The sequence below is a fragment of the Nothobranchius furzeri genome, chromosome 18 (genome assembly GCF_043380555.1).
Source record: "Nothobranchius furzeri strain GRZ-AD chromosome 18, NfurGRZ-RIMD1, whole genome shotgun sequence".
Lineage (NCBI taxonomy): Eukaryota > Metazoa > Chordata > Actinopteri > Cyprinodontiformes > Nothobranchiidae > Nothobranchius > Nothobranchius furzeri.
The window spans coordinates 1,043,671-1,113,561 of record NC_091758.1 but is presented as its reverse complement, the minus strand read 5'-3'; positions in this window follow the sequence as shown (position 1 = coordinate 1,113,561).

The following is a 69,891-nucleotide window of genomic DNA, read 5'->3' as shown; positions in this document are numbered from 1 at the left end:
TTGCCACATGTCAGAACTGGGTCTGACTGAGCGCCTCCAGGAGAGATTCCCCAGCAAGACGCGCCCCGAGGAGCGTCTTGCCTTATGACAGCACTCGGTCTGACTGAGCGCCTCCAGGAGAGAGGCCCAAGCAAGACGTGCACCGAGGAGCGTCTTGTCACATGTCAACACTGGGTTCTTCTGAGCGCCTCTAGGAGAGAAGCCCAAGCAAGATGCGCCCCGAGGAGCGTCTTGCCACATGTCAACAATGGGTCTGACTGAGGGCCTCCAGGAGAGAAGCCCAAGCAAGACGCGCCCCAAGGAGCATCTTGACACATGTCAACACTGGGTCTGACAGAGGGCTTCCAGGAGAGAGGCCCAAGCAAGACGCGCCCCGAGGAGTGTCTTGCCACATGTCACCACTGGGTCTGACTGAGCGCCTCCAGGAGAGAGGCCCAAACAAGACGCTCCCCGAGGAGCGTCAGGCCACATGTCACTACTCAGTCTGACTGAGCGCCTCCAGGAGAGAGGCCCAAGCAAGACGCGCCCCGAGGAACGTCTTGCCACGTGTCAACACTGGGTCTGATTGAGGGCCTTCTGGAGAGAGGCCCAAGCAAGATGCGCCCCGAGGAGCGTCTTGCCACATGTCAACAATGGGTCTGACTGAGGGCCTCCAGGAGAGAAGCCCAAGCAAGACGCGCCCCGAGGAGCGTCTTGCCACATGTCACCTCTGGTTCTGACTGAGCGCCTCCAGGAGAGAGGCCCAAGCAAGACGGGCCCAGAGGAGCGTCTTGTCACATGTCAACACTGGGTCTGTCTGAGCACCTCCAGGAGAGAAGCCCAAGCAAGACGCGCCCCGAGGAGCGTCTTGCCACATGTCAACAATGTGTCTGACTGAGGGCCTCCAGGAGAGAAGCCCAAGCAAGACGCGCCCCGAGGAGCGTCTTGCCACATGTCAACACTGGGTCTGACAGAGGGCCTCCAGGAGAGAGGCCCAAGCAAGACGCGCCCCGAAGAGTGTCTTGCCACATGTCACCACTGGGTCTGACTGAGCGCCTCCATGAGAGAGGCCCAAGCAAGACGCGCCCCGAGGAGCGTCAGGCCACATGTCACTACTCAGTATGACTGAGCGCCTCCAGGAGAGAGGCCCAAGCAAGACGCGCCCCGAGGAGCGTCATGCCACGTGTCAACACTGGGTCTGATTGAGGGCCTTCTGGAGAGAGAAACAAGCAAGACGCGCCCCGAGGAGCGTCTTGCCACGTGTCAACACTGGGTCTGATTGAGGGCCTTCTGCAGAGAGGCCCAAGCAAGACGTGCCCGAGGAGCGTCTTGCCACATGTCAACAATGGGTCTGACTGAGGGCCTCCAGGAGAGAAGCCCAAGCAAGACACGCCCCGAGGAGCGTCTTGCCACATGTCAACAATGGGTCTTACTGAGGGCCTCCAGGAGAGAGGCCAAAGCAAGACGCGCCCCGAGGAGCGTCTTGACACATGTCAACACTGGGTCTGACAGAGGGCCTCCAGGAGAGAGGCCCAAGCAAGACGCGCCCCGAGGAGCGTCTTGCCACATGTCACCACTGGGTCTGACTGAGCGCCTCCAGGAGAGAGGCCCAAGCAAGACGCGCCCCGAGGAGCGTCAGGCCACATGTCACTACTCAGTCTGACTGAGCGCCTCCAGGAGAGAGGCCCAAGCAAGACGCGCCCTGAGGAACTTCTTGCCACGTGTCAACACTGGGTCTGATTGAGGGCCTTCTGGAGAGAGGCCCAAGCAAGATGCGCCCCGAGGAGCGTCTTGCCACATGTCAACAATGGGTCTGACTGAGGGCCTCCAGGAGAGAAGCCCAAGCAAGACGCGCCCCGAGGAGCGTCTTGCCACATGTCAACAATGGGTCTTACTGAGGGCCTCCAGGAGAGAAGCCCAAGCAAGACGCACCCCGAGGAGCTTCTTGCCACATGTCAGCACTCGGTCTGACTGAGCGCCTCCAGGAGAGAGGCCAAAGCAAGACGCGCCCCGAGGAGCGTCTTGCCACGTGTCAACACTGGGTCTGATTGAGGGCCTTCTGGAGAGAGGCCCAAGCAAGACGCGGCCTGAGGAGCGTCTTGCCACATGTCAACAATGGGTCTAACTGAGGGCCTCCAGGTGAGAAGCCCAAGAAGGACAAGCCCCGAGGAGCGTCTTGCCACATGTCAACAATGGGTCTTACTGAGGGCCTCCAGGAGAGAGGCCAAAGCAAGACGCGCCCCGAGGAGCGTCTTGCCACAAGTCAACAATGGGTCTGACTGAGGGCCTCCAGGAGAGAAGCCCAATCAAGACGCGCCCCGAGGAGCGTCTTGCCACATGTCAACACTGGGTCTGACTGAGCGCCTCCAGGAGAGAGGTCCAAGCAAGACGCGCCCGGAGGAGCGTCTTGCCACATGTCAACACTGGGTCTGACAGAGGGCCTCCAGGAGAGAGGCCCAAGCAAGACGCGCCCCGAGGAGCGTCTTGCCACATGTCACCTCAGGTTCTGACTGAGTGCCTCCAGGAGAGAGACCCAAGCAAGACACGCCCCGAGGAGCGTCTTGCCACGTGTCAACACTGGGTCTGATTGAGGGCCTCCAGGAGAGAGGCCCCAGCAAGACGCGCCCCGAGGAGCGTCTTGCCACATGTCAGCACTGGGTCTGACTGAGCGCCTCCAGGAGAGAGGCCCCAGCAAGACGCGCCCCGAGGAGCGTCTTGCCTTATATCAGCACTCGGTCTGACTGAGCGCCTCCAGGAGAGAGGCCCAAGCAAGATGCGCCCGGAGGAGCGTCTTGCCACATGTCAACACTGGGTCTGACAGAGGGCCTCCAGGAGAGAGGCCCAAGCAAGACGCGCCCCGAGGAGCGTCTTGCCACATGTCACCTCTGTTTCTGACTGAGCGCCTCCAGGAGAGAGGCCCAAGCAAGACGCGCCCCGAGGAGCGTCTTGCCACATGTCAACAATGGGTCTGACTGAGGGCCTCCAGGAGAGAAGCCCAAGCAAGACGCGCCCCGAGGAGCGTCTTGACACATGTCAACACTGGGTCTGATTGAGGGCCTTCTGGAGAGAGGCCCAAGCAAGATGCGCCCCGAGGAGCGTCTTGCCACATGTCAACAATGGGTCTGACTGAGGGCCTCCAGGAGAGAAGCCCAAGCAAGACGCGCCCCGAGGAGCGTCTTGCCACATGTCAACAATGGGTCTTACTGAGGGCCTCCAGGAGAGAAGCCCAAGCAAGACGCACCCCGAGGAGCTTCTTGCCACATGTCAGCACTCGGTCTGACTGAGTGCCTCCAGGAGAGAGGCCAAAGCAAGACGCGCCCCGAGGAGCGTCTTGCCACATGTCAACAATGGGTCTGACTGAGGGCCTCCAGGAGAGAAGCCCAATCAAGACGCGCCCCGAGGAGCGTCTTGCCACATGTCAACACTGGGTCTGACTGAGCGCCTCCAGGAGAGAGGCCCTAGCAAGACGCGCCCGGAGGAGCGTCTTGCCACATGTCAACACTGGGTCTGACAGAGGGCCTCCAGGAGAGAAGCCCAAGCAAGACGCGCCCCAAGGAGCGTCTTGACACATGTCAACACTGGGTCTGACAGAGGGCCTCCAGTAGAGAGGCCCAAGCAAGACGCGCCCCGAGGAGTGTCTTGCCACATGTCACCACTGGGTCTGACTGAGCGCCTCCAGGAGAGAGGCCCAAACAAGACGCGCCCCGAGGAGCGTCAGGCCACATGTCACTACTCAGTCTGACTGAGCGCCTCCAGGAGAGAGGCCCAAGCAAGACGCGCCCCGAGGAACGTCTTGCCGCGTATCAACACTGGGTCTGATTGAGGGCCTTCTGGAGAGAGGCCCAAGCAAGATGCGCCCCGAGGAGCGTCTTGCCACATGTCAACAATGGGTCTGACTGAGGGCCTCCAGGAGAGAAGCCCAAGCAAGACACGCCCCGAGGAGCGTCTTGCCACATGTCACCTCTGGTTCTGACTGAGCGCCTCCAGGAGAGAGGCCCAAGCAAGACGGGCCCAGAGGAGCGTCTTGTCACATGTCAACACTGGGTCTGTCTGAGCACCTCCAGGAGAGAAGCCCAAGCAAGACGCGCCCCGAGGAGCGTCTTGCCACATGTCAACAATGGGTCTGACTGAGGGCCTCCAGGAGAGAAGCCCAAGCAAGACGCGCCCCGAGGAGCGTCTTGACACATGTCAACACTGGGTCTGACAGAGGGCCTCCAGGAGAGAGGCCCAAGCAAGACGCGCCCCGAAGAGTGTCTTGCCACATGTCACCACTGGGTCTGACTGAGCGCCTCCATGAGAGAGGCCCAAGCAAGACGCGCCCCGAGGAGCGTCAGGCCACATGTCACTACTCAGTATGACTGAGCGCCTCCAGGAGAGAGGCCCAAGCAAGAGGCGCCCCGAGGAGCGTCATGCCACGTGTCAACACTGGGTCTGATTGAGGGCCTTCTGGAGAGAGAAACAAGCAAGACGCGCCCCGAGGAGCGTCTTGCCACGTGTCAACACTGGGTCTGATTGAGGGCCTTCTGCAGAGAGGCCCAAGCAAGACGCCCCCGAGGAGCGTCTTGCCACATGTCAACAATGGGTCTGACTGAGGGCCTCCAGGAGAGAAGCCCAAGCAAGACACGCCCCGAGGAGCGTCTTGCCACATGTCAACAATGGGTCTTACTGAGGGCCTCCAGGAGAGAGGCCAAAGCAAGACGCGCCCCGAGGAGCGTCTTGACACATGTCAACACTGGGTCTGACAGAGGGCCTCCAGGAGAGAGGCCCAAGAAAGACGCGCCCCGAGGAGCGTCTTGCCACATGTCACCACTGGGTCTGACTGAGCGCCTCCAGGAGAGAGGCCCAAGCAAGACGTGCCCCGAGGAGCGTCAGGCCACATGTCACTACTCAGTCTGACTGAGCGCCTCCAGGAGAGAGGCCCAAGCAAGACGCGCCCCGAGGAACTTCTTGCCACGTGTCAACACTGGGTCTGATTGAGGGCCTTCTGGAGAGAGGCCCAAGCAAGATGCGCCCCGAGGAGCGTCTTGCCACATGTCAACAATGGGTCTGACTGAGGGCCTCCAGGAGAGAAGCCCAAGCAAGACGCGCCCCGAGGAGCGTCTTGCCACGTGTCAACACTGGGTCTGATTGAGGGCCTTCTGGAGAGAGGCCCAAGCAAGACGCGGCCTGAGGAGCGTCTTGCCACATGTCAACAATGGGTCTGACTGAGGGCCTCCAGGTGAGAAGCCCAAGAAGGACAAGCCCCGAGGAGCGTCTTGCCACATGTCAACAATGGGTCTTACTGAGGGCCTCCAGGAGAGAGGCCAAAGCAAGACGCGCCCCGAGGAGCGTCTTGCCACATGTCAACAATGGGTCTGACTGAGGGCCTCCAGGAGAGAAGCCCAATCAAGACGCGCCCCGAGGAGCGTCTTGCCACATGTCAACACTGGGTCTGACTGAGCGCCTCCAGGAGAGAGGCCCAAGCAAGACGCGCCCCGAGGAGCGTCTTGCCACATGTCACCTCAGGTTCTGACTGAGTGCCTCCAGGAGAGAGACCCAAGCAAGACACGCCCCGAGGAGCATCTTGCCACGTGTCAACACTGGGTCTGATTGAGGGCCTCCAGGAGAGAGGCCCCAGCAAGACGCGCCCCGAGGAGCGTCTTGCCACATGTCACCTCAGGTTCTGACTGAGTGCCTCCAGGAGAGAGACCCAAGCAAGACACGCCCCGAGGAGCGTCTTGCCACGTGTCAACACTGGGTCTGATTGAGGGCCTCCAGGAGAGAGGCCCCAGCAAGACGCGCCCCGAGGAGCGTCTTGCCACATGTCAGCACTGGGTCTGACTGAGCGCCTCCAGGAGAGAGGCCCCAGCAAGACGCGCCCCGAGGAGCGTCTTGCCTTATGTCAGCACTCGGTCTGACTGAGCGCCTCCAGGAGAGAGGCCCAAGCAAGATGCGCCCGGAGGAGCGTCTTGCCACATGTCAACACTGGGTCTGACAGAGGGCCTCCAGGAGAGAGGCCCAAGCAAGACGCGCCCCGAGGAGCGTCTTGCCACATGTCACCTCTGTTTCTGACTGAGCGCCTCCAGGAGAGAGGCCCAAGCAAGACGCGCCCCGAGGAGCGTCTTGCCACATGTCAACAATGGGTCTGACTGAGGGCCTCCAGGAGAGAAGTCCAAGCAAGACGCGCCCCGAGGAGCGTCTTGACACATGTCAACACTGGGTCTGACAGAGGGCCTCCAGGAGAGAGGCCCAAGCAAGACGCGCCCCGAGGAACTTCTTGCCACGTGTCAACACTGGGTCTGATTGAGGGCCTTCTGGAGAGAGGCCCAAGCAAGATGCGCCCCGAGGAGCGTCTTGCCACATGTCAACAATGGGTCTGACTGAGGGCCTCCAGGAGAGAAGCCCAAGCAAGACGCGCCCCGAGGAGCGTCTTGCCACATGTCAACAATGGGTCTTACTGAGGGCCTCCAGGAGAGAAGCCCAAGCAAGACGCACCCCGAGGAGCTTCTTCCCACATGTCAGCACTCGGTCTGACTGAGCGCCTCCAGGAGAGAGGCCAAAGCAAGACACGCCCCGAGGAGCGTCTTGCCACGTGTCAACACTGGGTCTGATTGAGGGCCTTCTGGAGAGAGGCCCAAGCAAGACGCGGCCTGAGGAGCGTCTTGCCACATGTCAACAATGGGTCTGACTGAGGGCCTCCAGGTGAGAAGCCCAAGAAGGACACGCCCCGAGGAGCGTCTTGCCACATGTCAACAATGGGTCTTACTGAGGGCCTCCAGGAGAGAGGCCAAAGCAAGACGCGCCCCGAGGAGCGTCTTGCCACATGTCAACAATGGGTCTGACTGAGGGCCTCCAGGAGAGAAGCCCAATCAAGACGCGCCCCGAGGAGCGTCTTGCCACATGTCAACACTGGGTCTGACTGAGCGCCTCCAGGAGAGAGGCCCAAGCAAGACTCGCCCGGAGGAGCGTCTTGCCACATGTCAACACTGGGTCTGACAGAGGGCCTCCAGGAGAGAGGCCCAAGCAAGACGCGCCCCGAGGAGCGTCTTGCCACATGTCACCTCAGGTTCTGACTGAGTGCCTCCAGGAGAGAGACCCAAGCAAGACACGCCCCGAGGAGCGTCTTGCCACGTGTCAACACTGGGTCTGACTGAGGGCCTCCAGGAGAGAGGCCCCAGCAAGACGCGCCCCGAGGAGCGTCTTGCCACATGTCAGCACTGGGTCTGACTGAGCGCCTCCAGGAGAGAGGCCCCAGCAAGACGCGCCCCGAGGAGCGTCTTGCCTTATGTCAGCACTCGGTCTGACTGAGCGCCTCCAGGAGAGAGGCCCAAGCGAGATGCGCCCGGAGGAGCGTCTTGCCACATGTCAGCACTGGGTCTGACTGAGCGCCTCCAGGAGAGAGGCCCCAGCAAGATGCGCCCGGAGGAGCGTCTTGCCACATGTCAACACTGGGTCTGACAGAGGGCCTCCAGGAGAGAGGCCCAAGCAAGACGCGCCCCGAGGAGCGTCTTGCCACATGTCACCTCTGTTTCTGACTGAGCGCCTCCAGGAGAGAGGCCCAAGCAAGACGCGCCCCGAGGAGCGTCTTGCCACATGTCAACAATGGGTCTGACTGAGGGCCTCCAGGAGAGAAGCCCAAGCAAGACGCGCCCCGAGGAGCGTCTTGACACATGTCAACACTGGGTCTGACAGAGGGCCTCCAGGAGAGAGGCCCAAGCAAGACGCGCCCCGAGGAACTTCTTGCCACGTGTCAACACTGGGTCTGATTGAGGGCCTTCTGGAGAGAGGCCCAAGCAAGATGCGCCCCGAGGAGCGTCTTGCCACATGTCAACAATGGGTCTGACTGAGGGCCTCCAGGAGAGAAGCCCAAGCAAGACGCGCCCCGAGGAGCGTCTTGCCACATGTCAACAATGGGTCTTACTGAGGGCCTCCAGGAGAGAAGCCCAAGCAAGACGCACCCCGAGGAGCTTCTTGCCACATGTCAGCACTCGGTCTGACTGAGCGCCTCCAGGAGAGAGGCCAAAGCAAGACGCGCCCCGAGGAGCGTCTTGCCACGTGTCAACACTGGGTCTGATTGAGGGCCTTCTGGAGAGAGGCCCAAGCAAGACGCGGCCTGAGGAGCGTCTTGCCACATGTCAACAATGGGTCTGACTGAGGGCCTCCAGGTGAGAAGCCCAAGAAGGACACGCCCCGAGGAGCGTCTTGCCACATGTCAACAATGGGTCTTACTGAGGGCCTCCAGGAGAGAGGCCAAAGCAAGACGCGCCCCGAGGAGCGTCTTGCCACATGTCAACAATGGGTCTGACTGAGGGCCTCCAGGAGAGAAGCCCAATCAAGACGCGCCCCGAGGAGCGTCTTGCCACATGTCAACACTGGGTCTGACTGAGCGCCTCCAGGAGAGAGGCCCAAGCAAGACGCGCCCGGAGGAGCGTCTTGCCACATGTCAACACTGGGTCTGACTGACTGGGTCTGACAGAGGGCCTCCAGGAGAGAGGCCCAAGCAAGACGCGCCCCGAGGAGCGTCTTGCCACATGTCACCTCAGGTTCTGACTGAGTTTCTCCAGGAGAGAGACCCAAGCAAGACACGCCCCGAGGAGCGTCTTGCCACGTGTCAACACTGGGTCTGACTGAGGGCCTCCAGGAGAGAGGACCCAGCAAGACGCGCCCCGAGGAGCGTCTTGCCACATGTCAGCACTGGGTCTGACTGAGCGCCTCCAGGAGAGAGGCCCCAGCAAGACGCGCCCCGAGGAGCGTCTTGCCTTATGTCAGCACTCGGTCTGACTGAGCGCCTCCAGGAGAGAGGCCCAAGCAAGATGCGCCCGGAGGAGCGTCTTGCCACATGTCAACACTGGGTCTGACAGAGGGCCTCCAGGAGAGAGGCCCAAGCAAGACGCGCCCCGAGGAGCGTCTTGCCACATGTCACCTCTGTTTCTGACTGAGCGCCTCCAGGAGAGAGGCCCAAGCAAGACGCGCCCCGAGGAGCGTCTTGCCACGTGTCAACACTGGGTCTGACTGAGGGCCTCCAGGAGAGAGGCCCCAGCAAGACGCGCCCCGAGGAGCGTCTTGCCACATGTCAGCACTGGGTCTGACTGAGCGCCTCCAGGAGAGAGGCCCCAGCAAGACGCGCCCCGAGGAGTGTCTTGCCACATGTCACCACTGGGTCTGACTGAGCGCCTCCAGGAGAAAGGCCCAAGCAAGACGCGCCCCGAGGAGCGTCAGGCCACACGTCACTACTCAGTCTGACTGAGCGCCTCCAGGAGAGAGGCCCAAGCAAGACGCGCCCCGAGGAGCGTCTTGCCACATGTCACCTCAGGTTCTGACTGAGTGCCTCCAGGAGAGAGGCCCAAGCAAGACGCGCCCGAAGGAGCGTCTTGCCACATGTCAACAATGGGTCTGACTGAGGGCCTCCAGGAGAGAAGCCCAAGCAAGACACGCCCCGAGGAGCGTCTTGCCACATGTCAACAATGGGTCTTACTGAGGGCCTCCAGGAGAGAGGCCAAAGCAAGACGCGCCCCGAGGAGCGTCTTGACACATGTCAACACTGGGTCTGACAGAGGGCCTCCAGGAGAGAGGCCCAAGCAAGACGCGCCCCGAGGAGTGTCTTGCCACATGTCACCACTGGGTCTGACTGAGCGCCTCCAGGAGAGAGGCCCAAGCAAGACGCGCCCCGAGGAGCGTCAGGCCACATGTCACTACTCAGTCTGACTGAGCGCCTCCAGGAGAGAGGCCCAAGCAAGACGCGCCCCGAGGAACGTCTTGCCACGTGTCAACACTGGGTCTGATTGAGGGCCTTCTGGAGAGAGGCCCAAGCAAGATGCGCCCCGAGGAGCGTCTTGCCACATGTCAACAATGGGTCTGACTGAGGGCCTCCAGGAGAGAAGCCCAAGCAAGACGCGCCCCGAGGAGCGTCTTGCCACATGTCAACAATGGGTCTTACTGAGGGCCTCCAGGAGAGAAGCCCAAGCAAGACGCACCCCGAGGAGCTTCTTGCCACATGTCAGCACTCGGTCTGACTGAGCGCCTCCAGGAGAGAGGCCAAAGCAAGACGCGCCCCGAGGAGCAACTTGCCACGTGTCAACACTGGGTCTGATTGAGGGCCTTCTGGAGAGAGGCCCAAGCAAGACGCGGCCTGAGGAACGTCTTGCCACATGTCAACAATGGGTCTGACTGAGGGCCTCCAGGAGAGAAGCCCAAGCAAGACACGCCCCGAGGAGCGTCTTGCCACATGTCAACAATGGGTCTTACTGAGGGGCTCCAGGAGAGAGGCCAAAGCAAGACGCGCCCCGAGGAGCGTGTTGACACATGTCAACACTGGGTCTGACAGAGGGCCTCCATGAGAGAGGCCCAAGCAAGACGTGCCCCGAGGAGTGTCTTGCCACATGTCAACAATGGGTCTGACAGAGGGCCTCCAGGAGAGAGGCCCAAGCAAGACGCGCCCCGAGGAGCGTCTTGCCACATGTCACCTCTGTTTCTGACTGAGCGCCTCCAGGAGAGAGGCCCAAGCAAGACGCGCCCCGAGGAGCGTCTTGCCACATGTCAACAATGGGTCTGACTGAGGGCCTCCAGGAGAGAAGCCCAAGCAAGACGCGCCCCGAGGAGCGTCTTGACACATGTCAACACTGGGTCTGACAGAGGGCCTCCAGGAGAGAGGCCCAAGCAAGACGCGCCCCGAGGAACTTCTTGCCACGTGTCAACACTGGGTCTGATTGAGGGCCTCCAGGAGAGAGGCCCCAGCAAGACGCGCCCCGAGGAGCGTCTTGCCACATGTCAGCACTGGGTCTGACTGAGGGCCTCCAGGAGAGAAGCCCAAGCAAGACGCGCCCCGAGGAGCGTCTTGCCACATGTCAACAATGGGTCTTACTGAGGGCCTCCAGGAGAGAAGCCCCAGCAAGACGCGCCCCGAGGAGCGTCTTGCCACATGTCACCTCAGGTTCTGACTGAGTGCCTCCAGGAGAGAGACCCAAGCAAGACACGCCCCGAGGAGCGTCTTGCCACGTGTCAACACTGGGTCTGATTGAGGGCCTCCAGGAGAGAGGCCCCAGCAAGACGCGCCCCGAGGAGCGTCTTGCCACATGTCAGCACTGGGTCTGACTGAGCGCCTCCGGGAGAGAGGCCCCAGCAAGACGCGCCCCGAGGAGCGTCTTGCCTTATGTCAGCACTCGGTCTGACTGAGCGCCTCCAGGAGAGAGGCCCAAGCAAGACGCGCCCCGAGGAGCGTCTTGCCACATGTCAACAATGGGTCTGAATGAGGGCCTCCAGGAGAGAAGCCCAAGCAAGACGCGCCCCGAGGAGCGTCTTGACACATGTCAACACTGGGTCTGACAGAGGGCCTCCAGGAGAGAGGCCCAAGCAAGACGCGCCCCGAGGAGTGTCTTGCCACATGTCACCACTGGGTCTGACTGAGCGCCTCCAGGAGAAAGGCCCAAGCAAGACGCGCCCCGTGGAGCGTCAGGCCACACGTCACTACTCAGTCTGACTGAGCGCCTCCAGGAGAGAGGCCCAAGCAAGACGCGCCCCGAGGAGCGTCTTGCCACATGTCACCTCAGGTTCTGACTGAGTTTCTCCAGGAGAGATGCCCAAGCAAGACGCGCCTCGAGGAGCGTCTTGCCACATGTCAACAATGGGTCTGACTGAGGGCCTCCAGGAGAGAAGCCCAAGCAAGACACGCCCCGAGGAGCGTCTTGCCACATGTCAACAATGGGTCTTACTGAGGGCCTCCAGGTGAGACGCCAAAGCAAGACGCGCCCCGAGGAGCGTCTTGACACATGTCAACACTGGGTCTGACAGAGGGCCTCCAGGAGAGAGGCCCAAGCAAGACGCGCCCCGAGGAGTGTCTTGCCACATGTCACCACTGGGTCTGACTGAGCGCCTCCAGGAGAGAGGCCCAAGCAAGACGCGCCCCGAGGAGCGTCAGGCCACATGTCACTACTCAGTCTGACTGAGCGCCTCCAGGAGAGAGGCCCAAGCAAGACGCGCCCCGAGGAACGTCTTGCCACGTGTCAGCACTGGGTCTGATTGAGGGCCTTCTGGAGAGAGGCCCAAGCAAGATGCGCCCCGAGGAGCGTCTTGCCACATGTCAACAATGGGTCTGACTGAGGGCCTCCAGGAGAGAAGCCCAAGCAAGACGCGCCCCGAGGAGCGTCTTGCCACATGTCAACAATGGGTCTTACTGAGGGCCTCCAGGAGAGAAGCCCAAGCAAGACGCACCCCGAGGAGCTTCTTGCCACATGTCAGCACTCGGTCTGACTGAGCTTCTCCAGGAGAGAGGCCAAAGCAAGACGCGCCCCGAGGAGCAACTTGCCACGTGTCAACACTGGGTCTGATTGAGGGCCTTCTGGAGAGAGGCCCAAGCAAGACGCGGCCTGAGGAGCATCTTGCCACATGTCAACAATGGGTCTGACTGAGGGCCTCCAGGAGAGAAGCCCAAGCAAGACACGCCCCGAGGAGCGTCTTGCCACATGTCAACAATGGGTCTTACTGAGGGGCTCCAGGAGAGAGGCCAAAGCAAGACGCGCCCCGAGGAGCGTGTTGACACATGTCAACACTGGGTCTGACAGAGGGCCTCCATGAGAGAGGCCCAAGCAAGACGTGCCCCGAGGAGCGTCTTGCCACATGTCAACACTGGGTCTGACTGAGCGCCTCCAGCAGAGAGGCCCAAGCAAGACGCGCCCCGAGGAGCGTCTTGCCACGTGTCAACACTGGGTCTGACTGAGCGCCTCCAGGAGAGGGGCCCAAGCAAGTCGCGCCCCGAGGAGCGTCTTGCCACATGTCACCACTGGGTCTGACTGAGCGCCTCCAGGAGAGAGGCCCAAGCAAGACGCGCCCCAGGAGCGTCTTGCCACGTGTCACCACTGGGTCTGACTGAGCGCCTCCAGGAGAGAGGCCCAAGCAAGACGAGCCCCGAGGAGCGTCTTGCCACATGTCAACACTGGGTCTGACTGAGTGCCTCCATGAGAGAAGCCCCAGCAAGACGCGCCCCGAGGAGCGTCTTGCCACATGTCAGCACTCGGTCTGACTGAGCGCCTCCAGGAGAGAGGCCCAAGCAAGACGCGCCCCGGGGAGCATCTTGCCACATGTCACTACTTGGTCTGACTGAGCGCCTCCAGGAGAGAGGCCCAAGCAAGATGCACCCCGAGGAGCGTCTTGCCACATGTCAACAAGGGGTCTGACTGAGGGCCTCCAGGAGAGAAGCCCAAGCAAGACGCGCCCCGAAGAGCGTCTTGCCACATGTCAACACTGGGTCTGACTGAGCGCCTCCAGGAGAGAGGCCCAAGCAAGACGCGCCCCGAGGAGCGTCTTGCCACATGTCAACACTGGGTCTGACTGAGCGCCTCCAGGCGAGAGGCCCAAGCAAGAAGCGCCCCGAGGAGCGCCTTGCCACATGTCAACACTGGGTCTGACTGAGCGCCTCCAGGAGAGAGGCCCAAGCAAGACGCGCCCCGAGGAGCATCTTGCCTCATGTCAGCACTCGGTCTGACTGAGCACCTCCAGGAGAGAGGCCCAAGCAAGACGCGCCCCGAGGAGCGTCTTGCAACATGTCAACAATGGGTCTGATTGAGGGCCTTCAGGAGAGATGCCCAAGCAAGACGCGCCCCGAGGAGCGTCTTGCCAAATGTCGACAATGGGTCTGACTGAGGGCCTCCAGGAGAGAAGCCCAATCAAGACGCGCCCCGAGGAGCGTCTTGCCACATGTCAACACTGGGTCTGACTGAGCGCCTCCAGGAGAGAGGCCCAAGCAAGACGCGCCCGGAGGAGCGTCTTGCCACATGTCAACACTGGGTCTGACAGAGGGCCTCCAGGAGAGAGGCCCAAGCAAGACGCGCCCCGAGGAGCGTCTTGCCACATGTCACCTCAGGTTCTGACTGAGTGCCTCCAGGAGAGAGACCCAAACAAGACACGCCCCGAGGAGCGTCTTGGCACGTGTCAACACTGGGTCTGATTGAGGGCCTCCAGGAGAGAGGCCCCAGCAAGACGCGCCCCGAGGAGCGTCTTGCCACATGTCAGCACTCGGTCTGACTGAGCGCCTCCAGGAGAGAGGCCCAAGCAAGATGCGCCCGGATGAGCGTCTTGCCACATGTCAACACTGGGTCTGACAGAGGGCCTCCAGGAGAGAGGCCCAAGCAAGACGCGCCCCGAGGAGCGTCTTGCCACATGTCACCTCTGGTTCTGACTGAGCGCCTCCAGGAGAGAGGCCCAAGCAAGACGCGCCCCAAGGAGCGTCTTGCCACATGTCAACAATGGGTCTGACTGAGGGCCTCCAGGAGAGAAGCCCAAGCAAGATGCGCCCCGAGCAGCATCTTGACACATGTCACCACTGGGTCTGACTGAGCGCCTCCAGGAGAAAGGCCCAAGCAAGACGCGCCCCGAGGAGCGTCAGGTCACATGTCACTACTCAGTCTGACTGAGCGCCTCCAGGAGAGAGGCCCAAGCAAGACGCGCCCCGAGGAGCGTCTTGCCACATGTCAACACTGGGTCTGATTGAGGGCCTTCTGGAGAGATGCCCAAGCAAGACGCGCCCCGAGGAGCGTCTTGCCACATGTTAACAATGGGTCTGACTGAGGGCCTCCAGGAGAGAAGCCCAAGCAAGATGCGCCCCGAGGAGCGTCTTGCCACATGTCGACAATGGGTCTTACTGAGGGCCTCCAGGAGAGAAGCCCAAGCAAGACGCGCCCCGAGGAGCTTCTTGCCACATGTCAGCACTCGGTCTGAATGAGCGCCTCCAGGAGAGAGGCCCAAGCAAGACGCGCCCCGAGGAGCGTCTTGCCACGTGTCACCACTGGGTCTGACTGAGCGCCTCCAGGAGAGAGGCCCAAGCAAGACGAGCCCCGAGGAGCGTCTTGCCACATGTCAACACTGGGTATGACTGAGTGCCTCCATGAGAGAAGCCCAAGCAAGAAGCGCCCCAAGGAGCACCTTGCCACATGTCACTACTCGGTCTGACTGAGCGCCTCCAGGAGAGAGGCCCAAGCAAGACGCACCCCGAGGAGCGTCTTGCCACATGTCAACAATGGGTCTGACTGAGGGCCTCCAGGAGAGAAGCCCAATCAAGACGCACCCCGAGGAGCGTCTTGCCACATGTCAACACTGGGTCTGACTGAGCGCCTCCAGGAGAGAGGCCCAAGCAAGACGCGCCCGGAGGAGCGTCTTGCCACATGTCAACACTGGGTCTGACAGAGGGCCTCCAGGAGAGAGGCACAAGCAAGACGCGCCCCGAGGAGCGTCTTGCCACATGTCACCTTAGGTTCTGACTGAGTGCCTCCAGGAGAGAGACCCAAGCAAGACACGCCCCGAGGAGCGTCTTGCCACGTGTCAACACTGGGTCTGATTGAGGGCCTCCAGGAGAGAGGCCCCAGCAAGACGCGCCCCGAGGAGCGTCTTGCCACATGTCAGCACTGGGTCTGACTGAGCGCCTCCAGGAGAGAGGCCCCAGCAAGACGCACCCCGAGGAGCGTCTTGCCTTATGTCAGCACTCGGTCTGACTGAGCGCCTCCAGGAGAGAGGCCCAAGCAAGATGCGCCCGGATGAGCGTCTTGCCACATGTCAACACTGGGTCTGACAGAGGGCCTCCAGGAGAGAGGCCCAAGCAAGACGCGCCCCGAGGAGCGTCTTGCCACATGTCACCTCTGGTTCTGACTGAGCGCCTCCAGGAGAGAGGCCCAAGCAAGACGCGCCCCGAGGAGCGTCTTGCCACATGTCAACAATGGGTCTGACAGAGGGCCTCCAGGAGAGAAGCCCAAGCAAAACGCGCCCCGAGGAGCGTCTTGACACATGTCAACACTCGGTCTGACTGAGCGCCTCCAGGAGAGAGGCCCAAGCAAGACACGCCCCGAGGAGCGTCTTGCCACGTGTCACCACTGGGTCTGACTGAGCGCCTCCAGGAGAGAGGCCCAAGCAAGACGAGCACCGAGGAGCGTCTTGCCACATGTCAACACTGGGTCTGACAGAGGGCCTCCAGGATAGAGGCCCAAGCAAGACGCGCCCCGAGGAGCGTCTTGCCACATGTCATCTCAGGTTCTGACTGAGTGCCTCCAGGAGAGAGACCCAAGCAAGACGCGCCCCGAGGAGCGTCTTGCCACGTGTCAACACTGGGTCTGATTGAGGGCCTCCAGGAGAGAGGCCCCAGCAAGACGCGCCCCGAGGAGCGTCTTGCCACATGTCAGCACTGGGTCTGACTGAGCGCCTCCAGGAGAGAGGCCAAAGCAAGACGCGCCCTGAGGAGCGTCTTGCCTTATGTCAGCACTCGGTCTGACTGAGCGCCTCCAGGAGAGAGGCCCAAGCAAGATGCGCCCGGATGAGCGTCTTGCCACATGTCAACACTGGGTCTGACAGAGGGCCTCCAGGAGAGAGGCCCAAGCAAGACGCGCCCCGAGGAGCGTCTTGCCACATGTCACCTCTGGTTCTGACTGAGCGCCTCCAGGAGAGAGGCCCAAGCAACACGCGCCCCGAGGAGCGTCTTGCCACATGTCAACAATGGGTCTGACTGAGTGCCTCCAGGAGAGAAGCCCAAGCAAGACGCGCCCCGAGGAGTGTCTTGACACATGTCAACACTTGGTCTGACAGAGGGCCTCCAGGAGAGAAGCCCAAGCAAGACGCGCCCCGAGGAGCGTCTTGCCACATGTCGACAATGGGTCTTACTGAGGGCCTCCAGGAGAGAGGCCCAAGCAAGACGCGCCCCGAGGAGCGTCTTGCCACATGTCAACAATGGGTCTGACAGAGGGCCTCCAGGAGAGAAGCCCAAGCAAAACGCGCCCCGAGGAGCGTCTTGACACATGTCAACACTCGGTCTGACTGAGCGCCTCCAGGAGAGAGGCCCAAGCAAGACACGCCCCGAGGAGCGTCTTGCCACGTGTCACCACTGGGTCTGACTGAGCGCCTCCAGGAGAGAGGCCCAAGCAAGACGAGCACCGAGGAGCGTCTTGCCACATGTCAACACTGGGTCTGACAGAGGGCCTCCAGGATAGAGGCCCAAGCAAGACGCGCCCCGAGGAGCGTCTTGCCACATGTCATCTCAGGTTCTGACTGAGTGCCTCCAGGAGAGAGACCCAAGCAAGACGCGCCCCGAGGAGCGTCTTGCCACGTGTCAACACTGGGTCTGATTGAGGGCCTCCAGGAGAGAGGCCCCAGCAAGACGCGCCCCGAGGAGCGTCTTGCCACATGTCAGCACTGGGTCTGACTGAGCGCCTCCAGGAGAGAGGCCAAAGCAAGACGCGCCCTGAGGAGCGTCTTGCCTTATGTCAGCACTCGGTCTGACTGAGCGCCTCCAGGAGAGAGGCCCAAGCAAGATGCGCCCGGATGAGCGTCTTGCCACATGTCAACACTGGGTCTGACAGAGGGCCTCCAGGAGAGAGGCCCAAGCAAGACGCGCCCCGAGGAGCGTCTTGCCACATGTCACCTCTGGTTCTGACTGAGCGCCTCCAGGAGAGAGGCCCAAGCAACACGCGCCCCGAGGAGCGTCTTGCCACATGTCAACAATGGGTCTGACTGAGTGCCTCCAGGAGAGAAGCCCAAGCAAGACGCGCCCCGAGGAGTGTCTTGACACATGTCAACACTTGGTCTGACAGAGGGCCTCCAGGAGAGAGGCCCAAGCAAGACGCGCCCCGAGGAGTGTCTTGCCACATGTCACCACTGGGTCTGACTGAGCGCCTCCAGGAGAGAGGCCCAAGCAAGACGCGCCCCGAGGAGCGTCTTGCCACATGTCAACACTGGGTCTGATTGAGGGCCTTCTGGAGAGATGCCCAAGCAAGACGCGCCCCGAGGAGCGTCTTGCCACATGTTAACAATGGGTCTGACTGAGGGCCTCCAGGAGAGAAGCCCAAGCAAGACGCGCCCCGAGGAGCGTCTTGCCACATGTCGACAATGGGTCTTACTGAGGGCCTCCAGGAGAGAAGCCCAAGCAAGACGCGCCCCGAGGAGCTTCTTGCCACATGTCAGCACTCGGTCTGACTGAGCGCCTCCAGGAGAGAGGCCCAAGCAAGACGCGCCCCGAGGAGCGTCTTGCCACGTGTCACCGCTGGGTCTGACTGAGCGCCTACAGGAGAGAGGCCCAAGCAAGACGAGCCCCGAGGAGCGTCTTGCCACATGTCAACACTGGGTATGACTGAGTGCCTCCATGAGAGAAGCCCAAGCAAGAAGCGCCCCAAGGAGCACCTTGCCACATGTCACTACTCGGTCTGACTGAGCGCCTCCAGGAGAGAGGCCCAAGCAAGACGCACCCCGAGGAGCGTCTTGCCACATGTCAACAATGGGTCTGACTGAGGGCCTCCAGGAGAGAAGCCCAAGCAAGACGCGCCCCGAGGAGCGTCTTGCCACATGTCAACACTGGGTCTGACTGAGCGCCTCCAGGAGAGAGGCCCAAGCAAGACGCGCCCGGAGGAGCGTTTTTCCACATGTCAACACTGGGTCTGACAGAGGGCCTCCAGGAGAGAGGCCCAAGCAAGACGCGCCCCGAGGAGCGTCTTGCCACATGTCACCTCAGGTTCTGACTGAGTGCCTCCAGGAGAGAGACCCAAGCAAGACACGCCCCGAGGAGCGTCTTGCCACGTGTCAACACTGGGTCTGATTGAGGGCCTCCAGGAGAGAGGCCCCAGCAAGACGCACCCCGAGGTGCGTCTTGCCACATGTCAGCACTGGGTCTAACTGAGCGCCTCCAGCAGAGAGGCCCCAGCAAGACGCGCCCGGAGGAGCGTCTTGCCTTATGTCAGCACTCGGTCTGACTGAGCGCCTCCAGGAGAGAGGCCCAAGCAAGAAGCGCCCGGAGGAGCGTCTTGCCACATGTCAACACTGGGTCTGACAGAGGGCCTCCAGGAGAGAGGCCCAAGCAAGACGCTCCCCGTGGAGCGTCGTGCCACATGTCACCTCTGGTTCTGACTGAGCGCCTCCAGGAGAGAGGCCCAAGCAAGACGTGCCCCGAGGAGCGTCTTGCCACATGTCAACAATGGGTCTGACAGAGGGCCTCCCGGAGAGAGGCCCAAGCAAGACGCGCCCCGAGGAGCGTCTTGCCACATGTCTCCTCAGGTTCTGACTGAGTGCCTCCAGGAGAGAGACCCAAGCAAGACACGCCCCGAGGAGCGTCTTGCCATGTGTCAACACTGGGTCTGATTGAGGGCCTCCAGGAGAGAGGCCCCAGCAAGACGCGCCCCGAGGAGCGTCTTGCCACATGTCAGCACTGGGTCTGACTGAGCGCCTCCAGGAGAGAGGCCCCAGCAAGACGCGCCCCGAGGAGCGTCTTGCCTTATTTCAGCACTCGGTCTGACTGAGCGCCTACAGGAGAGAGGCCCAAGCAAGATGCGCCCGGAGGAGCGTCTTGCCACATGTCAACACTGGGTCTGACAGAGGGCCTCCAGGAGAGAGGCCCAAGCAAGACGCGCCCCGTCGAGCGTCTTGCCACATGTCACCTCTGGTTCTGACTGAGCGCCTCCAGGAGAGAGGCCCAAGCAAGACGCGCCCCGAGGAGCGTCTTGCCACATGTCAACAATGGGTCTGACTGAGGGCCTCCAGGAGAGAAGCCCAAGCAAGACGCGCCCCGAGGAGCGTCTTGACACATGTCAACACTGGGTCTGACAGAGGGCCTCCAGGAATGAGGCCCAAGCAAGACGCGCCCCGAGGAGGGTCTTGCCACATGTCACCACTGGGTCTGACTGAGCGCCTCCAGGAGAGAGGCCCAAGCAAGACGCGCCCCGAGGAGCGTCAGGCCACATGTCACTACACAGTCTGACTGAGCGCCTCCAGGAGAGAGGCCCAAGCAAGACGCGCCCCGAGGAGCGTCTTGCCACGTGTCACCACTGGGTCTGACTGAGCGCCTCCAGGAGAGAGGCCCAAGCAAGACGAGCCCGAGGAGCGTCTTGCCACATGTCAACACTGGGTATGACTGAGTGCCTCCATGAGAGAAGCCCAAGCAAGAAGCGCCCCAAGGAGCACCTTGCCACAAGTCACTACTCGGTCTGAGTGAGCGCCTCCAGGAGAGAGGCCCAAGCAGGACGCACCCCGAGGAGCGTCTTGCCACATGTCAACACTGGGTCTGACTGAGCGCCTCCAGGAGAGAGGCCCAAGCAAGACGCGCCCGGAGGAGCGTCTTGCCACATGTCAACACTGGGTCTGACAGAGGGCCTCCAGGAGAGAGGCCCAAGCAAGACGCGCCCCGAGGAGCGTCTTGCCACATGTCACCTCAGGTTCTGACTGAGTGCCTCCAGGAGAGAGACCCAAGCAAGAGACGCCCCGAGGAGCGTCTTGCCACGTGTCAACACTGGGTCTGATTGAGGGCCTCCAGGAGAGAGGCCCCAGCACGACGCGCCCCGAGGAGCGTCTTGCCACATGTCAGCACTGGGTCTGACTGAGCGCCTCCAGGAGAGAGACCCCAGCAAGACGCGCCCCGAGGAGCGTCTTGCCTTATGTCAGCACTCGGTCTGACTGAGCGCCTCCAGGAGAGAGGCCCAAGCAAGATGCGCCCGGATGAGCGTCTTGCCACATGTCAACACTGGGTCTGACAGAGGGCCTCCAGGAGAGAGGCCCAAGCAAGACGCGCCCCGAGGAGCGTCTTGCCACATGTCACCTCTGGTTCTGACTGAGCGCCTCCAGGAGAGAGGCCCAAGCAAGACGCGCCCCGAGGAGCGTCTTGCCACATGTCAACAATGGGTCTGACAGAGGGCCTCCAGGAGAGAAGCCCAAGCAAGACGCGCCCCGAGGAGCGTCTTGACACATGTCAACACTCGGTCTGACTGAGCGCCTCCAGGAGAGAGGCCCAAGCAAGACGCGCCCCGAGGAGCGTCTTGCCACGTGTCACCACTGGGTCTGACTGAGCGCCTCCAGGAGAGAGGCCCAAGCAAGACGAGCCCCGAGGAGCGTCTTGCCACATGTCAACACTGGGTCTGACAGAGGGCCTCCAGGAGAGAGGCCCAAGCAAGACACGCCCCGAGGAGCGTCTTGCCACATGTCAGCTCAGGTTCTGACTGAGTGCCTCCAGGAGAGAGACCCAAGCAAGACACGCCCCGAGGAGCGTCTTGCCACGTGTCAACACTGGGTCTGATTGAGGGCCTCCAGGAGAGAGGCCCCAGCAAGACGCGCCCCGAGGAGCGTCTTGCCACATGTCAGCACTGGGTCTGACTGAGCGCCTCCAGGAGAGAGGCCCCAGCAAGACGCGCCCCGAGGAGCGTCTTGCCTTATGTCAGCACTCGGTCTGACTGAGCGCCTCCAGGAGAGAGGCCCAAGCAAGATGCTCCCGGATGAGCGTCTTGCCACATGTCAACACTGGGTCTGACAGAGGGCCTCCAGGAGAGAGGCCCAAGCAAGACGCGCCCCGAGGAGCGTCTTGCCACATGTCACCTCTGGTTCTGACTGAGCGCCTCCAGGAGAGAGGCCCAAGCAAGACGCGCCCCGAGGAGCGTCTTGCCACATGTCAACAATGGGTCTGACTGAGTGCCTCCAGGAGAGAAGCCCAAGCAAGACGCGCCCCGAGGAGTGTCTTGACACATGTCAACACTTGGTCTGACAGAGGGCCTCCAGGAGAGAGGCCCAAGCAAGACGCGCCCCGAGGAGTGTCTTGCCACATGTCACCACTGGGTCTGACTGAGCGCCTCCAGGAGAAAGGCCCAAGCAAGACGTGCCCCGAGGAGCGTCAGGCCACATGTCACTACTCAGTCTGACTGAGCGCCTCCAGAAGAGAGGCCCAAGCAAGACGCGCCCCGAGGAGCGTCTTGCCACATGTCAACACTGGGTCTGATTGAGGGCCTTCTGGAGAGATGCCCAAGCAAGACGCGCCCCGAGGAGCGTCTTGCCACATGTTAACAATGGGTCTGACTGAGGGCCTCCAGGAGAGAAGCCCAAGCAAGACGCGCCCCGAGGAGCGTCTTGCCACATGTCGACAATGGGTCTTACCGAGGGCCTCCAGGAGAGAAGCCCAAGCAAGACGCGCCCCGAGGAGCTTCTTGCCACATGTCAGCACTCGGTCTGACTGAGCGCCTCCAGGAGAGAGGCCCAAGCAAGACGAGCCCCGAGGAGCGTCTTGCCACATGGCAACACTGGGTATGACTGAGTGCCTCCATGAGAGAAGCCCAAGCAAGAAGCGCCCCAAGGAGCACCTTGCCACATGTCACTACTCGGTCTGACTGAGCGCCTCCAGGAGAGAGGCCCAAGCAAGACGCACCCCGAGGAGCGTCTTGCCACATGTCAACAATGGGTCTGACTGAGGGCCTCCAGGAGAGAAGCCCAAGCAAGACGCGCCCCGAGGAGCGTCTTGCCACATGTCAACACTGGGTCTGACTGAGCGCCTCCAGGAGAGAGGCCCAAGCAAGACGCGCCAGGAGGAGCGTCTTTCCACATGTCAACACTGGGTCTGACAGAGGGCCTCCAGGAGAGAGGCCCAAGCAAGACGCGCCCCGAGGAGCGTCTTGCCACATGTCACCTCAGGTTCTGACTGAGTGCCTCCAGGAGAGAGACCCAAGCAAGACACGCCCCGAGGAGCGTCTTGCCACGTGTCAACACTGGGTCTGATTGAGGGCCTCCAGGAGAGAGGCCCCAGCAAGACGCGCCCCGAGGTGCGTCTTGCCACATGTCAGCACTGGGTCTAACTGAGCGCCTCCAGGAGAGAGGCCCCAGCAAGACGCGCCCCGAGGAGCGTCTTGCCTTATGTCAGCACTGGGTCTGACAGAGGGCCTCCATGAGAGAGGCCCAAGCAAGACGTGCCCCGAGGAGCGTCTTGCCACATGTCAACACTGGGTCTGACTGAGCGCCTCCAGCAGAGAGGCCCAAGCAAGACGCGCCCCGAGGAGCGTCTTGCCACGTGTCAACACTGGGTCTGACTGAGCGCCTCCAGGAGAGGGGCCCAAGCAAGTCGCGCCCCGAGGAGCGTCTTGCCACATGTCACCACTGGGTCTGACTGAGCGCCTCCAGGAGAGAGGCCCAAGCAAGACGCGCCCCAGGAGCGTCTTGCCACGTGTCACCACTGGGTCTGACTGAGCGCCTCCAGGAGAGAGGCCCAAGCAAGACGAGCCCCGAGGAGCGTCTTGCCACATGTCAACACTGGGTCTGACTGAGTGCCTCCATGAGAGAAGCCCCAGCAAGACGCGCCCCGAGGAGCGTCTTGCCACATGTCAGCACTCGGTCTGACTGAGCGCCTCCAGGAGAGAGGCCCAAGCAAGACGCGCCCCGGGGAGCATCTTGCCACATGTCACTACTTGGTCTGACTGAGCGCCTCCAGGAGAGAGGCCCAAGCAAGATGCACCCCGAGGAGCGTCTTGCCACATGTCAACAAGGGGTCTGACTGAGGGCCTCCAGGAGAGAAGCCCAAGCAAGACGCGCCCCGAAGAGCGTCTTGCCACATGTCAACACTGGGTCTGACTGAGCGCCTCCAGGAGAGAGGCCCAAGCAAGACGCGCCCCGAGGAGCGTCTTGCCACATGTCAACACTGGGTCTGACTGAGCGCCTCCAGGCGAGAGGCCCAAGCAAGAAGCGCCCCGAGGAGCGCCTTGCCACATGTCAACACTGGGTCTGACTGAGCGCCTCCAGGAGAGAGGCCCAAGCAAGACGCGCCCCGAGGAGCATCTTGCCTCATGTCAGCACTCGGTCTGACTGAGCACCTCCAGGAGAGAGGCCCAAGCAAGACGCGCCCCGAGGAGCGTCTTGCAACATGTCAACAATGGGTCTGATTGAGGGCCTTCAGGAGAGATGCCCAAGCAAGACGCGCCCCGAGGAGCGTCTTGCCAAATGTCGACAATGGGTCTGACTGAGGGCCTCCAGGAGAGAAGCCCAATCAAGACGCGCCCCGAGGAGCGTCTTGCCACATGTCAACACTGGGTCTGACTGAGCGCCTCCAGGAGAGAGGCCCAAGCAAGACGCGCCCGGAGGAGCGTCTTGCCACATGTCAACACTGGGTCTGACAGAGGGCCTCCAGGAGAGAGGCCCAAGCAAGACGCGCCCCGAGGAGCGTCTTGCCACATGTCACCTCAGGTTCTGACTGAGTGCCTCCAGGAGAGAGACCCAAGCAAGACACGCCCCGAGGAGCGTCTTGGCACGTGTCAACACTGGGTCTGATTGAGGGCCTCCAGGAGAGAGGCCCCAGCAAGACGCGCCCCGAGGAGCGTCTTGCCACATGTCAGCACTCGGTCTGACTGAGCGCCTCCAGGAGAGAGGCCCAAGCAAGATGCGCCCGGATGAGCGTCTTGCCACATGTCAACACTGGGTCTGACAGAGGGCCTCCAGGAGAGAGGCCCAAGCAAGACGCGCCCCGAGGAGCGTCTTGCCACATGTCACCTCTGGTTCTGACTGAGCGCCTCCAGGAGAGAGGCCCAAGCAAGACGCGCCCCAAGGAGCGTCTTGCCACATGTCAACAATGGGTCTGACTGAGGGCCTCCAGGAGAGAAGCCCAAGCAAGATGCGCCCCGAGCAGCATCTTGACACATGTCACCACTGGGTCTGACTGAGCGCCTCCAGGAGAAAGGCCCAAGCAAGACGCGCCCCGAGGAGCGTCAGGTCACATGTCACTACTCAGTCTGACTGAGCGCCTCCAGGAGAGAGGCCCAAGCAAGACGCGCCCCGAGGAGCGTCTTGCCACATGTCAACACTGGGTCTGATTGAGGGCCTTCTGGAGAGATGCCCAAGCAAGACGCGCCCCGAGGAGCGTCTTGCCACATGTTAACAATGGGTCTGACTGAGGGCCTCCAGGAGAGAAGCCCAAGCAAGATGCGCCCCGAGGAGCGTCTTGCCACATGTCGACAATGGGTCTTACTGAGGGCCTCCAGGAGAGAAGCCCAAGCAAGACGCGCCCCGAGGAGCTTCTTGCCACATGTCAGCACTCGGTCTGAATGAGCGCCTCCAGGAGAGAGGCCCAAGCAAGACGCGCCCCGAGGAGCGTCTTGCCACGTGTCACCACTGGGTCTGACTGAGCGCCTCCAGGAGAGAGGCCCAAGCAAGACGAGCCCCGAGGAGCGTCTTGCCACATGTCAACACTGGGTATGACTGAGTGCCTCCATGAGAGAAGCCCAAGCAAGAAGCGCCCCAAGGAGCACCTTGCCACATGTCACTACTCGGTCTGACTGAGCGCCTCCAGGAGAGAGGCCCAAGCAAGACGCACCCCGAGGAGCGTCTTGCCACATGTCAACAATGGGTCTGACTGAGGGCCTCCAGGAGAGAAGCCCAATCAAGACGCACCCCGAGGAGCGTCTTGCCACATGTCAACACTGGGTCTGACTGAGCGCCTCCAGGAGAGAGGCCCAAGCAAGACGCGCCCGGAGGAGCGTCTTGCCACATGTCAACACTGGGTCTGACAGAGGGCCTCCAGGAGAGAGGCACAAGCAAGACGCGCCCCGAGGAGCGTCTTGCCACATGTCACCTTAGGTTCTGACTGAGTGCCTCCAGGAGAGAGACCCAAGCAAGACACGCCCCGAGGAGCGTCTTGCCACGTGTCAACACTGGGTCTGACTGAGCGCCTCCAGGAGAGAGGCCCAAGCAAGACGAGCACCGAGGAGCGTCTTGCCACATGTCAACACTGGGTCTGACAGAGGGCCTCCAGGAGAGAGGCCCAAGCAAGACGCGCCCCGAGGAGCGTCTTGCCTTATGTCAGCACTCGGTCTGACTGAGCGCCTCCAGGAGAGAGGCCCAAGCAAGATGCGCCCGGATGAGCGTCTTGCCACATGTCAACACTGGGTCTGACAGAGGGCCTCCAGGAGAGAGGCCCAAGCAAGACGCGCCCCGAGGAGCGTCTTGACACATGTCACCTCTGGTTCTGACTGAGCGCCTCCAGGAGAGAGGCCCAAGCAAGACGCGCCCCGAGGAGCGTCTTGCCACATGTCAACAATGGGTCTGACAGAGGGCCTCCAGGAGAGAAGCCCAAGCAAAACGCGCCCCGAGGAGCGTCTTGACACATGTCAACACTCGGTCTGACTGAGCGCCTCCAGGAGAGAGGCCCAAGCAAGACACGCCCCGAGGAGCGTCTTGCCACGTGTCACCACTGGGTCTGACTGAGCGCCTCCAGGAGAGAGGCCCAAGCAAGACGAGCACCGAGGAGCGTCTTGCCACATGTCAACACTGGGTCTGACAGAGGGCCTCCAGGATAGAGGCCCAAGCAAGACGCGCCCCGAGGAGCGTCTTGCCACATGTCATCTCAGGTTCTGACTGAGTGCCTCCAGGAGAGAGACCCAAGCAAGACGCGCCCCGAGGAGCGTCTTGCCACGTGTCAACACTGGGTCTGATTGAGGGCCTCCAGGAGAGAGGCCCCAGCAAGACGCGCCCCGAGGAGCGTCTTGCCACATGTCAGCACTGGGTCTGACTGAGCGCCTCCAGGAGAGAGGCCAAAGCAAGACGCGCCCTGAGGAGCGTCTTGCCTTATGTCAGCACTCGGTCTGACTGAGCGCCTCCAGGAGAGAGGCCCAAGCAAGATGCGCCCGGATGAGCGTCTTGCCACATGTCAACACTGGGTCTGACAGAGGGCCTCCAGGAGAGAGGCCCAAGCAAGACGCGCCCCGAGGAGCGTCTTGCCACATGTCACCTCTGGTTCTGACTGAGCGCCTCCAGGAGAGAGGCCCAAGCAACACGCGCCCCGAGGAGCGTCTTGCCACATGTCAACAATGGGTCTGACTGAGTGCCTCCAGGAGAGAAGCCCAAGCAAGACGCGCCCCGAGGAGTGTCTTGACACATGTCAACACTTGGTCTGACAGAGGGCCTCCAGGAGAGAAGCCCAAGCAAGACGCGCCCCGAGGAGCGTCTTGCCACATGTCGACAATGGGTCTTACTGAGGGCCTCCAGGAGAGAGGCCCAAGCAAGACGCGCCCCGAGGAGCGTCTTGCCACATGTCAACAATGGGTCTGACAGAGGGCCTCCAGGAGAGAAGCCCAAGCAAAACGCGCCCCGAGGAGCGTCTTGACACATGTCAACACTCGGTCTGACTGAGCGCCTCCAGGAGAGAGGCCCAAGCAAGACACGCCCCGAGGAGCGTCTTGCCACGTGTCACCACTGGGTCTGACTGAGCGCCTCCAGGAGAGAGGCCCAAGCAAGACGAGCACCGAGGAGCGTCTTGCCACATGTCAACACTGGGTCTGACAGAGGGCCTCCAGGATAGAGGCCCAAGCAAGACGCGCCCCGAGGAGCGTCTTGCCACATGTCATCTCAGGTTCTGACTGAGTGCCTCCAGGAGAGAGACCCAAGCAAGACGCGCCCCGAGGAGCGTCTTGCCACGTGTCAACACTGGGTCTGATTGAGGGCCTCCAGGAGAGAGGCCCCAGCAAGACGCGCCCCGAGGAGCGTCTTGCCACATGTCAGCACTGGGTCTGACTGAGCGCCTCCAGGAGAGAGGCCAAAGCAAGACGCGCCCTGAGGAGCGTCTTGCCTTATGTCAGCACTCGGTCTGACTGAGCGCCTCCAGGAGAGAGGCCCAAGCAAGATGCGCCCGGATGAGCGTCTTGCCACATGTCAACACTGGGTCTGACAGAGGGCCTCCAGGAGAGAGGCCCAAGCAAGACGCGCCCCGAGGAGCGTCTTGCCACATGTCACCTCTGGTTCTGACTGAGCGCCTCCAGGAGAGAGGCCCAAGCAACACGCGCCCCGAGGAGCGTCTTGCCACATGTCAACAATGGGTCTGACTGAGTGCCTCCAGGAGAGAAGCCCAAGCAAGACGCGCCCCGAGGAGTGTCTTGACACATGTCAACACTTGGTCTGACAGAGGGCCTCCAGGAGAGAGGCCCAAGCAAGACGCGCCCCGAGGAGTGTCTTGCCACATGTCACCACTGGGTCTGACTGAGCGCCTCCAGGAGAGAGGCCCAAGCAAGACGCGCCCCGAGGAGCGTCTTGCCACATGTCAACACTGGGTCTGATTGAGGGCCTTCTGGAGAGATGCCCAAGCAAGACGCGCCCCGAGGAGCGTCTTGCCACATGTTAACAATGGGTCTGACTGAGGGCCTCCAGGAGAGAAGCCCAAGCAAGACGCGCCCCGAGGAGCGTCTTGCCACATGTCGACAATGGGTCTTACTGAGGGCCTCCAGGAGAGAAGCCCAAGCAAGACGCGCCCCGAGGAGCTTCTTGCCACATGTCAGCACTCGGTCTGACTGAGCGCCTCCAGGAGAGAGGCCCAAGCAAGACGCGCCCCGAGGAGCGTCTTGCCACGTGTCACCGCTGGGTCTGACTGAGCGCCTACAGGAGAGAGGCCCAAGCAAGACGAGCCCCGAGGAGCGTCTTGCCACATGTCAACACTGGGTATGACTGAGTGCCTCCATGAGAGAAGCCCAAGCAAGAAGCGCCCCAAGGAGCACCTTGCCACATGTCACTACTCGGTCTGACTGAGCGCCTCCAGGAGAGAGGCCCAAGCAAGACGCACCCCGAGGAGCGTCTTGCCACATGTCAACAATGGGTCTGACTGAGGGCCTCCAGGAGAGAAGCCCAAGCAAGACGCGCCCCGAGGAGCGTCTTGCCACATGTCAACACTGGGTCTGACTGAGCGCCTCCAGGAGAGAGGCCCAAGCAAGACGCGCCCGGAGGAGCGTTTTTCCACATGTCAACACTGGGTCTGACAGAGGGCCTCCAGGAGAGAGGCCCAAGCAAGACGCGCCCCGAGGAGCGTCTTGCCACATGTCACCTCAGGTTCTGACTGAGTGCCTCCAGGAGAGAGACCCAAGCAAGACACGCCCCGAGGAGCGTCTTGCCACGTGTCAACACTGGGTCTGATTGAGGGCCTCCAGGAGAGAGGCCCCAGCAAGACGCACCCCGAGGTGCGTCTTGCCACATGTCAGCACTGGGTCTAACTGAGCGCCTCCAGCAGAGAGGCCCCAGCAAGACGCGCCCGGAGGAGCGTCTTGCCTTATGTCAGCACTCGGTCTGACTGAGCGCCTCCAGGAGAGAGGCCCAAGCAAGAAGCGCCCGGAGGAGCGTCTTGCCACATGTCAACACTGGGTCTGACAGAGGGCCTCCAGGAGAGAGGCCCAAGCAAGACGCTCCCCGTGGAGCGTCGTGCCACATGTCACCTCTGGTTCTGACTGAGCGCCTCCAGGAGAGAGGCCCAAGCAAGACGTGCCCCGAGGAGCGTCTTGCCACATGTCAACAATGGGTCTGACAGAGGGCCTCCCGGAGAGAGGCCCAAGCAAGACGCGCCCCGAGGAGCGTCTTGCCACATGTCTCCTCAGGTTCTGACTGAGTGCCTCCAGGAGAGAGACCCAAGCAAGACACGCCCCGAGGAGCGTCTTGCCATGTGTCAACACTGGGTCTGATTGAGGGCCTCCAGGAGAGAGGCCCCAGCAAGACGCGCCCCGAGGAGCGTCTTGCCACATGTCAGCACTGGGTCTGACTGAGCGCCTCCAGGAGAGAGGCCCCAGCAAGACGCGCCCCGAGGAGCGTCTTGCCTTATTTCAGCACTCGGTCTGACTGAGCGCCTACAGGAGAGAGGCCCAAGCAAGATGCGCCCGGAGGAGCGTCTTGCCACATGTCAACACTGGGTCTGACAGAGGGCCTCCAGGAGAGAGGCCCAAGCAAGACGCGCCCCGTCGAGCGTCTTGCCACATGTCACCTCTGGTTCTGACTGAGCGCCTCCAGGAGAGAGGCCCAAGCAAGACGCGCCCCGAGGAGCGTCTTGCCACATGTCAACAATGGGTCTGACTGAGGGCCTCCAGGAGAGAAGCCCAAGCAAGACGCGCCCCGAGGAGCGTCTTGACACATGTCAACACTGGGTCTGACAGAGGGCCTCCAGGAGAGAGGCCCAAGCAAGACGCGCCCCGAGGAGGGTCTTGCCACATGTCACCACTGGGTCTGACTGAGCGCCTCCAGGAGAGAGGCCCAAGCAAGACGCGCCCCGAGGAGCGTCAGGCCACATGTCACTACACAGTCTGACTGAGCGCCTCCAGGAGAGAGGCCCAAGCAAGACGCGCCCCGAGGAGCGTCTTGCCACGTGTCACCACTGGGTCTGACTGAGCGCCTCCAGGAGAGAGGCCCAAGCAAGACGAGCCCGAGGAGCGTCTTGCCACATGTCAACACTGGGTATGACTGAGTGCCTCCATGAGAGAAGCCCAAGCAAGAAGCGCCCCAAGGAGCACCTTGCCACAAGTCACTACTCGGTCTGACTGAGCGCCTCCAGGAGAGAGGCCCAAGCAGGACGCACCCCGAGGAGCGTCTTGCCACATGTCAACACTGGGTCTGACTGAGCGCCTCCAGGAGAGAGGCCCAAGCAAGACGCGCCCGGAGGAGCGTCTTGCCACATGTCAACACTGGGTCTGACAGAGGGCCTCCAGGAGAGAGGCCCAAGCAAGACGCGCCCCGAGGAGCGTCTTGCCACATGTCACCTCAGGTTCTGACTGAGTGCCTCCAGGAGAGAGACCCAAGCAAGAGACGCCCCGAGGAGCGTCTTGCCACGTGTCAACACTGGGTCTGATTGAGGGCCTCCAGGAGAGAGGCCCCAGCACGACGCGCCCCGAGGAGCGTCTTGCCACATGTCAGCACTGGGTCTGACTGAGCGCCTCCAGGAGAGAGACCCCAGCAAGACGCGCCCCGAGGAGCGTCTTGCCTTATGTCAGCACTCGGTCTGACTGAGCGCCTCCAGGAGAGAGGCCCAAGCAAGATGCGCCCGGATGAGCGTCTTGCCACATGTCAACACTGGGTCTGACAGAGGGCCTCCAGGAGAGAGGCCCAAGCAAGACGCGCCCCGAGGAGCGTCTTGCCACATGTCACCTCTGGTTCTGACTGAGCGCCTCCAGGAGAGAGGCCCAAGCAAGACGCGCCCCGAGGAGCGTCTTGCCACATGTCAACAATGGGTCTGACAGAGGGCCTCCAGGAGAGAAGCCCAAGCAAGACGCGCCCCGAGGAGCGTCTTGACACATGTCAACACTCGGTCTGACTGAGCGCCTCCAGGAGAGAGGCCCAAGCAAGACGCGCCCCGAGGAGCGTCTTGCCACGTGTCACCACTGGGTCTGACTGAGCGCCTCCAGGAGAGAGGCCCAAGCAAGACGAGCCCCGAGGAGCGTCTTGCCACATGTCAACACTGGGTCTGACAGAGGGCCTCCAGGAGAGAGGCCCAAGCAAGACACGCCCCGAGGAGCGTCTTGCCACATGTCAGCTCAGGTTCTGACTGAGTGCCTCCAGGAGAGAGACCCAAGCAAGACACGCCCCGAGGAGCGTCTTGCCACGTGTCAACACTGGGTCTGATTGAGGGCCTCCAGGAGAGAGGCCCCAGCAAGACGCGCCCCGAGGAGCGTCTTGCCACATGTCAGCACTGGGTCTGACTGAGCGCCTCCAGGAGAGAGGCCCCAGCAAGACGCGCCCCGAGGAGCGTCTTGCCTTATGTCAGCACTCGGTCTGACTGAGCGCCTCCAGGAGAGAGGCCCAAGCAAGATGCTCCCGGATGAGCGTCTTGCCACATGTCAACACTGGGTCTGACAGAGGGCCTCCAGGAGAGAGGCCCAAGCAAGACGCGCCCCGAGGAGCGTCTTGCCACATGTCACCTCTGGTTCTGACTGAGCGCCTCCAGGAGAGAGGCCCAAGCAAGACGCGCCCCGAGGAGCGTCTTGCCACATGTCAACAATGGGTCTGACTGAGTGCCTCCAGGAGAGAAGCCCAAGCAAGACGCGCCCCGAGGAGTGTCTTGACACATGTCAACACTTGGTCTGACAGAGGGCCTCCAGGAGAGAGGCCCAAGCAAGACGCGCCCCGAGGAGTGTCTTGCCACATGTCACCACTGGGTCTGACTGAGCGCCTCCAGGAGAAAGGCCCAAGCAAGACGTGCCCCGAGGAGCGTCAGGCCACATGTCACTACTCAGTCTGACTGAGCGCCTCCAGAAGAGAGGCCCAAGCAAGACGCGCCCCGAGGAGCGTCTTGCCACATGTCAACACTGGGTCTGATTGAGGGCCTTCTGGAGAGATGCCCAAGCAAGACGCGCCCCGAGGAGCGTCTTGCCACATGTTAACAATGGGTCTGACTGAGGGCCTCCAGGAGAGAAGCCCAAGCAAGACGCGCCCCGAGGAGCGTCTTGCCACATGTCGACAATGGGTCTTACCGAGGGCCTCCAGGAGAGAAGCCCAAGCAAGACGCGCCCCGAGGAGCTTCTTGCCACATGTCAGCACTCGGTCTGACTGAGCGCCTCCAGGAGAGAGGCCCAAGCAAGACGAGCCCCGAGGAGCGTCTTGCCACATGGCAACACTGGGTATGACTGAGTGCCTCCATGAGAGAAGCCCAAGCAAGAAGCGCCCCAAGGAGCACCTTGCCACATGTCACTACTCGGTCTGACTGAGCGCCTCCAGGAGAGAGGCCCAAGCAAGACGCACCCCGAGGAGCGTCTTGCCACATGTCAACAATGGGTCTGACTGAGGGCCTCCAGGAGAGAAGCCCAAGCAAGACGCGCCCCGAGGAGCGTCTTGCCACATGTCAACACTGGGTCTGACTGAGCGCCTCCAGGAGAGAGGCCCAAGCAAGACGCGCCAGGAGGAGCGTCTTTCCACATGTCAACACTGGGTCTGACAGAGGGCCTCCAGGAGAGAGGCCCAAGCAAGACGCGCCCCGAGGAGCGTCTTGCCACATGTCACCTCAGGTTCTGACTGAGTGCCTCCAGGAGAGAGACCCAAGCAAGACACGCCCCGAGGAGCGTCTTGCCACGTGTCAACACTGGGTCTGATTGAGGGCCTCCAGGAGAGAGGCCCCAGCAAGACGCGCCCCGAGGTGCGTCTTGCCACATGTCAGCACTGGGTCTAACTGAGCGCCTCCAGGAGAGAGGCCCCAGCAAGACGCGCCCCGAGGAGCGTCTTGCCTTATGTCAGCACTCGGTCTGACTGAGCGCCTCCAGGAGAGAGGCCCAAGCAAGAAGCGCCCGGAGGAGCGTCTTGCCACATGTCAACACTGGGTCTGACAGAGGGCCTCCAGGAGAGAGGCCCAAGCAAGACGCGCCCCGTGGAGCGTCTTGCCACATGTCACCTCTGGTTCTGACTGAGCGCCTCCAGGAGAGAGGCCCAAGCAAGACGCGCCCCGAGGAGCGTCTTGCCACATGTCAACAATGGGTCTGACAGAGGGCCTCCAGGAGAGAGGCCCAAGCAAGACGCGCCCCGAGGAGCGTCTTGCCACATGTCTCCTCAGGTTCTGACTGAGTGCCTCCAGGAGAGAGACCCAAGCAAGACACGCCCCAAGGAGCGTCTTGCCACGTGTCAACACTGGGTCTGATTAAGGGCCTCCAGGAGAGAGGCCCCAGCAAGACGCGCCCCGAGGAGCGTCTTGCCACATGTCAGCACTGGGTCTGACTGAGCGCCTCCAGGAGAGAGGCCCCAGCAAGACGCGCCCCGAGGAGCGTCTTGCCTTATGTCAGCACTCGGTCTGACTGAGCGCCTCCAGGAGAGAGGCCCAAGCAAGATGCTCCCGGATGAGCGTCTTGCCACATGTCAACACTGGGTCTGACAGAGGGCCTCCAGGAGAGAGGCCCAAGCAAGACGCGCCCCGAGGAGCGTCTTGCCACATGTCACCTCTGGTTCTGACTGAGCGCCTCCAGTAGAGAGGCCCAAGCAAGACGCGCCCCGAGGAGCGTCTTGCCACATGTCAACAATGGGTCTGACTGAGTGCCTCCAGGAGAGAAGCCCAAGCAAGACGCGCCCCGAGGAGTGTCTTGACACATGTCAACACTTGGTCTGACAGAGGGCCTCCAGGAGAGAGGCCCAAGCAAGACGCGCCCCGAGGAGTGTCTTGCCACATGTCACCACTGGGTCTGACTGAGCGCCTCCAGGAGAAAGGCCCAAGCAAGACGCGCCCCGAGGAGCGTCAGGCCACATGTCACTACTCAGTCTTACTGAGCACCTCCAGAAGAGAGGCCCAAGCAAGACGCGCCCCGAGGAGCGTCTTGCCACATGTCAACACTGGGTCTGATTGAGGGCCTTCTGGAGAGATGCCCAAGCAAGACGCGCCCCGAGGAGCGTCTTGCCACATGTTAACAATGGGTCTGACTGAGGGCCTCCAGGAGAGAAGCCCAAGCAAGACGCGCCCCGAGGAGCGTCTTGCCACATGTCGACAATGGGTCTTACCGAGGGCCTCCAGGAGAGAAGCCCAAGCAAGACGCGCCCCGAGGAGCTTCTTGCCACATGTCAGCACTCGGTCTGACTGAGCGCCTCCAGGAGAGAGGCCCAAGCAAGACGAGCCCCGAGGAGCGTCTTGCCACATGTCAACACTGGGTATGACTGAGTGCCTCCATGAGAGAAGCCCAAGCAAGAAGCGCCCCAAGGAGCACCTTGCCACATGTCACTACTCGGTCTGACTGAGCGCCTCCAGGAGAGAGGCCCAAGCAAGATGCACCCCGAGGAGCGTCTTGCCACATGTCAACAATGGGTCTGACTGAGGGCCTCCAGGAGAGAAGCCCAAGCAAGACGCGCCCCGAGGAGCGTCTTGCCACATGTCAACACTGGGTCTGACTGAGCGCCTCCAGGAGAGAGGCCCAAGCAAGACGCGCCAGGAGGAGCGTCTTTCCACATGTCAACACTGGGTCTGACAGAGGGCCTCCAGGAGAGAGGCCCAAGCAAGACGCGCCCCGAGGAGCGTCTTGCCACATGTCACCTCAGGTTCTGACTGAGTGCCTCCAGGAGAGACACCCAAGCAAGACACGCCCCGAGGAGAGTCTTGCCACGTGTCAACACTGGGTCTGATTGAGGGCCTCCAGGAGAGAGGCCCCAGCAAGACGCGCCCCGAGGTGCGTCTTGCCACATGTCTGCACTGGGTCTAACTGAGCGCCTCCAGGAGAGAGGCCCCAGCAAGACGCGCCCCGAGGAGCGTCTTGCCTTATGTCAGCACTCGGTCTGACTGAGCGCCTCCAGGAGAGAGGCCCAAGCAAGAAGCGCCCGGAGGAGCGTCTTGCCACATGTCAACACTGGGTCTGACAGAGGGCCTCCAGGAGAGAGGCCCAAGCAAGACGCGCCCCGTGGAGCGTCTTGCCACATGTCACCTCTGGTTCTGACTGAGCGCCTCCAGGAGAGAGGCCCAAGCAAGACGCGCCCCGAGGAGCGTCTTGCCACATGTCAACAATGGGTCTGACAGAGGGCCTCCAGGAGAGAGGCCCAAGCAAGACGCGCCCCGAGGAGCGTCTTGCCACATGTCTCCTCAGGTTCTGAATGAGTGCCTCCAGGAGAGAGACCCAAGCAAGACACGCCCCAAGGAGCGTCTTGCCACGTGTCAACACTGGGTCTGATTTAGGGCCTCCAGGAGAGAGGCCCCAGCAAGACGCGCCCCGAGGAGCGTCTTGCCACATGTCAGCACTGGGTCTGACTGAGCGCCTCCAGGAGAGAGGCCCCAGCAAGACGCGCCCCGAGGAGCGTCTTGCCTTATGTCAGCACTTGTTCTGACAGAGCGCCTACAGGAGAGAGGCCCAAGCAAGATGCGCCCGGAGGAGCGTCTTGCCAAATGTCAACACTGGGTCTGACAGAGGGCCTCCAGGAGAGAGGCCCAAGCAAGACGCGCCCCGTCGAGCGTCTTGCCACATGTCACCTCTGGTTCTGACTGAGCGCCTCCAGGAGAGAGGCCCAAGCAAGACGCGCCCCGAGGAGCGTCTTGCCACATGTCAACAATGGGTCTGACTGAGGGCCTTCAGGAGAGAAGCCCAAGCAAGACGCGCCCCGAGGAGCGTCTTGACACATGTCAACACTGGGTCTGACAGAGGGCCTCCAGGAGAGAGGCCCAAGCAAGACGCGCCCCGAGGAGTGTCTTGCCAAATGTCACCACTGGGTCTGACTGAGCGCCTCCAGGAGAGAGGCCCAAGCAAGACGCGCCCCGAGGAGCGTCAGGCCACATGTCACTACACAGTCTGACTGAGCGCCTCCAGGAGAGAGGCCCAAGCAAGACGCGCCCCGAGGAGCGTCTCTCCACATGTCAACACTGGGTCTGATTGAGGGCCTTCTGGAGAGATGCCCAAGCAAGACGCACCCCGAGGAGCGTCTTGCCACATGTCAACAATGGGTCTTACTGAGGGCCTCCAGGAGAGAAGCCCAAGCAAGACGCGCCCCGTCGAGCGTCTTGCCACATGTCACCTCTGGTTCTGACTGAGCGCCTCCAGGAGAGAGGCCCAAGCAAGACGCGCCCCGTGGAGCGTCAGGCCACACGTCACTACTCAGTCTGACTGAGCGCCTCCAGGAGAGAGGCCCAAGCAAGACGCGCCCCGAGGAGCGTCTTGCCACATGTCACCTCAGGTTCTGACTGAGTGCCTCCAGGAGAGATGCCCAAGCAAGACGCGCCCCGAGGAGCGTCTTGCCACATGTCAACAATGGGTCTGACTGAGGGCCTCCAGGAGAGAAGCCCAAGCAAGACACGCCCCGAGGAGCGTCTTGCCACATGTCAACAATGGGTCTTACTGAGGGCCTCCAGGAGAGAGGCCAAAGCAAGACGCGCCCCGAGGAGCGTCTTGACACATGTCAACACTGGGTCTGACAGAGGGCCTCCAGGAGAGAGGCCCAAGCAAGACGCGCCCCGAGGAGTGTCTTGCCACATGTCACCACTGGGTCTGACTGAGCGCCTCCAGGAGAGAGGCCCAAGCAAGACGCGCCCCGAGGAGCGTCAGGCCACATGTCACTACTCAGTCTGACTGAGCGCCTCCAGGAGAGAGGCCCAAGCAAGACGCGCCCCGAGGAACGTCTTGCCACGTGTCAGCACTGGGTCTGATTGAGGGCCTTCTGGAGAGAGGCCCAAGCAAGATGCGCCCCGAGGAGCGTCTTGCCACATGTCAACAATGGGTCTGACTGAGGGCCTCCAGGAGAGAAGCCCAAGCAAGACGCGCCCCGAGGAGCGTCTTGCCACATGTCAACAATGGGTCTTACTGAGGGCCTCCAGGAGAGAAGCCCAAGCAAGACGCACCCCGAGGAGCTTCTTGCCACATGTCAGCACTCGGTCTGACTGAGCTTCTCCAGGAGAGAGGCCAAAGCAAGACGCGCCCCGAGGAGCAACTTGCCACGTGTCAACACTGGGTCTGATTGAGGGCCTTCTGGAGAGAGGCCCAAGCAAGACACGGCCTGAGGAGCATCTTGCCACATGTCAACAATGGGTCTGACTGAGGGCCTCCAGGAGAGAAGCCCAAGCAAGACACGCCCCGAGGAGCGTCTTGCCACATGTCAACAATGGGTCTTACTGAGGGGCTCCAGGAGAGAGGCCAAAGCAAGACGCGCCCCGAGGAGCGTGTTGACACATGTCAACACTGGGTCTGACAGAGGGCCTCCATGAGAGAGGCCCAAGCAAGACGTGCCCCGAGGAGTGTCTTGCCACATGTCAACACTGGGTCTGACTGAGCGCCTCCAGCAGAGAGGCCCAAGCAAGACGCGCCCCGAGGAGCGTCTTGCCACGTGTCAACACTGGGTCTGACTGAGCGCCTCCAGGAGAGGGGCCCAAGCAAGTCGCGCCCCGAGGAGCGTCTTGCCACATGTCACCACTGGGTCTGACTGAGAGCCTCCAGGAGAGAGGCCCAAGCAAGACGCGCCCCAGGAGCGTCTTGCCACGTGTCACCACTGGGTCTGACTGAGCGCCTCCAGGAGAGAGGCCCAAGCAAGACGAGCCCCGAGGAGCGTCTTGCCACATGTCAACACTGGGTCTGACTGAGTGCCTCCATGAGAGAAGCCCCAGCAAGACGCGCCCCGAGGAGCGTCTTGCCACATGTCAGCACTCGGTCTGACTGAGCGCCTCCAGGAGAGAGGCCCAAGCAAGACGCGCCCCGGGGAGCATCTTGCCACATGTCACTACTTGGTCTGACTGAGCGCCTCCAGGAGAGAGGCCCAAGCAAGATGCAGCCCGAGGAGCGTCTTGCCACATGTCAACAAGGGGTCTGACTGAGGGCCTCCAGGAGAGAAGCCCAAGCAAGACGCGCCCCGAAGAGCGTCTTGCCACATGTCAACACTGGGTCTGACTGAGCGCCTCCAGGAGAGAGGCCCAAGCAAGACGCGCCCCGAGGAGCGTCTTGCCACATGTCAACACTGGGTCTGACTGAGCGCCTCCAGGCGAGAGTCCCCAGCAAGACGCGCCCCGAGGAGCATCTTGCCTCATGTCAGCACTCGGTCTGACTGAGCACCTCCAGGAGAGAGGCCCAAGCAAGACGCGCCCCGAGGAGCGTCTTGCAACATGTCAACAATGGGTCTGATTGAGGGCCTTCAGGAGAGATGCCCAAGCAAGACGCGCCCCGAGGAGCGTCTTGCCAAATGTCGACAATGGGTCTGACTGAGGGCCTCCAGGAGAGAAGCCCAATCAAGACGCGCCCCGAGGAGCGTCTTGCCACATGTCAACACTGGGTCTGACTGAGCGCCTCCAGGAGAGAGGCCCAAGCAAGACGCGCCCGGAGGAGCGTCTTGCCACATGTCAACACTGGGTCTGACAGAGGGCCTCCAGGAGAGAGGCCCAAGCAAGACGCGCCCCGAGGAGCGTCTTGCCACATGTCACCTCAGGTTCTGACTGAGTGCCTCCAGGAGAGAGACCCAAGCAAGACACGCCCCGAGGAGCGTCTTGGCACGTGTCAACACTGGGTCTGATTGAGGGCCTCCAGGAGAGAGGCCCCAGCAAGACGCGCCCCGAGGAGCGTCTTGCCACATGTCAGCACTCGGTCTGACTGAGCGCCTCCAGGAGAGAGGCCCAAGCAAGATGCGCCCGGATGAGCGTCTTGCCACATGTCAACACTGGGTCTGACAGAGGGCCTCCAGGAGAGAGGCCCAAGCAAGACGCGCCCCGAGGAGCGTCTTGCCACATGTCACCTCTGGTTCTGACTGAGCGCCTCCAGGAGAGAGGCCCAAGCAAGACGCGCCCCAAGGAGCGTCTTGCCACATGTCAACAATGGGTCTGACTGAGGGCCTCCAGGAGAGAAGCCCAAGCAAGACGCGCCCCGAGCAGCATCTTGACACATGTCACCACTGGGTCTGACTGAGCGCCTCCAGGAGAAAAGCCCAAGCAAGACGCGCCCCGAGGAGCGTCAGGCCACATGTCACTACTCAGTCTGACTGAGCGCCTCCAGGAGAGAGGCCCAAGCAAGACGCGCCCCGAGGAGTGTCTTGCCACATGTCAACACTGGGTCTGATTGAGGGCCTTCTGGAGAGATGCCCAAGCAAGACGCGCCCCGAGGAGCGTCTTGCCACATGTTAACAATGGGTCTGACTGAGGGCCTCCAGGAGAGAAGCCCAAGCAAGATGCGCCCCGAGGAGCGTCTTGCCACATGTCGACAATGGGTCTTACTGAGGGCCTCCAGGAGAGAAGCCCAAGCAAGACGCGCCCCGAGGAGCTTCTTGCCACATGTCAGCACTCGGTCTGAATGAGCGCCTCCAGGAGAGAGGCCCAAGCAAGACGCGCCCCGAGGAGCGTCTTGCCACGTGTCACCACTGGGTCTGACCGAGCGCCTCCAGGAGAGAGGCCCAAGCAAGACGAGCCCCGAGGAGCGTCTTGCCACATGTCAACACTGGGTATGACTGAGTGCCTCCATGAGAGAAGCCCAAGCAAGAAGCGCCCCAAGGAGCACCTTGCCACATGTCACTACTCGGTCTGACTGAGCGCCTCCAGGAGAGAGGCCCAAGCAAGACGCACCCCGAGGAGCGTCTTGCCACATGTCAACAATGGGTCTGACTGAGGGCCTCCAGGAGAGAAGCCCAATCAAGACGCGCCCCGAGGAGCGTCTTGCCACATGTCAACACTGGGTCTGACTGAGCGCCTCCAGGAGAGAGGCCCAAGCAAGACGCGCCCGGAGGAGCGTCTTGCCACATGTCAACACTGGGTCTGACAGAGGGCCTCCAGGAGAGAGGCACAAGCAAGACGCGCCCCGAGGAGCGTCTTGCCACATGTCACCTTAGGTTCTGACTGAGTGCCTCCAGGAGAGAGACCCAAGCAAGACGCGCCCCGAGGAGCGTCTTGCCACATGTCAACAATGGGTCTTACAGAGGGCCTCCAGGAGAGAGGCCCAAGCAAGACGCGCCCCGAGGAGCGTCTTGCCACATGTCTCCTCAGGTTCTGAATGAGTGCCTCCAGGAGAGAGACCCAAGCAAGACACGCCCCAAGGAGCGTCTTGCCACGTGTCAACACTGGGTCTGATTTGGGGCCTCCAGGAGAGAGGCCCCAGCAAGACGCGCCCCGAGGAGCGTCTTGCCACATGTCAGCACTGGGTCTGACTGAGCGCCTCCAGGAGAGAGGCCCCAGCAAGACGCGCCCCGAGGAGCGTCTTGCCTTATGTCAGCACTTGTTCTGACAGAGCGCCTACAGGAGAGAGGCCCAAGCAAGATGCGCCCGGAGGAGCGTCTTGCCAAATGTCAACACTGGGTCTGACAGAGGGCCTCCAGGAGAGAGGCCCAAGCAAGACGCGCCCCGAGGAGCGTCTTGCCACATGTCAACAATGGGTCTGACTGAGGGCCTCCAGGAGAGAAGCCCAAGCAAGACGCGCCCCGAGGAGCGTCTTGACACATGTCAACACTGGGTCTGACAGAGGGCCTCCAGGAGAGAGGCCCAAGCAAGACGCGCCCCGAGGAGTGTCTTGCCAAATGTCACCACTGGGTCTGACTGAGCGCCTCCAGGAGAGAGGCCCAAGCAAGACGCGCCCCGAGGAGCGTCAGGCCACATGTCACTACACAGTCTGACTGAGCGCCTCCAGGAGAGAGGCCCAAGCAAGACGCGCCCCGAGGAGCGTCTCTCCACATGTCAACACTGGGTCTGATTGAGGGCCTTCTGGAGAGATGCCCAAGCAAGACGCACCCCGAGTAGCGTCTTGCCACATGTCAACAATGGGTCTGACTGAGGGCCTCCAGGAGAGAAACCCAAGCAAGACGCGCCCCGAGGAGCGTCTTGCCACATGTCAACAATGGGTCTTACTGAGGGCCTCCAGGAGAGAAGCCCAAGCAAGACGCGCCCCGTCGAGCGTCTTGCCACATGTCACCTCTGGTTCTGACTGAGCGCCTCCAGGAGAGAGGCCCAAGCAAGACGCGCCCCGTGGAGCGTCAGGCCACACGTCACTACTCAGTCTGACTGAGCGCCTCCAGGAGAGAGGCCCAAGCAAGACGCGCCCCGAGGAGCGTCTTGCCACATGTCACCTCAGGTTCTGACTGAGTGCCTCCAGGAGAGATGCCCAAGCAAGACGCGCCCCGAGGAGCGTCTTGCCACATGTCAACAATGGGTCTGACTGAGGGCCTCCAGGAGAGAAGCCCAAGCAAGACACGCCCCGAGGAGCGTCTTGCCACATGTCAACAATGGGTCTTACTGAGGGCCTCCAGGAGAGAGGCCAAAGCAAGACGCGCCCCGAGGAGCGTCTTGACACATGTCAACACTGGGTCTGACAGAGGGCCTCCAGGAGAGAGGCCCAAGCAAGACGCGCCCCGAGGAGTGTCTTGCCACATGTCACCACTGGGTCTGACTGAGCGCCTCCAGGAGAGAGGCCCAAGCAAGACGCGCCCCGAGGAGCGTCAGGCCACATGTCACTACTCAGTCTGACTGAGCGCCTCCAGGAGAGAGGCCCAAGCAAGACGCGCCCCGAGGAACGTCTTGCCACGTGTCAGCACTGGGTCTGATTGAGGGCCTTCTGGAGAGAGGCCCAAGCAAGATGCGCCCCGAGGAGCGTCTTGCCACATGTCAACAATGGGTCTGACTGAGGGCCTCCAGGAGAGAAGCCCAAGCAAGACGCGCCCCGAGGAGCGTCTTGCCACATGTCAACAATGGGTCTTACTGAGGGCCTCCAGGAGAGAAGCCCAAGCAAGACGCACCCCGAGGAGCTTCTTGCCACATGTCAGCACTCGGTCTGACTGAGCTTCTCCAGGAGAGAGGCCAAAGCAAGACGCGCCCCGAGGAGCAACTTGCCACGTGTCAACACTGGGTCTGATTGAGGGCCTTCTGGAGAGAGGCCCAAGCAAGACGCGGCCTGAGGAGCATCTTGCCACATGTCAACAATGGGTCTGACTGAGGACCTCCAGGAGAGAAGCCCAAGCAAGACACGCCCCGAGGAGCGTCTTGCCACATGTCAACAATGGGTCTTACTGAGGGGCTCCAGGAGAGAGGCCAAAGCAAGACGCGCCCCGAGGAGCGTGTTGACACATGTCAACACTGGGTCTGACAGAGGGCCTCCATGAGAGAGGCCCAAGCAAGACGTGCCCCGAGGAGTGTCTTGCCACATGTCAACACTGGGTCTGACTGAGCGCCTCCAGCAGAGAGGCCCAAGCAAGACGCGCCCCGAGGAGCGTCTTGCCACGTGTCAACACTGGGTCTGACTGAGCGCCTCCAGGAGAGGGGCCCAAGCAAGTCGCGCCCCGAGGAGCGTCTTGCCACATGTCACCACTGGGTCTGACTGAGCGCCTCCAGGAGAGAGGCCCAAGCAAGACGCGCCCCAGGAGCGTCTTGCCACGTGTCACCACTGGGTCTGACTGAGCGCCTCCAGGAGAGAGGCCCAAGCAAGACGAGCCCCGAGGAGCGTCTTGCCACATGTCAACACTGGGTCTGACTGAGTGCCTCCATGAGAGAAGCCCCAGCAAGACGCGCCCCGAGGAGCGTCTTGCCACATGTCAGCACTCGGTCTGACTGAGCGCCTCCAGGAGAGAGGCCCAAGCAAGACGCGCCCCGGGGAGCATCTTGCCACATGTCACTACTTGGTCTGACTGAGCGCCTCCAGGAGAGAGGCCCAAGCAAGATGCACCCCGAGGAGCGTCTTGCCACATGTCAACAAGGGGTCTGACTGAGGGCCTCCAGGAGAGAAGCCCAAGCAAGACGCGCCCCGAAGAGCGTCTTGCCACATGTCAACACTGGGTCTGACTGAGCGCCTCCAGGAGAGAGGCCCAAGCAAGACGCGCCCCGAGGAGCGTCTTGCCACATGTCAACACTGGGTCTGACTGAGCGCCTCCAGGCGAGAGTCCCCAGCAAGACGCGCCCCGAGGAGCATCTTGCCTCATGTCAGCACTCGGTCTGACTGAGCACCTCCAGGAGAGAGGCCCAAGCAAGACGCGCCCCGAGGAGCGTCTTGCAACATGTCAACAATGGGTCTGATTGAGGGCCTTCAGGAGAGATGCCCAAGCAAGACGCGCCCCGAGGAGCGTCTTGCCAAATGTCGACAATGGGTCTGACTGAGGGCCTCCAGGAGAGAAGCCCAATCAAGACGCGCCCCGAGGAGCGTCTTGCCACATGTCAACACTGGGTCTGACTGAGCGCCTCCAGGAGAGAGGCCCAAGCAAGACGCGCCCGGAGGAGCGTCTTGCCACATGTCAACACTGGGTCTGACAGAGGGCCTCCAGGAGAGAGGCCCAAGCAAGACGCGCCCCGAGGAGCGTCTTGCCACATGTCACCTCAGGTTCTGACTGAGTGCCTCCAGGAGAGAGACCCAAGCAAGACACGCCCCGAGGAGCGTCTTGGCACGTGTCAACACTGGGTCTGATTGAGGGCCTCCAGGAGAGAGGCCCCAGCAAGACGCGCCCCGAGGAGCGTCTTGCCACATGTCAGCACTCGGTCTGACTGAGCGCCTCCAGGAGAGAGGCCCAAGCAAGATGCGCCCGGATGAGCGTCTTGCCACATGTCAACACTGGGTCTGACAGAGGGCCTCCAGGAGAGAGGCCCAAGCAAGACGCGCCCCGAGGAGCGTCTTGCCACATGTCACCTCTGGTTCTGACTGAGCGCCTCCAGGAGAGAGGCCCAAGCAAGACGCGCCCCAAGGAGCGTCTTGCCACATGTCAACAATGGGTCTGACTGAGGCCCTCCAGGAGAGAAGCCCAAGCAAGACGCGCCCCGAGCAGCATCTTGACACATGTCACCACTGGGTCTGACTGAGCGCCTCCAGGAGAAAAGCCCAAGCAAGACGCGCCCCGAGGAGCGTCAGGCCACATGTCACTACTCAGTCTGACTGAGCGCCTCCAGGAGAGAGGCCCAAGCAAGACGCGCCCCGAGGAGTGTCTTGCCACATGTCAACACTGGGTCTGATTGAGGGCCTTCTGGAGAGATGCCCAAGCAAGACGCGCCCCGAGGAGCGTCTTGCCACATGTTAACAATGGGTCTGACTGAGGGCCTCCAGGAGAGAAGCCCAAGCAAGATGCGCCCCGAGGAGCGTCTTGCCACATGTCGACAATGGGTCTTACTGAGGGCCTCCAGGAGAGAAGCCCAAGCAAGACGCGCCCCGAGGAGCTTCTTGCCACATGTCAGCACTCGGTCTGAATGAGCGCCTCCAGGAGAGAGGCCCAAGCAAGACGCGCCCCGAGGAGCGTCTTGCCACGTGTCACCACTGGGTCTGACTGAGCGCCTCCAGGAGAGAGGCCCAAGCAAGACGAGCCCCGAGGAGCGTCTTGCCACATGTCAACACTGGGTATGACTGAGTGCCTCCATGAGAGAAGCCCAAGCAAGAAGCGCCCCAAGGAGCACCTTGCCACATGTCACTACTCGGTCTGACTGAGCGCCTCCAGGAGAGAGGCCCAAGCAAGATGCACCCCGAGGAGCGTCTTGCCACATGTCAACAATGGGTCTGACTGAGGGCCTCCAGGAGAGAAGCCCAATCAAGACGCGCCCCGAGGAGCGTCTTGCCACATGTCAACACTGGGTCTGACTGAGCGCCTCCAGGAGAGAGGCCCAAGCAAGACGCGCCCGGAGGAGCGTCTTGCCACATGTCAACACTGGGTCTGACAGAGGGCCTCCAGGAGAGAGGCACAAGCAAGACGCGCCCCGAGGAGCGTCTTGCCACATGTCACCTTAGGTTCTGACTGAGTGCCTCCAGGAGAGAGACCCAAGCAAGACACGCCCCGAGGAGCGTCTTGCCACGTGTCAACACTGGGTCTGATTGAGGGCCTCCAGGAGAGAGGCCCCAGCAAGACGCGCCCCGAGGAGCGTCTTGCCACATGTCAGCACTGGGTCTGACTGAGCGCCTCCAGGAGAGAGGCCCCAGCAAGACGCGCCCCGAGGAGCGTCTTGCCTTATGTCAGCACTCGGTCTGACTGAGCACCTCCAGGAGAGAGGCCCAAGCAAGATGCGCCCGGATGAGCGTCTTGCCACATGTCAACACTGGGTCTGACAGAGGGCCTCCAGGAGAGAGGCCCAAGCAAGACGCGCCCCGAGGAGCGTCTTGCCACATGTCACCTCTGGTTCTGACTGAGCGCCTCCAGGAGAGAGGCCCAAGCAAGACGCGCCCCGAGGAGCGTCTTGCCACATGTCAACAATGGGTCTGACAGAGGGCCTCCAGGAGAGAAGCCCAAGAAAGACGCGCCCCGAGGAGCGTCTTGACACATGTCAACACTCGGTCTGACTGCGCGCCTCCAGGAGAGAGGCCCAAGCAAGACACGCCCCGAGGAGCGTCTTGCCACGTGTCACCACTGGGTCTGACTGAGCGCCTCCAGGAGAGAGGCCCAAGCAAGACGAGCACCGAGGAGCGTCTTGCCACATGTCAACACTGGGTCTGACAGAGGGCCTCCAGGAGAGAGGCCCAAGCAAGACGCGCCCCGAGGAGCGTCTTGCCACATGTCATCTCAGGTTCTGACTGAGTGCCTCCAGGAGAGAGACCCAAGCAAGACGCGCCCCGAGGAGCGTCTTGCCACGTGTCAACACTGGGTCTGATTGAGGGCCTCCAGGAGAGAGGCCCCAGCAAGACGCGCCCCGAGGAGCGTCTTGCCACATGTCAGCACTGGGTCTGACTGAGCGCCTCCAGGAGAGAGGCCAAAGCAAGACGCGCCCCGAGGAGCGTCTTGCCTTATGTCAGCACTCGGTCTGACTGAGCGCCTCCAGGAGAGAGGCCCAAGCAAGATGCGCCCGGATGAGCGTCTTGCCACATGTCAACACTGGGTCTGACAGAGGGCCTCCAGGAGAGAGGCCCAAGCAAGACGCGCCCCGAGGAGCGTCTTGCCACATGTCACCTCTGGTTCTGACTGAGCGCCTCCAGGAGAGAGGCCCAAGCAACACGCGCCCCGAGGAGCGTCTTGCCACATGTCAACAATGGGTCTGACTGAGTGCCTCCAGGAGAGAAGCCCAAGCAAGACGCGCCCCGAGGAGTGTCTTGACACATGTCAACACTTGGTCTGACAGAGGGCCTCCAGGAGAGAGGCCCAAGCAAGACGCGCCCCGAGGAGTGTCTTGCCACATGTCACCACTGGGTCTGACTGAGCGCCTCCAGGAGAGAGGCCCAAGCAAGACGCGCCCCGAGGAGCGTCTTGCCACATGTCAACACTGGGTCTGATTGAGGGCCTTCTGGAGAGATGCCCAAGCAAGACGCGCCCCGAGGAGCGTCTTGCCACATGTTAACAATGGGTCTGACTGAGGGCCTCCAGGAGAGAAGCCCAAGCAAGACGCGCCCCGAGGAGCGTCTTGCCACATGTCGACAATGGGTCTTACTGAGGGACTCCAGGAGAGAAGCCCAAGCAAGACGCGCCCCGAGGAGCTTCTTGCCACATGTCAGCACTCGGTCTGACTGAGCGCCTCCAGGAGAGAGGCCCAAGCAAGACGCGCCCCGAGGAGCGTCTTGCCACGTGTCACCGCTGGGTCTGACTGAGCGCCTACAGGAGAGAGGCCCAAGCAAGACGAGCCCCGAGGAGCGTCTTGCCACATGTCAACACTGGGTATGACTGAGTGCCTCCATGAGAGAAGCCCAAGCAAGAAGCGCCCCAAGGAGCACCTTGCCACATGTCACTACTCGGTCTGACTGAGCGCCTCCAGGAGAGAGGCCCAAGCAAGACGCACCCCGAGGAGCGTCTTGCCACATGTCAACAATGGGTCTGACTGAGGGCCTCCAGGAGAGAAGCCCAAGCAAGACGCGCCCCGAGGAGCGTCTTGCCACATGTCAACACTGGGTCTGACTGAGCGCCTCCAGGAGAGAGGCCCAAGCAAGACGCGCCCGGAGGAGCGTTTTTCCACATGTCAACACTGGGTCTGACAGAGGGCCTCCAGGAGAGAGGCCCAAGCAAGACGCGCCCCGAGGAGCGTCTTGCCACATGTCACCTCAGGTTCTGACTGAGTGCCTCCAGGAGAGAGACCCAAGCAAGACACGCCCCGAGGAGCGTCTTGCCACGTGTCAACACTGGGTCTGATTGAGGGCCTCCAGGAGAGAGGCCCCAGCAAGACGCACCCCGAGGTGCGTCTTGCCACATGTCAGCACTGGGTCTAACTGAGCGCCTCCAGCAGAGAGGCCCCAGCAAGACGCGCCCGGAGGAGCGTCTTGCCTTATGTCAGCACTCGGTCTGACTGAGCGCCTCCAGGAGAGAGGCCCAAGCAAGAAGCGCCCGGAGGAGCGTCTTGCCACATGTCAACACTGGGTCTGACAGAGGGCCTCCAGGAGAGAGGCCCAAGCAAGACGCGCCCCGTGGAGCGTCGTGCCACATGTCACCTCTGGTTCTGACTGAGCGCCTCCAGGAGAGAGGCCCAAGCAAGACGTGCCCCGAGGAGCGTCTTGCCACATGTCAACAATGGGTCTGACAGAGGGCCTCCAGGAGAGAGGCCCAAGCAAGACGCGCCCCGAGGAGCGTCTTGCCACATGTCTCCTCAGGTTCTGACTGAGTGCCTCCAGGAGAGAGACCCAAGCAAGACACGCCCCGAGGAGCGTCTTGCCATGTGTCAACACTGGGTCTGATTGAGGGCCTCCAGGAGAGAGGCCCCAGCAAGACGCGCCCCGAGGAGCGTCTTGCCACATGTCAGCACTGGGTCTGACTGAGCGCCTCCAGGAGAGAGGCCCCAGCAAGACGCGCCCCGGGGAGCGTCTTGCCTTATTTCAGCACTCGGTCTGACTGAGCGCCTACAGGAGAGAGGCCCAAGCAAGATGCGCCCGGAGGAGCGTCTTGCCACATGTCAACACTGGGTCTGACAGAGGGCCTCCAGGAGAGAGGCCCAAGCAAGACGCGCCCCGTCGAGCGTCTTGCCACATGTCACCTCTGCTTCTGACTGAGCGCCTCCAGGAGAGAGGCCCAAGCAAGACGCGCCCCGAGGAGCGTCTTGCCACATGTCAACAATGGGTCTGACTGAGGGCCTCCAGGAGAGAAGCCCAAGCAAGACGCGCCCCGAGGAGCGTCTTGACACATGTCAACACTGGGTCTGACAGAGGGCCTCCAGGAGAGAGGCCCAAGCAAGACGCGCCCCGAGGAGGGTCTTGCCACATGTTACCACTGGGTCTGACTGAGCGCCTCCAGGAGAGAGGCCCAAGCAAGACGCGCCCCGAGGAGCGTCAGGCCACATGTCACTACACAGTCTGACTGAGCGCCTCCAGGAGAGAGGCCCAAGCAAGACGCGCCCCGAGGAGCGTCTTGCCACGTGTCACCACTGGGTCTGACTGAGCGCCTCCAGGAGAGAGGCCCAAGCAAGACGAGCCCGAGGAGCGTCTTGCCACATGTCAACACTGGGTATGACTGAGTGCCTCCATGAGAGAAGCCCAAGCAAGAAGCGCCCCAAGGAGCACCTTGCCACAAGTCACTACTCGGTCTGACTGAGCGCCTCCAGGAGAGAGGCCCAAGCAGGACGCACCCCGAGGAGCGTCTTGCCACATGTCAACACTGGGTCTGACTGAGCGCCTCCAGGAGAGAGGCCCAAGCAAGACGCGCCCGGAGGAGCGTCTTGCCACATGTCAACACTGGGTCTGACAGAGGGCCTCCAGGAGAGAGGCCCAAGCAAGACGCGCCCCGAGGAGCGTCTTGCCACATGTCACCTCAGGTTCTGACTGAGTGCCTCCAGGAGAGAGACCCAAGCAAGAGACGCCCCGAGGAGCGTCTTGCCACGTGTCAACACTGGGTCTGATTGAGGGCCTCCAGGAGAGAGGCCCCAGCACGACGCGCCCCGAGGAGCGTCTTGCCACATGTCAGCACTGGGTCTGACTGAGCGCCTCCAGGAGAGAGACCCCAGCAAGACGCGCCCCGAGGAGCGTCTTGCCTTATGTCAGCACTCGGTCTGACTGAGCGCCTCCAGGAGAGAGGCCCAAGCAAGATGCGCCCGGATGAGCGTCTTGCCACATGTCAACACTGGGTCTGACAGAGGGCCTCCAGGAGAGAGGCCCAAGCAAGACGCGCCCCGAGGAGCGTCTTGCCACATGTCACCTCTGGTTCTGACTGAGCGCCTCCAGGAGAGAGGCCCAAGCAAGACGCGCCCCGAGGAGCGTCTTGCCACATGTCAACAATGGGTCTGACAGAGGGCCTCCAGGAGAGAAGCCCAAGCAAGACGCGCCCCGAGGAGCGTCTTGACACATGTCAACACTCGGTCTGACTGAGCGCATCCAGGAGAGAGGCCCAAGCAAGACGCGCCCCGAGGAGCGTCTTGCCACGTGTCACCACTGGGTCTGACTGAGCGCCTCCAGGAGAGAGGCCCAAGCAAGACGAGCCCCGAGGAGCGTCTTGCCACATGTCAACACTGGGTCTGACAGAGGGCCTCCAGGAGAGAGGCCCAAGCAAGACACGCCCCGAGGAGCGTCTTGCCACATGTCAGCTCAGGTTCTGACTGAGTGCCTCCAGGAGAGAGACCCAAGCAAGACACGCCCCGAGGAGCGTCTTGCCACGTGTCAACACTGGGTCTGATTGAGGGCCTCCAGGAGAGAGGCCCCAGCAAGACGCGCCCCGAGGAGCGTCTTGCCACATGTCAGCACTGGGTCTGACTGAGCGCCTCCAGGAGAGAGGCCCCAGCAAGACGCGCCCCGAGGAGCGTCTTGCCTTATGTCAGCACTCGGTCTGACTGAGCGCCTCCAGGAGAGAGGCCCAAGCAAGATGCTCCCGGATGAGCGTCTTGCCACATGTCAACACTGGGTCTGACAGAGGGCCTCCAGGAGAGAGGCCCAAGCAAGACGCGCCCCGAGGAGCGTCTTGCCACATGTCACCTCTGGTTCTGACTGAGCGCCTCCAGGAGAGAGGCCCAAGCAAGACGCGACCCGAGGAGCGTCTTGCCACATGTCAACAATGGGTCTGACTGAGTGCCTCCAGGAGAGAAGCCCAAGCAAGACGCGCCCCGAGGAGTGTCTTGACACATGTCAACACTTGGTCTGACAGAGGGCCTCCAGGAGAGAGGCCCAAGCAAGACGCGCCCCGAGGAGTGTCTTGCCACATGTCACCACTGGGTCTGACTGAGCGCCTCCAGGAGAAAGGCCCAAGCAAGACGTGCCCCGAGGAGCGTCAGGCCACATGTCACTACTCAGTCTGACTGAGCGCCTCCAGAAGAGAGGCCCAAGCAAGACGCGCCCCGAGGAGCGTCTTGCCACATGTCAACACTGGGTCTGATTGAGGGCCTTCTGGAGAGATGCCCAAGCAAGACACGCCCCGAGGAGCGTCTTGCCACATGTTAACAATGGGTCTGACTGAGGGCCTCCAGGAGAGAAGCCCAAGAAGACGCGCCCCGAGGAGCGTCTTGCCACATGTCGACAATGGGTCTTACCGAGGGCCTCCAGGAGAGAAGCCCAAGCAAGACGCGCCCCGAGGAGCTTCTTGCCACATGTCAGCACTCGGTCTGACTGAGCGCCTCCAGGAGAGAGGCCCAAGCAAGAGGAGCCCCGAGGAGCGTCTTGCCACATGGCAACACTGGGTATGACTGAGTGCCTCCATGAGAGAAGCCCAAGCAAGAAGCGCCCCAAGGAGCACCTTGCCACATGTCACTACTCGGTCTGACTGAGCGCCTCCAGGAGAGAGGCCCAAGCAAGACGCACCCCGAGGAGCGTCTTGCCACATGTCAACAATGGGTCTGACTGAGGGCCTCCAGGAGAGAAGCCCAAGCAAGACGCGCCCCGAGGAGCGTCTTGCCACATGTCAACACTGGGTCTGACTGAGCGCCTCCAGGAGAGAGGCCCAAGCAAGACGCGCCAGGAGGAGCGTCTTTCCACATGTCAACACTGGGTCTGACAGAGGGCCTCCAGGAGAGAGGCCCAAGCAAGACGCGCCCCGAGGAGCGTCTTGCCACATGTCACCTCAGGTTCTGACTGAGTGCCTCCAGGAGAGAGACCCAAACAAGACACGCCCCGAGGAGCGTCTTGCCACGTGTCAACACTGGGTCTGATTGAGGGCCTCCAGGAGAGAGGCCCCAGCAAGACGCGCCCCGAGGTGCGTCTTGCCACATGTCAGCACTGGGTCTAACTGAGCGCCTCCAGGAGAGAGGCCCCAGCAAGACGCGCCCCGAGGAGCGTCTTGCCTTATGTCAGCACTCGGTCTGACTGAGCGCCTCCAGGAGAGAGGCCCAAGCAAGAAGCGCCCGGAGGAGCGTCTTGCCACATGTCAACACTGGGTCTGACAGAGGGCCTCCAGGAGAGAGGCCCAAGCAAGACGCGCCCCGTGGAGCGTCTTGCCACATGTCACCTCTGGTTCTGACTGAGCGCCTCCAGGAGAGAGGCCCAAGCAAGACGCGCCCCGAGGAGCGTCTTGCCACATGTCAACAATGGGTCTGACAGAGGGCCTCCAGGAGAGAGGCCCAAGCAAGACGCGCCCCGAGGAGCGTCTTGCCACATGTCTCCTCAGGTTCTGACTGAGTGCCTCCAGGAGAGAGACCCAAGCAAGACACGCCCCAAGGAGCGTCTTGCCACGTGTCAACACTGGGTCTGATTAAGGGCCTCCAGGAGAGAGGCCCCAGCAAGACGCGCCCCGAGGAGCGTCTTGCCACATGTCAGCACTGGGTCTGACTGAGCGCCTCCAGGAGAGAGGCCCCAGCAAGACGCGCCCCGAGGAGCGTCTTGCCTTATGTCAGCACTCGGTCTGACTGAGCGCCTACAGGAGAGAGGCCCAAGCAAGATGCGCCCGGAGGAGCGTCTTGCCAAATGTCAACACTGGGTCTGACAGAGGGCCTCCAGGAGAGAGGCCCAAGCAAGACACGCCCCGTCGAGCGTCTTGCCACATGTCACCTCTGGTTCTGACTGAGCGCCTCCAGGAGAGAGGCCCAAGCAAGACGCGCCCCGAGGAGCGTCTTGCCACATGTCAACAATGGGTCTGACTGAGGGCCTCCAGGAGAGAAGCCCAAGCAAGACGCGCCCCGAGGAGCGTCTTGGCACATGTCAACACTGGGTCTGACAGAGGGCCTCCAGGAGATAGGCCCAAGCAAGACACGCCCCGAGGAGCGTCTTGCCACATGTCACCTCAGGTTCTGACTGAGTGCCTCCAGGAGAGAGACCCAAGCAAGACACGCCCCGAGGAGCGTCTTGCCACGTGTCAACACTGGGTCTGATTGAGGGCCTCCAGGAGAGAGGCCCCAGCAAGACGCGCCCCGAGGAGCGTCTTGCCACATGTCAGCACTGGGTCTGACTGAGCGCCTCCAGGAGAGAGGCCCCAGCAAGACGCGCCCCGAGGAGCGTCTTGCCTTATGTCAGCACTCGGTCTGACTGAGCGCCTCCAGGAGAGAGGCCCAAGCAAGATGCTCCCGGATGAGCGTCTTGCCACATGTCAACACTGGGTCTGACAGAGGGCCTCCAGGAGAGAGGCCCAAGCAAGACGCGCCCCGAGGAGCGTCTTGCCACATGTCACCTCTGGTTCTGACTGAGCGCCTCCAGGAGAGAGGCCCAAGCAAGACGCGCCCCGAGGAGCGTCTTGCCACATGTCAACAATGGGTCTGACTGAGTGCCTCCAGGAGAGAAGCCCAAGCAAGACGCGCCCCGAGGAGTGTCTTGACACATGTCAACACTTGGTCTGACAGAGGGCCTCCAGGAGAGAGGCCCAAGCAAGACGCGCCCCGAGGAGTGTCTTGCCACATGTCACCACTGGGTCTGACTGAGCGCCTCCAGGAGAAAGGCCCAAGCAAGACGCGCCCCGAGGAGCGTCAGGCCACATGTCACTACTCAGTCTGACTGAGCGCCTCCAGAAGAGAGGCCCAAGCAAGACGCTCCCCGAGGAGCGTCTTGCCACATGTCAACACTGGGTCTGGCCTTCTGGAGAGATGCCCAAGCAAGACGCGCCCCGAGGAGCGTCTTGCCACATGTTAACAATGGGTCTGACTGAGGGCCTCCAGGAGAGAAGCCCAAGCAAGACGCGCCCCGAGGAGCGTCTTGCCACATGTCGACAATGGGTCTTACCGAGGGCCTCCAGGAGAGAAGCCCAAGCAAGACGCGCCCCGAGGAGCTTCTTGCCACATGTCAGCACTCGGTCTGACTGAGCGCCTCCAGGAGAGAGGCCCAAGCAAGACGAGCCCCGAGGAGCGTCTTGCCACATGTCAACACTGGATATGACTGAGTGCCTCCATGAGAGAAGCCCAAGCAAGAAGCGCCCCAAGGAGCACCTTGCCACATGTCACTACTCGGTCTGACTGAGCGCCTCCAGGAGAGAGGCCCAAGCAAGACGCACCCCGAGGAGCGTCTTGCCACATGTCAACAATGGGTCTGACTGAGGGCCTCCAGGAGAGAAGCCCAAGCAAGACGCGCCCCGAGGAGCGTCTTGCCACATGTCAACACTGGGTCTGACTGAGCGCCTCCAGGAGAGAGGCCCAAGCAAGACGCGCCAGGAGGAGCGTCTTTCCACATGTCAACACTGGGTCTGACAGAGGGCCTCCAGGAGAGAGGCCCAAGCAAGACGCGCCCCGAGGATCGTCTTGCCACATGTCACCTCAGGTTCTGACTGAGTGCCTCCAGGAGAGACACCCAAGCAAGACACGCCCCGAGGAGAGTCTTGCCACGTGTCAACACTGGGTCTGATTGAGGGCCTCCAGGAGAGAGGCCCCAGCAAGACGCGCCCCGAGGTGCGTCTTGCCACATGTCAGCACTGGGTCTAACTGAGCGCCTCCAGGAGAGAGGCCCCAGCAAGACGCGCCCCGAGGAGCGTCTTGCCTTATGTCAGCACTCGGTCTGACTGAGCGCCTCCAGGAGAGAGGCCCAAGCAAGAAGCGCCCGGAGGAGCGTCTTGCCACATGTCAACACTGGGTCTGACAGAGGGCCTCCAGGAGAGAGGCCCAAGCAAGACGCGCCCCGTGGAGCGTCTTGCCACATGTCACCTCTGGTTCTGACTGAGCGCCTCCAGGAGAGAGGCCCAAGCAAGACGCGCCCCGAGGAGCGTCTTGCCACATGTCAACAATGGGTCTGACAGAGGGCCTCCAGGAGAGAGGCCCAAGCAAGACGCGCCCCGAGGAGCGTCTTGCCACATGTCTCCTCAGGTTCTGACTGAGTGCCTCCAGGAGAGAGACCCAAGCAAGACACGCCCCAAGGAGCGTCTTGCCACGTGTCAACACTGGGTCTGATTTAGGGCCTCCAGGAGAGAGGCCCCAGCAAGACGCGCCCCGAGGAGCGTCTTGCCACATGTCAGCACTGGGTCTGACTGAGCGCCTCAAGGAGAGAGGCCCCAGCAAGACGCGCCCCGAGGAGCGTCTTGCCTTATGTCAGCACTCGTTCTGACTGAGCGCCTACAGGAGAGAGGCCCAAGCAAGATGCGCCCGGAGGAGCGTCTTGCCAAATGTCAACACTGGGTCTGACAGAGGGCCTCCAGGAGAGAGGCCCAAGCAAGACGCGCCCCGTCGAGCGTCTTGCCACATGTCACCTCTGGTTCTGACTGAGCGCCTCCAGGAGAGAGGCCCAAGCAAGACGCGCCCCGAGGAGCGTCTTGCCACATGTCAACAATGGGTCTGACTGAGGGCCTCCAGGAGAGAAGCCCAAGCAAGACGCGCCCCGAGGAGCGTCTTGACACATGTCAACACTGGGTCTGACAGAGGGCCTCCAGGAGAGAGGCCCAAGCAAGACGCGCCCCGAGGAGTGTCTTGCCAAATGTCACCACTGGGTCTGACTGAGCGCCTCCAGGAGAGAGGCCCAAGCAAGACGCGCCCCGAGGAGCGTCAGGCCACATGTCACTACACAGTCTGACTGAGCGCCTCCAGGAGAGAGGCCCAAGCAAGACGCGCCCCGAGGAGCGTCTCTCCACATGTCAACACTGGGTCTGATTGAGGGCCTTCTGGAGAGATGCCCAAGCAAGACGCACCCCGAGTAGCGTCTTGCCACATGTCAACAATGGGTCTGACTGAGGGCCTCCAGGAGAGAAACCCAAGCAAGACGCGCCCCGAGGAGCGTCTTGCCACATGTCAACAATGGGTCTTACTGAGGGCCTCCAGGAGAGAAGCCCAAGCAAGACGCGCCCCGAGGAGCTTCTTGCCACATGTCAGCACTCGGTCTGACTGAGCGCCTCCAGGAGAGATGCCCAAGCAAGACGCGCCCCGAGGAGCGTCTTGCCACGTGTCACCACTGGGTCTGACTGAGCGCCTCCAGGAGAGAGGCCCAAGCAAGGCGAGCCCCGAGGAGCGTCTTGCCACATGTCAACACTGGGTCTGACTGAGTGCCTCCATGAGAGAAGCCCAAGCAAGAAGCGCCCCGAGGAGCATCTTGCCACATGTCACTACTCGGTCTGACTGAGCGCCTCCAGGAGAGAGGCCTAAGCAAGACGCGCCCCGAGGAGCGTCTTTCCACATGTCAGCACTGGGTCTGACTGAGCGCCTCCAGGAGAGAGTCCCCAGCAAGACGCGCCCCGATGAGTGTCTTGCCTTGTGTCAGCACTCGGTCTGACTGAGCGCCTCCAGTAGAGAAGCCCAATCAAGACGCGCCCCGAGGAGCGTCTTGCCACATGTCAACACTGGGTCTGACTGAGCGCCTCCAGGAGAGAGGCCCAAGCAAGACGCGCCCGGAGGAGCATCTTGCCACATGTCAACACTGGGTCTGACGGAGGGCCTCCAGGAGAGAGGCCCTAGCAAGACGCGCCCCGAGGAGCGTCTTGCCACATGTCACCTCTGGTTCTGACTGAGCGCCTCCAGGAGAGAGGCCCAAGCAAGACGCGCCCCGAGGAGCGTCTTGCCACATGTCAACACTGGGTCTGACTGAGCGCCTCCAGGAGAGAGGCCCAAGCAAGACACGCCCCGAGGAGTGTCATGCCACGTGTCAACACTGGGTCTGATTGAGGGCCTTCTGGAGAGAGGCCCAAGAAGATGCGCCCCGAGGAGCTTCTTGCCACATGTCAACAATGGGTCTGACTGAGGGCCTCCAGGAGAGAGGCCCAAGCAAGATGCGCCCCGAGGAGCGTCTTGCCACATGTCAACAAAGGGTCTGACTGACGGACTCCAGTAGAGAGGCCCAAGCAAGACGCGCCCCGAGGAACGTCTTGCCACGTGTCAACACTGCGTCTGATTGAGGGCCTTCTGGAGAGAGGCCCAAGCAAGATGCGCCCCGAGGTGCGTCTTGCCACATGTCAACAATAGGTCTGACTGAGGGCCTCCAGGAGAGAAGCCCAAGCAAGACGCGCCCCGCGGAGCGTCTTGCCACATGTCAACAATGGGTCTTACTGAGGGCCTCCAGGAGAGAAGCCCAAGCAAGACGCACCCCGAGGAGCTTCTTGCCACATGTCAGCACTCGGTCTGACTGAGCGCCTCCAGGAGAGAGGCCAAAGCAAGATGCGCTCGGAGGAGCGTCTTGCCACATGTTAACACTGGGTCTGACAGAGGGCCTCCAGGAGAGAGGCCCAAGCAAGACGCGCCCCGAGGAGCGTCTTGCCACATGTCACCTCTGGTTCTGACTGAGCAGCTCCAGGAGAGAGGCCCAAGCAAGACACGCCCCGAGGAGTGTCTTGCCACGTGTCAACACTGGGTCTGATTGAGGGCCTTCTGGAGAGAGGCCCAAGCAAGATGCGCCCCGAGGAGCGTCTTGCCACATGTCAACAATGGGTCTGACTGAGGGCCTCCAGGAGAGAGGCCCAAGCAAGACGCGCCCCGAGGAGGGTCAGGCCACATGTCACTACTCAGTCTGACTGAGCGCCTCCAGGAGAGAGGCCCAAGCAAGACGCGCCCCGAGGAACGTCTTGCCACGTGTCAACACTAGGTCTGATTGAGGGCCTTCTGGAGAGAGGCCCAAGCAAGATGCGCCCCGAGGAGCGTCTTGCCACATGTCAACAATAGGTCTGACTGAGGGCCTCCAGGAGAGAAGCCCAAGCAAGACGCGCCCCGAGGAGCGTCTTGCCACATGTCAACAATGGGTCACTGAGGGCCCCCAGGAGAGAGGCCAAAGCAAGATGCGCTCGGAGGAGCGTCTTGCCACATGTTAACACTGGGTCTGACAGAGGGCCTCCAGGAGAGAAGCCCAAGCAAGACACACCCCGAGGAGCGTATTGCCACATGTCAACAATGGGTCTGACTGAGGGCCTCCAGGAGAGAGGCCCAAGCAAGACGCGCCCCGAGGAGCGTCTTGCCACATGTCACCTCTGGTTCTGACTGAGCGCCTCCAGGAGAGAGGCCCAAGCAAGATGCGCCCCGAGGAGCGTCTTGTCACATGTCAACACTGGGTCTGTCTGAGCGCCTCCAGGAGAGAGGCCCAAGCAAGACGCGCCCCGATGAGCGTCTTGCCACGTGTCAACACTGGGTCTGATTGAGGGCCTCCAGGAGAGAAGCCCAAGCAAGACACGCCCCGAGGAGCGTATTGCCACATGTCAACAATGGGTCTTACTGAGGGCCTCCAGGAGAGAGGCCAAAGCAAGACGCGCCCCGAGGAGCGTCTTGACACATGTCAACAATGGGTCTGACAGAGGGCCTCCAGGAGAGAGGCCCAAGCAAGACGCGCCCCGAGGAGCGTCTTGCCACATGTCACCTCTGGTTCTGACTGAGCGCTTCCAGGAGAGAGGCCCAAGCAAGACGCGCCCCGAGGAGCGTCTTGCCACATGTCAACAATGGGTCTGACTGAGTGCCTCCAGGAGAGAAGCCCAAGCAAGACGCGCCCCGAGGAGCGTCTTGACACATGTCAACACTTGGTCTGACAGAGGGCCTCCAGGAGAGAGGCCCAAGCAAGACGCGCCCCGAGGAGTGTCTTGCCACATTTCACCACTGGGTCTGACTGAGCGCCTCCAGGAGAAGGCCCAAGCAAGACGCGCCACGAGGAGCGTCAGGCCACATGTCACTACTCAGTCTGACTGAGCGCCTCCAGGAGAGAGGCCCAAGCAAGACGCGCCCCGAGGAGCGTCTTGCCACATGTCAACACTGGGTCTGATTGAGGGCCTTCTGGAGAGATGCCCAAGCAAGACGCGCCCCGAGGAGCGTCTTGCCACATGTTAACAATGGGTCTGACTGAGGGCCTCCAGGAGAGAAGCCCAAGCAAGACGCGCCCCGAGGAGCGTCTTGCCACATGTCGACAATGGGTCTTACTGAGGGCCTCCAGGAGAGAAGCCCAAGCAAGACGCGCCCCGAGGAGCTTCTTGCCACATGTCAGCACTCGGTCTGACTGAGCGCCTCCAGGAGAGAGGCCCAAGCAAGACGCGCCCCGAGGAGCGTCTTGCCACGTGTCACCGCTGGGTCTGACTGAGCGCCTCCAGGAGAGAGGCCCAAGCAAGACGAGCCCCGAGGAGCGTCTTGCCACATGTCAACACTGGGTATGACTGAGTTCCTCCATGAGAGAAGCCCAAGCAAGAAGCGCCCCAAGGAGCACCTTGCCACATGTCACTACTCGGTCTGACTGAGCGCCTCCAGGAGAGAGGCCCAAGCAAGACGCACCCCGAGGAGCGTCTTGCCACATGTCAACAATGGGTCTGACTGAGGGCCTCCAGGAGAGAAGCCCAAGCAAGACGCGCCCCGAGGAGCGTCTTGCCACATGTCAACACTGGGACTGACTGAGCGCCTCCAGGAGAGAGGCCCAAGCAAGACGCGCCCGGAGGAGCGTCTTTCCACATGTCAACACTGGGTCTGACAGAGGGCCTCCAGGAGAGAGGCCCAAGCAAGACGCGCCCCGAGGAGCGTCTTGCCACATGTTAACAATGGGTCTGACTGAGGGCCTCCAGGAGAGAAGCCCAAGCAAGACGCGCCCCGAGGAGCGTCTTGCCACATGTCGACAATGGGTCTTACTGAGGGCCTCCAGGAGAGAAGCCCAAGCAAGACGCGCCCCGAGGAGCTTCTTGCCACATGTCAGCACTCGGTCTGACTGAGCGCCTCCAGGAGAGAGGCCCAAGCAAGACGCGCCCCGAGGAGCGTCTTGCCACGTGTTACCGCTGGGTCTGACTGAGCGCCTCCAGGAGAGAGGCCCAAGCAAGACGAGCCCCGAGGAGCGTCTTGCCACATGTCAACACTGGGTATGACTGAGTTCCTCCATGAGAGAAGCCCAAGCAAGAAGCGCCCCAAGGAGCACCTTGCCACATGTCACTACTCGGTCTGACTGAGCGCCTCCAGGAGAGAGGCCCAAGCAAGACGCACCCCGAGGAGCGTCTTGCCACATGTCAACAATGGGTCTGACTGAGGGCCTCCAGGAGAGAAGCCCAAGCAAGACGAGCCCCGAGGAGCGTCTTGCCACATGTCAACACTGGGACTGACTGAGCGCCTCCAGGAGAGAGGCCCAAGCAAGACGCGCCCGGAGGAGCGTCTTTCCACATGTCAACACTGGGTCTGACAGAGGGCCTCCAGGAGAGAGGCCCAAGCAAGACGCGCCCCGAGGAGCGTCTTGCCACATGTCACCTCAGGTTCTGACTGAGTGCCTCCAGGAGAGAGACCCAAGCAAGACACGCCCCGAGGAGCGTCTTGCCACGTGTCAACACTGGGTCTGATTGAGGGCCTCCAGGAGAGAGGCCCCAGCAAGACGCGCCCCGAGGTGCGTCTTGCCACATGTCAGCACTGGGTCTGACTGAGCGCCTCCAGGAGAGAGGCCCCAGCAAGACGCGCCCCGAGGAGCGTCTTGCCTTATGTCAGCACTCGGTCTGACTGAGCACCTCCAGGAGAGAGGCCCAAGCAAGATGCGCCCGGAGGAGCGTCTTGCCACATGTCAACACTGGTCTGACAGAGGGCCTCCAGGAGAGAGGCCCAAGCAAGACGCGCCCCGTGGAGCGTCTTGCCACATGTCACCTCTGGTTCTGACTGAGCGCCTCCAGGAGAGAGGCCCAAGCAAGACGCGCCCCGAGGAGCGTCTTGCCACATGTCAACAATGGGTCTGACAGAGGGCCTCCAGGAGAGAGGCCCAAGCAAGACGCACCCCGAGGAGCGTCTTGCCACATGTCTCCTCAGGTTCTGACTGAGTGCCTCCAGGAGAGAGACCCAAGCAAGACACGCCCCGAGGAGCGTCTTGCCACGTGTCAACACTGGGTCTTATTGAGGGCCTCCAGGAGAGAGGCCCCAGCAAGACGCGCCCTGAGGAGCGTCTTGCCACATGTCAGCACTGGGTCTGACTGAGCGCATCCAGGAGAGAGGCCCCGGCAAGACGCGCCCCGAGGAGCGTCTTGCCTTATGTCAGCACTCGGTCTGACTGAGCGCCTCCAGGAGAGAGGCCCAAGCAAGATGCGCCCGGAGGAGCGTCTTGCCACATGTCAACACTGGGTCTGACGGAGTGCCTCCAGGAGAGAGGCCCAAGCAAGACGCGCCCCGTGGAGCGTCTTGCCACATGTCACCTCTGGTTCTGACTGAGCGCCTCCAGGAGAGAGGCCCAAGCAAGACGCGCCCCGAGGAGCGTCTTGCCACATGTCAACAATGGGTCTGACTGAGGGCCTCCAGGAGAGAAGCCCAAGCAAGACGCGCCCCGAGGAGCGTCTTGAAACATGTCAACACTGGGTCTGACAGAGGGCCTCCAGGAGAGAGGCCCAAGCAAGACGCGCCCCGAGGAGTGTCTTGCCACATGTCACCACTGGGTCTGACTGAGCGCCTCCAGGAGAGAGGCCCAAGCAAGACGCGCCCCGAGGAGCGTCAGGCCACATGTCACTACACAGTCTGACTGAGCGCCTCCAGGAGAGAGGCCCAAGCAAGACGCGCCCCGAGGAGCGTCTTGCCACATGTCAACAATGGGTCTGACTGAGGGCCTCCAGGAGAGAAGCCCAAGCAAGACGTGCCCCGAGGAGCGTCTTGCCACATGTCAACACTGGGTCTGACAGAGGGCCTCCAGGAGAGAGGCCCAAGCAAGACGCGCCCCGAAGAGTGTCTTGCCACATGTCACCACTGGGTCTGACTGAGCGCCTCCATGAGAGAGGCCCAAGCAAGACGCGCCCCGAGGAGCGTCAGGCCACATGTCACTACTCAGTATGACTGAGCGCCTCCAGGAGAGAGGCCCAAGCAAGAGGCGCCCCGAGGAGCGTCATGCCACGTGTCAACACTGGGTCTGATTGAGGGCCTTCTGGAGAGAGAAACAAGCAAGACGCGCCCCGAGGAGCGTCTTGCCACGTGTCAACACTGGGTCTGATTGAGGGCCTTCTGCAGAGAGGCCCAAGCAAGACGCGCCCGAGGAGCGTCTTGCCACATGTCAACAATGGGTCTGACTGAGGGCCTCCAGGAGAGAAGCCCAAGCAAGACACGCCCCGAGGAGCGTCTTGCCACATGTCAACAATGGGTCTTACTGAGGGCCTCCAGGAGAGAGGCCAAAGCAAGACGCGCCCCGAGGAGCGTCTTGACACATGTCAACACTGGGTCTGACAGAGGGCCTCCAGGAGAGAGGCCCAAGCAAGACGCGCCCCGAGGAGCGTCTTGCCACATGTCACCACTGGGTCTGACTGAGCGCCTCCAGGAGAGAGGCCCAAGCAAGACGCGCCCCGAGGAGCGTCAGGCCACATGTCACTACTCAGTCTGACTGAGCGCCTCCAGGAGAGAGGCCCAAGCAAGACGCGCCCCGAGGAACTTCTTGCCACGTGTCAACACTGGGTCTGATTGAGGGCCTTCTGGAGAGAGGCCCAAGCAAGATGCGCCCCGAGGAGCGTCTTGCCACATGTCAACAATGGGTCTGACTGAGGGCCTCCAGGAGAGAAGCCCAAGCAAGACGCGCCCCGAGGAGCGTCTTGCCACATGTCAACAATGGGTCTTACTGAGGGCCTCCAGGAGAGAAGCCCAAGCAAGACGCACCCCGAGGAGCTTCTTGCCACATGTCAGCACTCGGTCTGACTGAGCGCCTCCAGGAGAGAGGCCAAAGCAAGACGCGCCCCGAGGAGCGTCTTGCCACGTGTCAACACTGGGTCTGATTGAGGGCCTTCTGGAGAGAGGCCCAAGCAAGACGCGGCCTGAGGAGCGTCTTGCCACATGTCAACAATGGGTCTGACTGAGGGCCTCCAGGTGAGAAGCCCAAGAAGGACAAGCCCCGAGGAGCGTCTTGCCACATGTCAACAATGGGTCTTACTGAGGGCCTCCAGGAGAGAGGCCAAAGCAAGACGCGCCCCGAGGAGCGTCTTGCCACATGTCAACAATGGGTCTGACTGAGGGCCTCCAGGAGAGAAGCCCAATCAAGACGCGCCCCGAGGAGCGTCTTGCCACATGTCAACACTGGGTCTGACTGAGCGCCTCCAGGAGAGAGGCCCAAGCAAGACGCGCCCGGAGGAGCGTCTTGCCACATGTCAACACTGGGTCTGACAGAGGGCCTCCAGGAGAGAGGCCCAAGCAAGACGCGCCCCGAGGAGCGTCTTGCCACATGTCACCTCAGGTTCTGACTGAGTGCCTCCAGGAGAGAGACCCAAGCAAGACACGCCCCGAGGAGCGTCTTGCCACGTGTCAACACTGGGTCTGATTGAGGGCCTCCAGGAGAGAGGCCCCAGCAAGACGTGCCCCGAGGAGCGTCTTGCCACATGTCAGCACTGGGTCTGACTGAGCGCCTCCAGGAGAGAGGCCCCAGCAAGACGCGCCCCGAGGAGCGTCTTGCCTTATGTCAGCACTCGGTCTGACTGAGCGCCTCCAGGAGAGAGGCCCAAGCAAGATGCGCCCGGAGGAGCGTCTTGCCACATGTCAACACTGGGTCTGACAGAGGGCCTCCAGGAGAGAGGCCCAAGCAAGACGCGCCCCGAGGAGCGTCTTGCCACATGTCACCTCTGTTTCTGACTGAGCGCCTCCAGGAGAGAGGCCCAAGCAAGACGCGCCCCGAGGAGCGTCTTGCCACATGTCAACAATGGGTCTGACTGAGGGCCTCCTGGAGAGAAGCCCAAGCAAGACGCGCCCCGAGGAGCGTCTTGACACATGTCAACACTGGGTCTGACAGAGGGCCTCCAGGAGAGAGGCCCAAGCAAGACGCGCCCCGAGGAACTTCTTGCCACGTGTCAACACTGGGTCTGATTGAGGGCCTTCTGGAGAGAGGCCCAAGCAAGATGCGCCCCGAGGAGCGTCTTGCCACATGTCAACAATGGGTCTGACTGAGGGCCTCCAGGAGAGAAGCCCAAGCAAGACGCGCCCCGAGGAGCGTCTTGCCACATGTCAACAATGGGTCTTACTGAGGGCCTCCAGGAGAGAAGCCCAAGCAAGACGCACCCCGAGGAGCTTCTTGCCACATGTCAGCACTCGGTCTGACTGAGCGCCTCCAGGAGAGAGGCCAAAGCAAGACGCGCCCCGAGGAGCGTCTTGCCACGTGTCAACACTGGGTCTGATTGAGGGCCTTCTGGAGAGAGGCCCAAGCAAGACGCGGCCTGAGGAGCGTCTTGCCACATGTCAACAATGGGTCTGACTGAGGGCCTCCAGGTGAGAAGCCCAAGAAGGACACGCCCCGAGGAGCGTCTTGCCACATGTCAACAATGGGTCTTACTGAGGGCCTCCAGGAGAGAGGCCAAAGCAAGACGCGCCCCGAGGAGCGTCTTGCCACATGTCAACAATGGGTCTGACTGAGGGCCTCCAGGAGAGAAGCCCAATCAAGACGCGCCCCGAGGAGCGTCTTGCCACATGTCAACACTGGGTCTGACTGAGCGCCTCCAGGAGAGAGGCCCAAGCAAGACGCGCCCGGAGGAGCGTCTTGCCACATGTCAACACTGGGTCTGACAGAGGGCCTCCAGGAGAGAAGCCCAAGCAAGACGCGCCCCGAGGAGTGTCTTGCCACATGTCAACACTGGGTCTGACAGAGGGCCTCCAGGAGAGAGGCCCAAGCAAGACGCGCCCCGAGGAGTGTCTTGCCACATGTCACCACTGGGTCTGACTGAGCGCCTCCAGGAGAGAGGCCCAAACAAGACGCGCCCCGAGGAGCGTCAGGCCACATGTCACTACTCAGTCTGACTGAGCGCCTCCAGGAGAGAGGCCCAAGCAAGACGCGCCCCGAGGAACGTCTTGCCACGTGTCAACACTGGGTCTGATTGAGGGCCTTCTGGAGAGAGGCCCAAGCAAGATGCGCCCCGAGGAGCGTCTTGCCACATGTCAACAATGGGTCTGACTGAGGGCCTCCAGGAGAGAAGCCCAAGCAAGACGCGCCCCGAGGAGCGTCTTGCCACATGTCACCTCTGGTTCTGACTGAGCGCCTCCAGGAGAGAGGCCCAAGCAAGACGGACCCAGAGGAGCGTCATGTCACATGTCAACACTGGGTCTGTCTGAGCACCTCCAGGAGAGAAGCCCAAGCAAGACGCGCCCCGAGGAGCGTCTTGCCACATGTCAACAATGGGTCTGACTGAGGGCCTCCAGGAGAGAAGCCCAAGCAAGACGCGCCCCGAGGAGCGTCTTGACACATGTCAACACTGGGTCTGACAGAGGGCCTCCAGGAGAGAGGCCCAAGCAAGACGCGCCCCGAAGAGTGTCTTGCCACATGTCACCACTGGGTCTGACTGAGCGCCTCCATGAGAGAGGCCCAAGCAAGACGTGCCCCGAGGAGCGTCAGGCCACATGTCACTACTCAGTATGACTGAGCGCCTCCAGGAGAGAGGCCCAAGCAAGACGCGCCCCGAGGAGCGTCATGCCATGTGTCAACACTGGGTCTGATTGAGGGCCTTCTGGAGAGAGAAACAAGCAAGACGCGCCCCGAGGAGCGTCTTGCCACGTGTCAACACTGGGTCTGATTGAGGGCCTTCTGCAGAGAGGCCCAAGCAAGACGCGCCCGAGGAGCGTCTTGCCACATGTCAACAATGGGTCTGACTGAGGGCCTCCAGGAGAGAAGCCCAAGCAAGACACGCCCCGAGGAGCGTCTTGCCACATGTCAACAATGGGTCTTACTGAGGGCCTCCAGGAGAGAGGCCAAAGCAAGACGCGCCCCGAGGAGCGTCTTGACACATGTCAACACTGGGTCTGACAGAGGGCCTCCAGGAGAGAGGCCCAAGAAAGACGCGCCCCGAGGAGCGTCTTGCCACATGTCACCACTGGGTCTGACTGAGCGCCTCCAGGAGAGAGGCCCAAGCAAGACGCGCCCCGAGGAGCGTCAGGCCACATGTCACTACTCAGTCTGACTGAGCGCCTCCAGGAGAGAGGCCCAAGCAAGACGCGCCCCGAGGAACTTCTTGCCACGTGTCAACACTGGGTCTGATTGAGGGCCTTCTGGAGAGAGGCCCAAGCAAGATGCGCCCCGAGGAGCGTCTTGCCACATGTCAACAATGGGTCTGACTGAGCGCCTCCAGGAGAGAAGCCCAAGCAAGACGCGCCCCGAGGAGCGTCTTGCCACATGTCAACAATGGGTCTTACTGAGGGCCTCCAGGAGAGAAGCCCAAGCAAGACGCACCCCGAGGAGCTTCTTGCCACATGTCAGCACTCGGTCTGACTGAGCGCCTCCAGGAGAGAGGCCAAAGCAAGACGCGCCCCGAGGAGCGTCTTGCCACGTGTCAACACTGGGTCTGATTGAGGGCCTTCTGGAGAGAAGCCCAAGAAGGACAATCCCCGAGGAGCGTCTTGCCACATGTCAACAATGGGTCTTACTGAGGGCCTCCAGGAGAGAGGCCAAAGCAAGACGCGCCCCGAGGAGCGTCTTGCCACATGTCAACAATGGGTCTGACTGAGGGCCTCCAGGAGAGAAGCCCAATCAAGACGCGCCCCGAGGAGCCTCTTGCCACATGTCAACACTGGGTCTGACTGAGCGCCTCCAGGAGAGAGGCCCAAGCAAGACGCGCCCGGAGGAGCGTCTTGCCACATGTCAACACTGGGTCTGACAGAGGGCCTCCAGGAGAGAGGCCCAAGCAAGACGCGCCCCGAGGAGCGTCTTGCCACATGTCACCTCAGGTTCTGACTGAGTGCCTCCAGGAGAGAGACCCAAGCAAGACACGCCCCGAGGAGCGTCTTGCCACGTGTCAACAATGGGTCTGACTGAGGGCCTCCAGGAGAGAAGCCCAAGCAAGACACGCCCCGAGGAGCGTCTTGCCACATGTCAACAATGGGTCTTACTGAGGGCCTCCAGGAGAGAGGCCAAAGCAAGACGCGCCCCGAGGAGCGTCTTGACACATGTCAACACTGGGTCTGACAGAGGGCCTCCAGGAGAGAGGCCCAAGCAAGACGCGCCCCGAGGAGCGTCTTGCCACATGTCACCACTGGGTCTGACTGAGCGCCTCCAGGAGAGAGGCCCAAGCAAGACGCGCCCCGAGGAGCGTCAGGCCACATGTCACTACTCAGTCTGACTGAGCGCCTCCAGGAGAGAGGCCCAAGCAAGACGCGCCCCGAGGAACTTCTTGCCACGTGTCAACACTGGGTCTGATTGAGGACCTTCTGGAGAGAGGCCCAAGCAAGATGCGCCCCGAGGAGCGTCTTGCCACATGTCAACAATGGGTCTGACTGAGGGCCTCCAGGAGAGAAGCCCAAGCAAGACGCGCCCCGAGGAGCGTCTTGCCACATGTCAACAATGGGTCTTACTGAGGGCCTCCAGGAGAGAAGCCCAAGCAAGACGCACCCCGAGGAGCTTCTTGCCACATGTCAGCACTCGGTCTGACTGAGCGCCTCCAGGAGAGAGGCCAAAGCAAGACGCGCCCCGAGGAGCGTCTTGCCACGTGTCAACACTGGGTCTGATTGAGGGCCTTCTGGAGAGAGGCCCAAGCAAGACGCGGCCTGAGGAGCGTCTTGCCACATGTCAACAATGGGTCTGACTGAGGGCCTCCAGGTGAGAAGCCCAAGAAGGACAAGCCCCGAGGAGCGTCTTGCCACATGTCAACAATGGGTCTTACTGAGGGCCTCCAGGAGAGAGGCCAAAGCAAGACGCGCCCCGAGGAGCGTCTTGCCACATGTCAACAATGGGTCTGACTGAGGGCCTCCAGGAGAGAAGCCCAATCAAGACGCGCCCCGAGGAGCGTCTTGCCACATGTCAACACTGGGTCTGACTGAGCGCCTCCAGGAGAGAGGCCCAAGCAAGACGCGCCCGGAGGAGCGTCTTGCCACATGTCAACACTGGGTCTGACAGAGGGCCTCCAGGAGAGAGGCCCAAGCAAGACGCGCCCCGAGGAGCGTCTTGCCACATGTCACCTCAGGTTCTGACTGAGTGCCTCCAGGAGAGAGACCCAAGCAAGACACGCCCCGAGGAGCGTCTTGCCACGTGTCAACACTGGGTCTGATTGAGGGCCTCCAGGAGAGAGGCCCCAGCAAGACGCGCCCTGAGGAGCGTCTTGCCACATGTCAGCACTGGGTCTGACTGAGCGCCTCCAGGAGAGAGGCCCCAGCAAGACGCGCCCCGAGGAGCGTCTTGCCTTATGTCAGCACTCGGTCTGACTGAGCGCCTCCAGGAGAGAGGCCCAAGCAAGATGCGCCCGGAGGAGCGTCTTGCCACATGTCAACACTGGGTCTGACAGAGGGCCTCCAGGAGAGAGGCCCAAGAAAGACGCGCCCCGAGGAGCGTCTTGCCACATGTCAACAATGGGTCTGACTGAGGGCCTCCAGGAGAGAAGCCCAAGCAAGACGCGCCCCGAGGAGCGTCTTGACACATGTCAACACTGGGTCTGACAGAGGGCCTCCAGGAGAGAGGCCCAAGCAAGACGCGCCCCGAGGAACTTCTTGCCACGTGTCAACACTGGGTCTGATTGAGGGCCTTCTGGAGAGAGGCCCAAGCAAGATGCTCCCCGAGGAGCGTCTTGCCACATGTCAACAATGGGTCTGACTGAGGGCCTCCAGGAGAGAAGCCCAAGCAAGACGCGCCCCGAGGAGCGTCTTGCCACATGTCAACAATGGGTCTTACTGAGGGCCTCCAGGAGAGAAGCCCAAGCAAGACGCACCCCGAGGAGCTTCTTGCCACATGTCAGCACTCGGTCTGACTGAGCGCCTCCAGGAGAGAGGCCAAAGCAAGACGCGCCCCGAGGAGCGTCTTGCCACGTGTCAACACTGGGTCTGATTGAGGGCCTTCTGGAGAGAGGCCCAAGCAAGACGCGGCCTGAGGAGCGTCTTGCCACATGTCAACAATGGGTCTGACTGAGGGCCTCCAGGTGAGAAGCCCAAGAAGGACACGCCCCGAGGAGCGTCTTGCCACATGTCAACAATGGGTCTTACTGAGGGCCTCCAGGAGAGAGGCCAAAGCAAGACGCGCCCCGAGGAGCGTCTTGCCACATGTCAACAATGGGTCTGACTGAGGGCCTCCAGGAGAGAAGCCCAATCAAGACGCGCCCCGAGGAGCGTCTTGCCACATGTCAACACTGGGTCTGACTGAGCGCCTCCAGGAGAGAGGCCCAAGCAAGACGCGCCCGGAGGAGCGTCTTGCCACATGTCAACACTGGGTCTGACAGAGGGCCTCCAGGAGAGAAGCCCAAGCAAGACGCGCCCCAAGGAGCATCTTGACACATGTCAACACTGGGTCTGACAGAGGGCCTCCAGGAGAGAGGCCCAAACAAGACGCGCCCCGAGGAGCGTCAGGCCACATGTCACTACTCAGTCTGACTGAGCGCCTCCAGGAGAGAGGCCCAAGCAAGACGCGCCCCGAGGAACGTCTTGCCACGTGTCAACACTGGGTCTGATTGAGGGCCTTCTGGAGAGAGGCCCAAGCAAGATGCGCCCCGAGGAGCGTCTTGCCACATGTCAACAATGGGTCTGACTGAGGGCCTCCAGGAGAGAAGCCCAAGCAAGACGCGCCCCGAGGAGCGTCTTGCCACATGTCACCTCTGGTTCTGACTGAGCGCCTCCAGGAGAGAGGCCCAAGCAAGACGGACCCAGAGGAGCGTCATGTCACATGTCAACACTGGGTCTGTCTGAGCACCTCCAGGAGAGAAGCCCAAGCAAGACGCGCCCCGAGGAGCGTCTTGCCACATGTCAACAATGGGTCTGACTGAGGGCCTCCAGGAGAGAAGCCCAAGCAAGACGCGCCCCGAGGAGCGTCTTGACACATGTCAACACTGGGTCTGACAGAGGGCCTCCAGGAGAGAGGCCCAAGCAAGACGCGCCCCGAAGAGTGTCTTGCCACATGTCACCACTGGGTCTGACTGAGCGCCTCCATGAGAGAGGCCCAAGCAAGACGTGCCCCGAGGAGCGTCAGGCCACATGTCACTACTCAGTATGACTGAGCGCCTCCAGGAGAGAGGCCCAAGCAAGACGCGCCCCGAGGAGCGTCATGCCACGTGTCAACACTGGGTCTGATTGAGGGCCTTCTGGAGAGAGAAACAAGCAAGACGCGCCCCGAGGAGCGTCTTGCCACGTGTCAACACTGGGTCTGATTGAGTGCCTTCTGCAGAGAGGCCCAAGCAAGACGCGCCCGAGGAGCGTCTTGCCACATGTCAACAATGGGTCTGACTGAGGGCCTCCAGGAGAGAAGCCCAATAAAGACACGCCCTGAGGAGCGTCTTGCCACATGTCAACAATGGGTCTTACTGAGGGCCTCCAGGAGAGAGGCCAAAGCAAGACGCGCCCCGAGGAGCGTCTTGACACATGTCAACACTGGGTCTGACAGAGGGCCTCCAGGAGAGAGGCCCAAGAAAGACGCGCCCCGAGGAGCGTCTTGCCACATGTCACCACTGGGTCTGACTGAGCGCCTCCAGGAGAGAGGCCCAAGCAAGACGCGCCCCGAGGAGCGTCAGGCCACATGTCACTACTCAGTCTGACTGAGCGCCTCCAGGAGAGAGGCCCAAGCAAGACGCGCCCCGAGGAACTTCTTGCCACGTGTCAACACTGGGTCTGATTGAGGGCCTTCTGGAGAGAGGCCCAAGCAAGATGCGCCCCGAGGAGCGTCTTGCCACATGTCAACAATGGGTCTGACTGAGGGCCTCCAGGAGAGAAGCCCAAGCAAGACGCGCCCCGAGGAGCGTCTTGCCACATGTCAACAATGGGTCTTACTGAGGGCCTCCAGGAGAGAAGCCCAAGCAAGACGCACCCCGAGGAGCTTCTTGCCACATGTCAGCACTCGGTCTGACTGAGCGCCTCCAGGAGAGAGGCCAAAGCAAGACGCGCCCCGAGGAGCATCTTGCCACGTGTCAACACTGGGTCTGATTGAGGGCCTTCTGGAGAGAAGCCCAAGAAGGACAATCCCCGAGGAGCGTCTTGCCACATGTCAACAATGGGTCTTACTGAGGGCCTCCAGGAGAGAGGCCAAAGCAAGACGCGCCCCGAGGAGCGTCTTGCCACATGTCAACAATGGGTCTGACTGAGGGCCTCCAGGAGAGAAGCCCAATCAAGACGCG